Source organism: Xenopus tropicalis, chromosome 6 (genome assembly GCF_000004195.4).
Source record: "Xenopus tropicalis strain Nigerian chromosome 6, UCB_Xtro_10.0, whole genome shotgun sequence".
NCBI classification, from domain to species: domain Eukaryota; kingdom Metazoa; phylum Chordata; class Amphibia; order Anura; family Pipidae; genus Xenopus; species Xenopus tropicalis.
The window spans coordinates 43,649,175-43,710,122 of record NC_030682.2 but is presented as its reverse complement, the minus strand read 5'-3'; the positions used below and the strand labels follow the sequence as shown (position 1 = coordinate 43,710,122).

Sequence of the window (60,948 nt, the reverse complement as noted above, 5' to 3'; positions counted from 1 at the left end):
GAAAAAGCTGAAATTTTGAACTCTTATTTTTCATCTGTCTATACATCTGAGGAGCCAGATAATGAAGGCTTCCCTTGTAATATGCCCAGTTCTAGTAATTTAGCTACGGACGCATGGGTCACTCGGGAGGAAATTCAAAAGAGACTTGAACATATAAAGGTAAACAAAGGTCCAGGGCCGGATGGGATTCATCCCAGGGTATTAAATGAGCTGAGCGCTGTGATTGCCAAACCTCTTCACTTAATTTTTCAGGATTCATTGAGGTCTGGCATGGTGCCAAGAGACTGGCGGATTGCTTATGTGGTGCCGTTATTTAAAAAGGGATCCCGTTCTCAGCCTGAAAACTATAGGCCTGTTAGTCTGACATCAGTAGTAGGAAAACTTTTGGAAGGGGTAATAAGGGATAGGGTACTTGAATACATTGCAGTTCACAATACTATTAGTTTGTGCCAGCATGGTTTTATGCGTAACAGATCTTGCCAGACTAATTTAGTTGCCTTTTATGAGGAGGTGAGCAGGAACCTTGATGCTGGAATGGCAGTTGATGTCATCTACTTGGACTTTGCTAAAGCGTTTGATACAGTACCGCACAGAAGGTTAATGATCAAATTGAGGAATATTGGCCTAGAACATAATATTTGTAATTGGATAGAGAACTGGCTGAAGGATAGAGTACAAAGAGTGGTTGTAAATGGAACATTTTCTAATTGGACCAGTGTGGTTAGTGGAGTACCGCAGGGGTCAGTCCTTGGGCCTTTGCTTTTTAACTTGTTTATTAATGACCTGGAGGTGGGCATAGACAGTACTGTTTCTATTTTTGCTGATGACACTAAATTGTGCAAAACTATAAGTTCCATGTAGGATGCTGCCGCTTTGCAGAGCGATTTGACAAAATTAAATAACTGGGCAGCAAACTGGAAAATGAGGTTCAATGTTGATAAGTGCAAAGTTATGCATTTTGGTAGAAATAATATAAACGCAAACTATCTACTGAATGGTAGTGTGTTGGGGGTTTCCTTAATGGAGAAGGATCTAGGGGTTTTTGTAGATAACAAGTTGTCTAATGCCAGGCAGTGTCATTCTGTGGCTACTAAAGCAAATAAAGTGCTGTCTTGTATAAAAAAGGGCATTGACTCAAGGGATGAGAACATAATTCTGCCTCTTTATAGGTCCCTGGTAAGGCCTCACCTTGAGTATGCAGTGCAGTTTTGGGCTCCAGTCCTTAAGAAGGATATTAATGAGCTGGAGAGAGTGCAGAGACGTGCAACTAAACTGGTAAAGGGGATGGAAGATTTAAACTATGAGGTGAGACTGTCGAGGTTGGGGTTGTTTTCTCTGGAAAAGAGGCGCTTGCGAGGGGACATGATTACTCTGTACAAGTACATTAGAGGGGATTATAGGCAGTTGGGGGATGTTCTTTTTTCCCATAAAAACAATCAACGCACCAGAGGTCACCCCTTTAGATTAGAGGAAAGGAGCTTCCATTTGAAGCAGCGTAGGTGGTTTTTCACGGTGAGGGCAGTGAGGTTATGGAATGCCCTTCCTAGAGATGTGGTAATGGCAGATTCTGTTAATGCCTTTAAGAGGGGCCTGGATGAGTTTTTGAACAATCAGAATATCCAAGGCTATTGTGATACTAATATCTACAGTTAGTACTAGTGGTTGTATTTATAGTTTATGTATGTGAGTGTATAGATTGGTAGGTGTGGGTTAGGTGTGTTGGGTTTACTTGGATGGGTTGAACTTGATGGACACAGGTCTTTTTTCAACCCTATGTAACTATGTAACTATCTCCATTTAAATTTTGAATTCTATTAAAAAGGGCCTATTTTCCTCTTATATCAGTTGGGTTTTTATATATTAAAAATTATTTATTGCAAAGTGCTATGGAATATGTTATGTGCTAATAATATGTGTTAATAAATAATAATAATAATAATAATCATACCCACCATATCCTCACCACCTCCCAGGCCTAGAATTACCTTAATATCTAGTTATCATTAACAGTGTAAGTCTGGGAAATCAGTATCCTACTGGCGTAATTATTTTTGTTATTACATTTGTTCCAACCCCCCCTTGAAAATTTCCTGTCAGTTAGTATAAAAATGCCAGCTTTTGCTCAGCGGGTGTCTCTGCAGTAATGATAAAATGCTGATAAAATTATTGCCCACAACATGCCTGGAGGCAGAAAATACAGAAAAGCTGATGTTATAATACTCCCCAACCATTCATGTTCATGGAAACAATCTACAAATCTGTAAATCCCTGGCACATGCTTTGGACCAGACCAACATATGTTCTAATATTGCTACCCCTCCTTGTTCCTGGAATTTAGGATTTAAAGTTGGGTTCCTGGTACAGTATATTTGGCCATACGATACGCCTGGGTTTGGTTTATTGCATTTCCTAGGTGCTATTTTTACAATCAATTCAGCAAACCTCTTGCACAGCGAAGCTTATTCTTTCCATTCACAAAGCTGTTTTTATAATCTCCTGTTCTAATCATATTTGTCACTCAGAACTAGAGCTCCCCCTGCTGATCCAATGCCTAACTGCTACTAACATTAATGGCAAAAAATGGCATAGATCACTTTGAAACTGGCATGTAGTTATGTGATCCACATCTTATGGGATTCACAGGTTTACCCTTAGGCCAGGTGGTTTAGGGTTGAAATTTGGGCAACCATTGTGGGTTAGAGTTGGGTGTGGGTCAGACTGGGTTAGTACACTTTTCTTCTGCTTCCCAAGTTTCTCTATCTTGGAATCTAAGGTGTAGAAGTACCGTACAGAGCGGAAAAACACGGGTACAGGTTGGATGTGGCTTCTACAATGGCAACATTTTGCAGGTTAAGGTTTTGTTGGTGAGGGTTGGGTGCGGGTTAATGTTTTGTGGGTCAGGGTTGGGTGAGCTTTTCCCGTGCATTCTTACTGGCATAATATAGTGGGGTTCATTATCTGCACAGCAGGGTCCTGAGTGCATAAACAGGTGAAATCAACCATATTGTCTGCCCTGCTCTGCAATTTGAAAAAATTCTCACAGGTCTCTGTGTCCCAAAACAAAGCGCAGAGACCCGCTATCCCCAAGAATAAAGGGTGTATTTGGCAGCACTGTATTCATGAGGCAAAGGAAGGGAGGCGCCTAGGCACCCCACCTCCATGCAGACAGCTAACGTGCGCGCCTTTCAGTCACACAATTAAGGGAGCACCGGTGGGCAGGGCCGCCATCAGGGGAGCACAGGGGGGACAGTTGTCCCCAGCCCAGCCAATTGGGGGCACTGTGTATGGGGGGCCCTGGCCAGCATAGCGTTAGGGGGGCCCTGGTCAGCATAGCGTTAGGGGGGCCCTGGTCAGCATAGCAATAGGAGGGCCCTGGCCAGCATAGCGTTAGGGGGGCCCTGGTCAGCATAGGGTTAGGGGGGCCCTGGCCAGCATAGCGTTAGGGGGGCCCTGGTCAGCATAGCGTTTAGGGGGCCCTGGCCAACATAGCGTTAGGGGGGCCCTGGCCAGCATAGCATTAGGGGGGCCCTGGCCAGCATAGCATTTGGGGGAACTGTGGTAGGAAGGCCCTAATACTTTTTATGTCTGTGTGTCCTTTGTACTGATGGGAAGGGCCCTGGGGGCCCAGAAAATTTTGTTGTGAGGGGCCCCGTGATTTCTGATGTCGGCCCTGCCGGTGGGCGCTGGACCCTGTATTTACTTCTTGCTCTATACCTATGCCCTGCCTCTGCTGTACCTTTCACCTAGCGCCAAGACTTCCAATCTGGCTCACGGTGCAGAGGGCAGCCCTGGACAAGTGCTTTTTAAATGAGCACTATGAGTGCACTTTTGCCCTCCCTAAGTGCTCTTAAATGTGAGACTGGAGTCAAAGTAATAACTCCTAGTATCCTAGTTACAGTACAAATGCACTGTGTCAGTCATCCTGCTGTACTCTTACATAGAGAAATTATTTTGTATGTTGTTTTAACCCTTGCAAATATGTTAAATGCTATGACCAACATGAAATATGTTTGAGCGATGGAGTTGAAATCCACTTTTATTACTAGTAACAAGGCAGAAGTATGCCTGTCAGGATGAAGAGCAGAGCACTTGAACAGATACATAAGCAATAAAAAAATGTAAAAGCTTAGCTTTTCATTAAAATAAACGTTTATGCAAATTGCACCCAGATATATGTTGGTTGTTTTGCAGAGGATTAAGTGTATACAATTATTTTCTTTAAACTGGGCAAATAAGGAGTAATCTAGGAACATGGTGGCAAGTTATGTTGCAGTAAAATGGACAAAACCATTGTGCATATTGACACCATTCTTTAACAGAATTTATGCTCAGATGCACTCCTTGCACTGTACTTTAGTTGTGAAAAACCCCACTGTGCCCATGCAGTCTGATGAATGGTGTGTGGATGCACCCTGGGGTTATCAGCACCCTGAATGTGGAGGTAATTCCAGGGATAGGCATTATAGGGTTCAATATGTACCTGGACCAACCTAGTAAACGGCTAAACTTACCATTTACTTCAAAAAATGCTTAGATCTATATAACTTTTGTAGATTTTCAGTATTATAGGGTGCAACGGACTTTTGCCAAAAGAAGAACATGCAAGCTCCATTTTAATACCATGTTCTGTAACTATGGAACCCTCACTCAATTTTGACCACTCCTCCTCTATATACAGCAGTGATCCCCAACCAGTGGCTCAGGGGCAACATGTTGCTCACCAACCCCTTGGATGTTGCTCACAGTGCCCTCAAACCAGGTATTTCATTTTTTATTCCTGACTTTGACAAGTTTTGGTTGAATAAAAACAAGATTTACTACCAAATAAAGTTCCCTGTAAGCTGATAGTGTGCATAGAGGCCCCTAATAGCCAATCTTAGCCCTTATTTGGCACCTTCATTAACTTTTATGGTGCTTGTGTTGCTCCTCAAGTCTTTTTGACTGTGGCTCACGAGTAAGAAAGGTTGGGGACCCCTGATATACAGTATAGGATCAATTATCTAGAATACTTGGGACCTAAAGTTTTCCAGATAAGGGATCTTTCTGTAATTTAGTTCAGAAATACTGCCTATTTGGGGTGCCTTCATTGAAGGGAAGTGACAAATGCTGTAACCTTTAGACAAAGCAATATAAATACCCTTCAGACAACAGGTTATTGTTCACAGGATTACAGTTTTAAAACAACAAAAGAATGTGTTATTTATATCATATTGATCTGTCATCTTAATGGGAATGCATCTATGGGTGTGAATTTCAACCTAAATTATTCCCACTAATTTAGCATCTGTTCCCTGGCGTTAATGCTCTCAGGCTGCCTGTAGCCTTCCTAGGCTAGACATGCCATTCATACTTTCCTATAGGTCATCGTTTTCCACTTGGTTTTGCCCAGCAGCTGGTCCTTGGGCTCCTTCCTGCAACTGAGAAGCAGCTCATGGTCCTGGGGCAATCTGCAGGGCCGTTCCCGCAGCACACTTACAGCCCTTCGGGGTAACCTAATATTGGACAAGTGAGCTTAAGTATACAACACCCAGCTAAACTTGGCATCAGCTTTCCCCTGGCATCATGTGCCAGCTAAATTTCCTGATAGTGTGTGTCACTTAGGATTGATAGGAGGTATAAATAAGATAGTAATTCAATGTAACATTTATCTAAAGGAAGTGCCTTACAGGGGGGTGGCATTGCGCTGTGTAAGTTGAATGCGAAGCACAAACAAACGGCATGTGGAGCTTGGCCTATGATATTTCACACTTTTATTCTAATTAGGGGCACCCACATGGCACACAAACAAACGGTATTTGTAGGGCAGTGGGGCAATAGGACATTTTAGAAGGAACCTACATTTTTGCCATTAGGGTAAAAGAATAGCAAAGTAACTGCGATATCAGGGCAGGCTGGGGTGCAAACGGAGGTTCAGCTGGAGGGTGAGGGTTGGGCATCCTGGATTTATGGAATTTTCAGGGTTGAGCCGAATTCATTATTTTGGATTTGTCTGAATACCAAATTGTACAAAAGATTTCACCTAATCACAAACTGAATCTGAATCCCCGAATTTCCATATTAAAATCTGAGAAACAACAACAAAAAAAAAATTGCATCATTTGTGATGGGGGATGCAGTAAAAGTAGGGAATATGAAATCTATTTCTAAGGTGAAAATGTATTCCTTTGCAAGAACCTGGAAGGAAGAAAGAATGCAAATGTTGCAGTTTGCCCCTGTGTGCAGTGAATGTAATAAATCGTTGTACTTATTTTGAGCAAAAAGAATGTGCCATAACATGCACGCTATGCGCAATTACAATTCACTACAAACTCCTTTGACATTTATCCTTATTTGCTGGAGAGCATCTCCAGAACATCTCCTATGAAGAGCGCAGTCACATGATTCAACACAGCAACAAGTGGCCTTTTTAGAATCCATAAAAAGTTGTTTGGGGGTTCAGGGTCTCCCAGAGGTAAACCATGGTCTTTATATATCCTTTTTCCTTGTACCAACTCTTCCTTCATGTTCCTGTCTCCACCCAACATACGGTTAATTACTTTTAGAACTTATAAACACAGGTACAGGTATGGGACCTGTTATACAAAATGCTCAGGACCTGGAGTTTTCCAAATAAGGGGTCTTTCTGTAATTTGGATCTCCATACCTTAAGTCTATTAAATAATAATTTACACATTAAATAAACCCAACAGGCTTGTTTTGCCTCCAATAAGGATAAATTATACCTTAGTCAGGATCAAATACAAACTACTGTTTTATTATTACTGAAAAAATACAAATTAGCAATGGATTTCTCCTCTCATTTTGCCCAAAAGATGTTCTCTGCTCTCTCCCATAGGATAAAAAGAGATGCAAAATGAATAGGGGATTATATAAGAAATTGTAATCATATTGAAGTATATTAACGTTTTTTTTTTATATAGACAGCACAATATGAAAGCATAAGTCTAGCTGAGCCTATCTGCCAACATCGGACTCATTTTATTACTTTGGCACTTTATAATGAGTCCTGATGCAATATTAAAGGAGCGCAGGACTAGCCCCCAGCATACTGGAAAGTATTACCCCTTATGTGTATAGAGGACCAGCTCTATATTTGGGTTCAGCGTCTCTTTTACAGAATAACTCTATGGGGGCCATTTACAAATGGTTGGATTTTTTTTTTTTTGAGCTAAAACTTGCAGAAAAAAAGTTGAAATTTACTATGTGCCAAAAAGGCTAAAAATCCAAATCTGACAATTAATCAACTAAAACCTGCCGATATCATGTGGAAGTCAATGGCAGATGTCCCCTCCCTTTCAAACTTTAAAGGTTTTGGATTTTTTTGGTGACAAAAACGAAAAAGTAGAGGGTTTGGTGCGACAATTTGAAAAATCTGTTGTTTGCACTTTTTCCTGCACAGACTTTTTCAGTTCAGACTTTTAAGTAAATGTCAGACATTTGTGTAAATTAGTTTATTTGAAATTTTAAAAATTAAAAAACGAGAAATGTTAAGAGTTTTAGTAAATGGGCCCCAATGTGTGTAGCAGTTTGGCCACTGGATCCTACGGTACATTCACTTGGCATTTGTAATGCGCAAACATTCAGTCGCAGGAACAGCTGCAGAAGATCAGCTCTGAGCTCAAAATACACCCCTTCATGATCTCTACGCTCTGCTTCTGACCTTCCCCTCTCATTACCTTATTCCCGACTACGAGCCGTCTCTTAGGCTTCAGCCTGGCTCTGGAATTCCCCACCACAAGCGATTCCCTTCCCTCTAAAAACTACCTAAACAGCCATCTGTCTAACAAAGCAGATTGATGCAGCCTGAATTATTAGAAGGCAACATCCCATACAAAATAATTACCTCATGTGTCAGTTGTTGCTCATTCCTTGATTGTAAGCTCTTGTGAACAGGTATCCTCTGATCCTGTTTTTTATTTTATATCCCCCATGTGTCAATTTCTAACCCTTGCTTGTTATAATTGTGCCGCACTGCGGAACCTGCTGGCGATATATTCAAATATAATGATGCTAAATATCACATTTGGACCTATGATCAGCAGTCCAGGAGCTACCTTAGGGTAGCCATATGGCTCATTACAAGCCCCCCTAAGCACACTTACAATAAGATACAAAAAAATGTGTTTTTCCTATTTGTAGACAAATTGGTTCCTAATGGATAGACAGATGTGGAATATGCTTATATGCTTCTGTGGAGGGACCATGGTCTCTGTTTTTTAAAAATATTCTGCTCAGATAACAGTGGGGGCGATGGCCAAGTTCAGACTCCCAGCCTGTGGCCTTTCATTGTTAGTTAAACTACAACTCCGACAGCAATAATGGTGGCCGGACGTTGCTGGTTTGAACTCATCAATGCAGCTGCAATAGGGCCAGAAACGCTTATCACAGGGAGCAGCCAGTGGAGTTTATGTGATCCGCAGCAAAATCATTAAAGGGCCCACTTGCAACTTTGCAAATTAGATATTTTTTATAAATTTCCACTTATTAGTCAGTGCCCCTTTAATCCTTTTACATATCCTGGGCTCCCCATACAGTTGCCTGGCCTGCTGACTATAGTTATGAAGCTGGAGAGTGGAGTTTTAGCACCAACATTTTGAGTCATGCCTCTTCAATAGCTTAAAAATCAAAGGGTGTTTCTAATTCTAAAAAAAAAAACCCCAAGTGGAGCTATGGGATGGCGCTCAAACTCTAGTAAAGAAGCAGCTGAGAGGCTGAAGCTTGTGCATCCCTGAGACTGATGTGGGAAAGGTAACAGAGTTCTATGCTTAGAGACAAGGGGTTACTTTTGCAAATGGATGCACCTTGGGTTTACAACACATTACATTTGCACCCTAGCAAAGTTCCTATTGGAACTGATAACAGCATAAACAAGAAAAAAAGAAATCAGTTTACATGCAGGTTTATACATTCTTTTGGGAAGTCTGTGTAATTTTATTGGATGCCCTAGCTTTATCGCACAGAGGGAACATTTAACATAACTGATTTGCAGCCAAACACTGTTCACATCAATAAATTAATTTGTGACATGTAGTGATATACATTCATTCATACAATAAAAACATTCCGTTCAGCTTAAAAACAAACAAACAATATCTTAAGGTTTCAATTTCAAATTGAAGCACCATAAATATCTAACTGGATAAAATAGACAGATTCTGTTTACAATCAGTAACAACGCAAACTTTTCCTGCATTTATGTAACACAATGTGCCCATGTACGGTGACCAGATCACCTGAAAAAATAGAGACACATCTAGAAAATCCAGTTATCGGGGCTGAACTGATTGCAATTAACCTTAAATGCAATCAGTGCTGCTGTGCAACATGTATTAATTAGACATGTCCCTGAATTTTCGAATGATCTGGTCACCCTAGTTCCATGTCAAATATATGTGATCCTTTGGTACAGGTAGTGTGGGCAGAGGGATTCCAGAAGACTGGGATAGTGTAAATGGGACATTGTGCAGTATCCATCTGCTGAGAGAAAAATAATAGCTTTGCAGGCAATGTGGACATAAAATGTGGCAGTTGGTTTAATTATTTTGTTTAAAGAATTAAACTGTGTCCAATCCCAATGAGCTGCAGATAAAACCATTTGGGTTGTTGCCACAAAAACGTCCAGTTGAGCCGATGACTGCTACTTCAGTTGGACAGATTCTAAAGTTCTGTAGCGCCACATGGATATGTACCTTAATGGTGTTGTAAACTAAAGGAGAAATATGCATTGAGGAAAAAGTTACATATTTGGCTATTATTCCACACTTCTCAATATCTCAATATCTCAGTACTGTGACAAAAATAGTGGAGGGAATGTGGACCCTGCCCAGAAGATATTTTAGTTCAGTTGTAGGTATTTCTGTTGTTGGGATGAAAACATTGCTCAGACCCTCATGCCATATGAAGAGAAAAACAGTAGGAAATCCTTGTCTCAGTCATGTTTGTGTTTCACATGGCCATCCATGGGTACATTTGGTGATTTGCTAAACAAGCAGATCTGGCCACAAAATTGAGAGATCTGCTCATATGGCTCCCGAGACAATAATCTGATCACATGGGGGGGCATCTTAAAGAGCAATCAAGAGAGGCCTTCCTGACTAACAGCTGACTGAGCACCTATTAGACATTGATCAGGAAAGCAATACATTTGGCCCCATACAAGTCAAAAGTAGAAAGCTACTTGAGCAGAACTACACAATGACAATAGCTGTGGATACCCATAGGGAATGCAAGTTGATAAAGCAGGTCAGAACTTGTCTTAAAAACAATCTATAATATTATAGTAATATTTTGTCTTTCCTTAGCCAGTGAAGAAGTAAAGAGGCAGAAGCAAAGGTAAAATCCTTAATTAACACTGTGATAAAGTCCTATGTTTAGGAGACCCAAAGGCTCATAAAGAACTACAAGCGCATATATGGCACGCTACAATGGATGCAAAGCTGTGTGCATTTAAATTCATTAAATGTACTTGTGCCCAAACACAATCTTATGGTTCCTAGGGAAGCCTAGAGTTCCCACAGGAGGCTGCATCAGTAGCCAAACACTTGTGACACATAAAATGAACGCTAACTCTGACCATGACCTGCATGCGATTGGAGAAAACGCTCACATGCAATGACTGGAATTGGAATTCTGGGGAAAATGCTGCACTATGGGAAAAACTATGGCAACATGCATTTGAAAACTGCACTTTACATGCTGTACTGCATATGAATATGTGCCTTTGAATGGCATGTAATGCTTGGCAATGAGCAGTGCAAAGAAAAATGTCTTCCTCCAACAGTAATAAAAAATGTTATATTAATAGGAATTACACTGCACCCCTGAAACATTCCCAGGCACCCTGTGTGTGTTTGGCCCTTTAACCACCAGTAACTGGGGAAAAAATGTTTCTGCATTCCATTGAGATGAATAGATAGGATGCAATGCTAGGCAACAAGGATTAATCATAAAAAAAGCAACTTTTAATTTGGCGATATGGAGTATGTAGTGCACAAATGACATGGTACTATTACAAGGAATGAAAAACCCCCCAATTACTGTTAAATTCACACAAAGTTACATTTGTTGGGGAAATTTTAAATCAGTAATTTCCACAAGAAGTTGTAATCTGCCCTAAAACAGACCTCAGTACCAGCTAGCTTAATCTACTCCTGTTAGTGCATCTGTCTCCATGCGCTGAAATCATTCGGCCCAAACGTCTGTCTCTATGTATTGTAACTGTTCATCCCATATGCCACACATTCAGGGGCACTAAAATGGGCACAATCTGGTTCACATACAGATGCCAATAATAACAGGTACTTGTCTCAATACCTGCTCCTTGCATTTCTGCATGGATGCCCTAAGTGCCAGTGCGTCTGTGCTGCCTCTTTTGATAATGCTGCTATAAACATTAGATAATGCAGGCAGAAATTGCCCTTCTGAAAATGACGGTAATTCCTGGGTTACCTTGGTGGTTGCCTCAACAGACACAACAGATTTGTGCTCAGTGAAAAGGCAAGATGCAACTTAGTGCGTGGCCACAATGATGCTGGGAAGAACTCAGCATGGCAATTTGAGTCAGAAATTGTCACTTTTGACTCTGCACTGCATTCCTAAACAATCCTTCATTTGTCTGTCTGTATGTACTGCAATCATACATTCCATAAATATCTGTCTGACTAATGATGAAGCAGTTAGATATGAGGAGCAAATAACAAATATAGTTGGAAGGAAGGCTCCCATTCTATAGGTTACAGTTAGGTCTGTAAATATTTGGACAGAGACAACTATTTTCTAATTATGGTTCTGTACATTACCACAATGAATTTTAAATGAAACAACTCAGGTGCAGTTGAAGCACAGACTTTCAGCTTTAATTCAGTGGGGTGAAAAAAACAATTGCATAAAAATGTGAGGCCACTAAAGCATTTTTTTAACACAATCCCTTTATTTCAAGGGCTCAAAAGTAATTGGACAATTGACTCCAAGGCTATTTCATGGGCAGGTGTTGGCAAATCCGTTGTTATATCATTATCAATTAAGCAGACAAAAGGCCTGGAGTTGACTTTAGGTGTGGTGCTTGCATGTGGAAGATTTTGCTGTGAACAGACAACAAGCATCAAAGGAGCTCTCCATGCAGGTGAAAAAAGACATCCTTAAGCTGCGAAAACAGAAAAAACCCGTCCAACAAATTGCTACAACATTAGGAGTGGCAAAATCTACAGTTTAGTACATCCTGAAAAAGAAAGCAAGCACTGGTGAACTCAGCAACGCAAAAAGACCTGGATGTCCACGGAAAACAGTGGTGGATGATCATAGAATCATTTCCATGGTGAAGAGAAACCCCTTCACAACAGCCAACCAAAGTAAATACAGAGGGTGCACTGCAAGCCTCTCATAAGCCTCAAGAATAGAAAGGCTAATTTGGACTTTGCTAAAGAACATCTAAAAAAGCCAGAATAGTTCCGGAAAAACATTTTTTGGACAGATGAAACCAAGATCAACCTATACCAGAATGATGGCAAGATTAAATTATGGAGATGGTGTGGAACAGCTCATTATCCATTGCTGCCAGTGGCACTGGGACACTAGTGTTTATTGATGATGTGACACAGGACAGAAGCAGCCAAATGAATTCTGAGGTGTTCAGAGACATACTGTCTGCTCAAATGCAGCTAAATGCAGTCAAACTGATTGGGCGGCGTTTCATGACCCAAAACACACAGCCAAAGCAACCCAGGAGTTTATTAAAGCAAAGAAATGAAAACTTCGGACAGAAAGGCCCACAAACAAACAGCAACTGAAAACCGCTGCAGTAAAGGCCTGGCAGAGCATTAAACAGCAGGAAACCCAGCATCTGGTTATGTCCATGAGGTCAAGACTTCAGGCTGTCATTGCCAGCAAAGGGTTTTCAACCAAGTATAAGAAATGAACATTTTATTTCCAGTTATTTAATTTGTCCAATTACTTTTGAGCCCCTGAAATGAAGGAATTGTGTTAAAAAAATGCTTTAAAGGGGAAGGAAAGGCTAAGTCACTTGGGGGTGCTAAAATGTTAAGCACCCCCAAGTGACTTGAATCGCTTACCTCGTACCCCGGACTGGTGCCCCTGTTAGGAGAAAACCGCACCATCCCGGGGCAACTGGGGCGATTCGCTTCCTCCTTCCGCCTTCCTTTCCCCTAGACTCCGAGTCCCGCACATGCGCAGTAGAGTGAAAAAGCCGACTTCTCTGTTAAAGTTCGGCTTTTCACTCTACTACATCCGCGCGCAGCGAGAGAGGAAGGAGGAAGCGATCGCTGCTACACCGGGCTAGTGCTGTTTTCTCCATACAGGGGCACCAGCCCGGGGTACAAGGTAAGCGATCTAAGTCACTTGGGGGTGCCTAACATTTTGGCACCCCCAAGTGACTTAGCCTTTCCTTCTTCTTTAATGGCCTCACATTTTTATGCAATTGTTTTTTTCACCCCACTGAATTAAAGCTGAAAGTCTGCACTTCAACTGCATCTGAGTTGTTTCATTTAAAATTCATTGTGGTAATGTACAGAACCAAAATTAGAAAAAGTTGTCTCTGTCCAAATATTTATAGACCTAACTGTATAATATTACTGTATATTCCCATCATTAGTTACTCACCAGCTCATGACACACCTGTTCCTTTACCAAAGCCCCATGATATGCACCCTCTTTGGAAACTTTAGCACATATATACTTATATTTACTATAAAACACATAGAATGTAAAACTGCTGTTACATGCGTCTCAATAAACAGAATGTTTCTGAATATAAAAAAATGGCCATTTGAGGCATCTCACTCCACTGGGGCTTCAGGCACATTGTGCCCCAAGATGCATAATTACAGTAACATTTGTCCCTTTGAATTAGTGCACATGATTGGAAACACATTATATTCCGGGTCCCTGTTGCATTGTTTAGTGCAGTCTCCCACCTGATGCAGGAATGGATATTTTCATCACCATTGAAGGGAATTTGCTGTTGCACAGTATTTCCCAAATCCCTGAATGTGAGATATGTTACATTTCTGTCATACCACTTCGTCTGACTCTAGGCCGTGCTCTTCATACAGAGTGTCCAGTATGTTTAACTGCTTCTGCATGGCAGGCAGATAAATGTTAAGGTCTCTCTTCATGGCATTAAAAAAACCTTCTTTATTGCCCTCCCCTTCTTCAATAGAAAGTGCGGTGGCAAACCCTTCATATGTTGGAGCTGCCCGCAGGGCCAACTGCAAAGACATTAAGCATATAAATAAATCATCTATTACTTAGCAATCAGTTCCCTATCTTGCTCAAATGTCACAATGCCCTGGACATTTTCTATGAAATAACTTCTGTACCAAAATGAGAATGTGTCTTTGCCAGAGGGTGATTAACCAACATAGGTGCAATATTACATGACTACAGTAATCAGACATTTAAAGGAGAAAGAAAGGTAAAAACTAAGTAAGCTTTATCAGAAAGGTCTAGGTAAATACAGCCATAAGCACTCCCAGAAACGCTGCACTGAGTTCTCTGAAAAAAGATTTGTTGTGTCTGTAATTCCTGTGCCAGAGACAAGCAGCTCTCTGTTCTCTGCTCTTTCCTGCTCCCCCCTCCCTCAAGAATGCTAAGAACTCACTCCCCACCTTAGCAATGTGGATCTGAGCCAATCAGCAGGAAGCTGGCTCATAGTCTTACTAACTGAGCATGTTCACTTGGTCTGGGTGTCTGTGCAGGAGTGAGGCATTATGGGAACTTTCTTTACACAGCTCAGCGTTTTTTCTTCCTGTTTGGCTTTGGATCTTCTGAACAGGTTAAATATGGGGAGACTTAAGGGCACTATTGAGAGAATATGCCTGCAGCTTGAGATTAACTCTTTACTAGCCTTTCCTTCTCCTTTAAAGGGTGATTGCCTAATGGGCCTCATTTAGGAATGGGAACTAAGTGCAAAAAGGTGCCATAAGTTACCTCACAATCTTGCAAAACTACTTGTAAATTTTGCACAACTTATATTGTGACATTTTGGGCATCATAAGGGTAGGGTTGTATTTATAGTTATGTACCCCATTACTGCTAATGCTTTCAAAAGTGTAAAAATGACTGCACACAAGCACAACTGGGTCAGGGGTAGATGTAAAATTACAGGGCCCTCTGTGCCTATGCACCTCATGACTTAAGGGGCACACTAGCAAAAGAAGGCATATCTGCTAGTTATTTAAGTATGATAAATATTGCCCAGGTTGTTTCACTCACATCTAACAGCAAACTCACTAAAAGGTTCCTGCAATATCGCAAAACAAAAACAAAAAAACCCCTGGTGCCTAGCAGTGCATTCTCTCTAATATGCAGCTGTAAAATATAAAGTACCTAAAAGTTTTTTTTATTTGCACACTAATCAGTTAGCAGAGGCGGTTAGTTTTTTACCTGTATTTGAGACCACTAGTGATTCACTTCCCTTTCACATCAAGAAAATGCTATGTTACATTTAAGATTGGTTTTATGTTTTTAAAATGTTTTTTCTCACAACACAGCACATCGGATGTAACATTTTATAGAGCCCTGTGACATTTTCATACATTTATGGAGACACTCACCGCAAACACTCCTCGTACGACCCAGCCATGATACTGACGTAATGTTTTACCATATGCATTACCTGCATGAAGAAAAAGTACACTGTTCTTAATAGCATCCCTTTCACATTAGATACACATAAATCATTTCATACCTGCAAGTTTTTAGCCATGTGTCAGTAAACAACTCGCAGTGGTAAGATGCAGTGTCCCTTTTCTATTTAGTCTCAACTTTCTCACACTTAACTCCATTCCATCATTGAGTCAAACCACAAATGCATGCATATTTGACAATGATCTATGCACCAATAATATTGTTATATGCTCAGTATACAGCTTTTGATTGTTAACATATACTATATGAGTCCTAAGCACCTTTTTTAAAACAAATTATTGGCTTAAAAGCAAAGAAAAAATGCATTTTCATGTCCACAAAGCATCTATTTTATGCTTCCATGCATCTGTTGCACTTATGGAACAGTGTCAGAGCTCCAAGCTCCAACTTCTGTATTATGCTAAAAAAGTTATTTTACTCCAGTGGAAAGCTACAGCAACTCCATTCATTGCCTTCTGGCGATTATTGGTGAATGACACCTTTCCAGTCAAAAATTGGCATACTTAGCCAGAGGCTGCACAAGGAATTTTAAGATGTTTGGGGCCACACCACATATGTAAAATGGCAGTTTTGTACGTGACAGGCTCTATTGGCATTCTACTTTCTTTCCTTCACTTTTATCTCTTCTTTCCTTTTCTCCCTTTATTTCTATTGTTGAATTTTATGCAAAAATAAAAATGAAAATGGAGTGCACTTTTAGCTACATCACTTAATCTCAGCTATGGAGCCAAAAGCAAGGCTCTAATTAATTCCAAGTACTACTCTTATATTTATATATTGGTTTTAAACATAAAACTGAATGCAATATACACTACTGTAGAGAAAATGGTAATGCACTCGACATAACACTGTGAATATTAAAAGACAAGGAGAGCACTAAGGGTATGTTAGTGATTGGAGAAATTATGGAGTCAGGTATGAGACCTGTTATCCAGAATGCTCAGGACCTGGGGTTTTCTGGATAAGGGATCTTTCCGTAATTTGGATCTCCATAACTTAAATCTGCTAAACATCATTTAAATATTGAATAAACCCAATAGGATTGTTTTGCATCCAATAAGGATTAATTATATCTTAGTTGGGATCAAATACAAGGTACTGTTTTATTATTACAGAGAAAAAGGAAATAATTTATAAAAAATTGAATTATTTGCTTATAATGGAGTCTATGGGCGATGACCGTTCCGTATTTCGGGAACTTTCTGGATAATGGGTTTCCTGATAAGGGATCCCATACCTGTACCTATGTTTTTTTCCTGAGCCAGTGATTGATTTAGGAAAAAAATGCACTGGTCCAGGGAAAAACTAATACAGTGCCACAATCTTTACTTACCTTTTCTAGGCATACCCCTTCAAACGTAAACACAAAATTAAAAGTTTTAGGTTTTGTTCTATTGTACATGCACTGGTGCAGTTTTTTTTTCTAAAATGATTAGAATCACTGGGTTGTGCCCAACATATTGGCACCTCCCCCCAGTGAATCAGCGTTTCTTGTCCTTTAAAAATAATTTCTCAGATGATTTAGGAAATGTCACTTACTTAAAGCTGTTTGAATATTCTTTTCACCATTTCTCACCTCAGACAGAAATTCATATAGAAACTTTAAACCTCTGGAAGGAAAAGAGAACACTGTTTAAATAGAGAAATTACTATGCATGGGTTCCATGGGACCTCAAACAAACCATTTTATCTATCATTATACTACTGCACCAGTACTGAGCTCAAGCAGTAATTGAGGGGCCCAGCAGTGTTGAGGGGGGCTCTATCAATATGTTGGCCTGAAAACAAAAATATCTGTCTCTTCAAAAGCAACACCAGGAAAGCCACTTTTTTTTACATAATTCCTTGCACAGAATGAAGTGATAGAAGCCCAGAAATCATATTATTAAATGACAGCTCATGTAATTTTGCTGAGAAATTCTCTTATCTTGTGAGTTCCATACATTCTGCTATTCAAAGACAGAAATGATCACTACTGGAATACTTAAACTGAGTGAGTTGCAAATCTGCTCTAATATAGTATTTCATAGTACATAATTTCAAAAGTTCCTTTCATAAATTTACCTGCAGCACAAGCTAAAGTCTGCTTGGTTGCTATGGGTTACTGCACTGGGCCCAATGTTCCCACTGTTAGTAAATTAATGCACCATAAACATCTAAAGGTCAATGACCCCAGCAACCAGAAAGTAGTTTTAACATGAGGCTCTATATCTATTGTTAGTGGTGGTTATATCAGTTATTTTTCTGTTCAGGAATGCTTTTGTTTATCTTCCAGTCCACTATCCAAAAAAACACAGTCACATGGTAGAAAAAGTCACTGCTAAAAAATGCCCATTGAGTTCAATGCCTTAGGCAATTTTTTACTGTTCACAAATTTTTGTCAAAAGCAAAATAAAACAGACACGCTCATCACTAGAAGCCAAACGTATAACATATAATATTAGAACAGACTGTCCACACAATTGCATATTTACAATGTAAATGTCACTATATGTCAAAGAATATAGTAAATATTTGTATTAGTAGCCATGTATTACACGATATAGCTTACCGTTTTAACCACAAGAGGGCCTCAGTTGCAGAGTTTCTTACTTGTGTCACATTTGCATTCACTTCATGAAGAACAATCTTTTGAAGGGTTGTGAACTCTTCCTTACTAGTGATGTATTTCTGATTTATTTTCTAGGATGATAAAGGAAGGAATCAGAGTGAGAGAGAAAAGGACACAGTCCCACTGATGAAAATTCTATACTATATAGGTATCTACAGTGGCAGACTAGCTTCATGGTAGGTACATTTACAGTTATGTATCTAGCAACCATGCTTTGATTTGAATGAGAAACTGGAATATGTATTGGAGAAGGCCTGAATGGAAAGGTAAGTAATAAAAAGTAACAGTAACAATGAAATTGTAGCCTCACAGAGCAATTCTTGTTTGGCTTCCGGGGTCATTGACCCCCATTTGAAAGCTGGAAAGAGGCAGATGAAGACGGCAAATAATTCAAAAACTACAAAAAGAAAAATAAAAACCCACTGAAAAGTTGCTTACAATTATCCATTCTATAACATACTAAAAGTTAGCTTAAATGTGAACCACCCTTTTTAAAGTGCTATGCAAAGGATTAAAAGACAAAAAATAATCTAAAGTTTACCAGGCACGGGACAAACAATCATCCAGTTATTTGAGAAAGAATTGTAAGACCGTAGCCCCTACCGTGGGCCTCAGTTTAGGTCGCTGGTGTGATTGCAATAAAGCCAACTGGCTGAGATACAAACCATTTGGCTAAATACCTTTTTGACAAATGTATTGTATAAATTATTGGCCAACCTGAAGCAATTTGATCAGATTACTATTCAGAAGCCAAGTAAATTGGAGACTACCTTCTTCTTGAACAGATCAACTAGAAGCCTAATAGATATTCTGCAGGAAGATGTTAAACCTGACAGATATGTAGGTTTCTAAACCATTAAAAGCAGGTTTGACCTTTCTCAGTCTGATACAAAAGGCATAAGGCAGTACTCTTACATCAAAATTGACATGAGAAAAATTCACTCTAATCAGGCAGTCAAATCAGTGATTGCTGTAGCACAAGAACACCTGAGTGGTGAAGGAGCGGAAATCCAGTGGTGCTAATGTAATGGAGTAGGGATAAACAAAAAGTGATAACATTTATACAGTCTTCCCATTGACAGCCGTCCGCATTTAATTTTTTGAATGAATAATCCCACATTATTTAAATGTGACTGTTGCTTATATTTAAACTTTGTGAACTAAAAATAATGATTTTTACACTGAAGTTAACTTTTAACTCCCAGCTCACCTTAATATTCCCAACAAAGTCCATTTTGACAGGTGCAAACACAGTGGATCCAAGCTTGTCTGCAAAGAAACAAACCAGTCAGTCATTATGCTCCCTATATGTCAATGTCAGGATGAACAAATTTTTTGCTTGTCTAGTTCACTCACACAGTCTAGAAAACAATGCATTTAAAATATTCCTCAAACAGTTAAAATTTATCTTTTGAATCTTCTGAATGAGGCCTTGTTTTGGAATTTGCCCCTAGGTAGTAACCTATGGTAACCAATCAAATGTTTGCTTTCAACATTCCACCTGCAGCTGGCTGAAAACAAATAATCACTGATTGGTTGCTATGGGTTACTGCCCATGTGCAAATGTGCCCAGTGTTTATAAATGAGCCCCAGTATATTCCCACACAGGCGCATTCCTAACAGGGCAGATGAATGATTTATCTGCATCTGATGCAAGCACTGTGCTCATGATGGGGCCCAGTTCTGCTGTTGTAAAAATAAACTTTCATTCACAAAAATTGCAACTCAGCAGAACACGGTGGAAGCATGTACTGAACACTTCATCCCCTGGCTATAAAATAAGCTTCAAGAACTAATCTGCTTTATAAAGGGCGAAGACACACAGAGCTACAAGTAGCAGGTACTTGTCACGGCTACTAAAATAGACAATGCTGATCATTTACTGATAACTGTCTTTACGTGTGTAGCATAGGCAATTCTCAGTATTGTCTATGGCAGCGTATTTTCTGGTGTTTAGCAGCTGTGATAAGTAGCTGCTACACTTAGCTCCATGTGTCTTCACCCTTATAAAGCTTAAGGATGTGGCCTTGCCACAAATCCGGACCTGCATATTCAGTGCAGAAACAGAAATACCTTTGATAATCTTAATCTGCTTGTTACTGATCTGTGAGTGGAAGCATGGCTTGCCAGCCCAGATTTTAGTTATAGTACACCAAACACATTACTCACCTAGTGCAATCACAGTGAGTTCATGAAAATAAGACAAACTAATTAAGAGTTAAGATACAAAAGAAAGCAGAATTACCGAGAACAGGAACAATTGCATAACAAGAGTCTAGAAACCTCTCTGTTGGAATGCCTTCTCCATCTTCCAAATTTATATCATTGAACCTGTAATACACAGAACACAATGTCATTTATTTGTAGCCAGTGACAATGTGCAGTAATAAGTATACAATATACAGCCAGTCAATAATGCATGCATATAAAAAGAAATACACATTTATGTTAATTACCTCTAAATGGGAGTAGAAGAACCTTTATTAACACTGCATAAATTTCAGTATTTTCCTATGCAGAGCCAGTATACAATTGACATATATAATCAATGATATATGATGATATAATCAAAACAACATTTAGTGCAATGGCAACAATGGAAAAATTTGTTAGATTGTGTTTTACAATCGCAAATGCAACAGTCCCTACTAATTGAGCCAGAAGTACTTTGTTCTCTTAGGGCCGTGGCAGACAAGGAGATTTCCCCGAAATCGTGGAAGTTTCCTCTCAAGACAACTTCTGCGATTTCTGGGAAATCGCGGCACCGCGTATGCCATCCCACCGGCGATTTGCATTCTCGCCGGTGGGATGGAATTTTGGGGATATTAGTCACCCGCGACTAATCTCCCCGTCTGCCACGGCCCTTACAGAACCAGTAAAACCAAAACTGAACTTTTTTTTTTTAAGTAAAAATTATGTGTTTGCTTCATAAGCACTTCTATCGTTTATAACAGGTGGTGATGGGTAGCTACATACACAGATTTAGATTGCAGGTAACATATAAACTGTAGAGAATACAATAAGTCTAATTTACAATGTTTAAGGGTGCTATGTGCAAAAAACTGGTGCCACAGGACTCTCTGCCTCATCTGTCTGACCTGCAGCTAGCCCCATGAATACAGTGCTGTCTGCATTTGACAGTGCAGTATTAATAAGGTGTAGGGGAGACACACAGGTATTAGGGAGTGGAGATGAATACTGGCTGCAACTGGGTCATGTCCTTCCCTAAGGGTCTGCCAACTCTGTGCATGCCATTGCTCCCTTTAGTGCTCTTGCACTTCTTCCCCAGTTCTTTATAAATTACCCTAATGGGTTTAGTTCTTCAGGTGACCATACACAAGGCTAGAAAAATAGAAAAAAGAGGCAGGTACGTGTTTACATTCTTTCACATTTGCAGACTAATCACTTACATTTACACAACACATTCAAATACCTGTGAGTCATTGTACTGAAAAATGTTTTAACATTTTCATCAGCTTCAGCACCTCCTCCTTCATCTTCATCTCCACCTCCTTCATCCTGCTGTAAGCCATTTCTTGCTACAGGTACCTCTGTCTGCTCATCAACTTCAGCATCTGGAAGCTCATTATTGGAATTGTTGTCACTGTGCTGTGAATTGTCATCAGGTGTACGCTCGCTGCCTACAAAATAAGCAGATTTTACTCTAAACCTCTCTGTAAAAAGCTGTGATATTCCAAAGCCAAAGATATATAGGTATAAATCTTCTCTAAATGCAAATGTCAGCAAAGACAAAGAAAATAAAATGACAATGAGTGAATGGCTGGAGTATAATTAAGGATGAGGTAAAAATTGATACCGATACCAATGACTGAAATGCATGAAGGTAGTCCAGAAACAATATACTGAGAGACTGAAAACTACCGGTGTAAATATAACACCATACTCCAACATATTATTGAAGGTTAAAAACATACTGTGAACTGCAGTCCAGCAACAGTTTTCTTTCTAAGCTTCCAAGGGTCAGTGGCACAAATGATGCAATGGGACTCTCTAAATAGGATCCTTCCTGCACTGTGCACACCTGTATTCTTAGTTCAGAGGATTAAGCACTTTTTTTGGCCTGCACTGAACTGACAAAACTGAACTATGTCTGCCCTTTTGATATTTCATTACAAAAAAAAGGGCACAGCAATTTTTCATGGTTAACAATTCTGCTTGTCTCACAAACTAACAATACTTCTGTAAGGTGTTCCTTTGCACAAAAACTCACTTTATTGCTGTACATAAATGTTTGTGGTAGGCAGTCCAGAAATATAGCAGAAACACTACTGTTTGAAAGCAACTTAAATGACTAATTGTGATTGTAGACAATGATTTTCCGGCTCTGGTCCTTGTACTCACCATTATCTGCAGAATCCACAAGCACAGATTCTGGTATTTCTACAAACAGCCTTTCTGTATGCTCAGTGACAGGTGCATCAAAATGATTTGCCTCTTCCTTTATAGAACCATTTTCAAGATTGTTGTCTATTTCCAGCTTTCTAAAACAACGAGGAAATAAATATATAAAACATTTAATGCAATTTCTACTTACATTGTCAAAACATATATAAATATATACACACATACACAATTCTACAATAATGTTGCTATAATCGCCATCGGCCATGCAACAAAATTATGTTACTCTTGTTAAATGAGAATTGTACTTTGTAAACAGTTTTCACAAGTGGACTCATTACAGTTAGACTTACAATCCTCGGAACACTAGGAAGAAAATATCCAGAACGGTACATTGAACTACTAAAGCCTGGATATAAAAACATTAATTAATAATCAATCTGATTTCTGTTTGCCAAATGAAAAATAATTTTACTAAATATAATTCTATGGACATAACTTAAAGCCAAGCTTCCAGTTTAATATTAAAGCTAATCCTAATTTGCCATTTGTTACTAACCTTTGTGCTGAAATATGGCCTGCAGATGTAGAATGGCGCACCTAAAGGGAAACAATACCATCCACATGAAACACCAGTTTGCTAAATCCTTTTATCAAATATTTAACATGCAATGGTTTTTGTGTAGCATGGGCAGTCACACTTGGATTACTTGGTGTCGTGAACAATGATAACAATCATGTACGGCAGACAACACCTGTGTGGGTGCTCAGTATTTGTAGTTTGGCTTGAATAGTTTACCCAATTTGACATTTACAATGGAAAATGGGTCTAAATTAGAAAGCATCACTGCTGTTGTTTTCAGTATTATGCAGTCTTCCAGATTTAAGAAACTGGCTCCTGACAAAGAATAGCCCGACATAAAGCATGTTAACACTGCAGACAATTCAGAACTGTCATTGTTGGCACAAAAGCATAATACACAGACATGTTGGAGACAGGAGGTGATTCTCAATTTAGAGAGACAGAGAACTTGTTTATTTGACAGAAAGCAGTATGTTATTTAGTAATCAGTAGGCACGCTAACAAGAACTCTCGACAGGTAGAGGCCAGATCAAGAAACACTAAATATAAAGCACGTAAACATGTATGCCCCTGCCCATATTATAAGCATGAAAGACATTTATAAAGTCTGGACAAACCTACAACCAATGACAACCAGAAAGCAATTATTTGCTTTTATTGTTCTCCCTGCAAATGGCTAAAATAAATCACTGGTTGCAATAGGTAACTGCCCAGGCAAAAATCTGCCCAGTCTTTTTAAATAAACCCCAACAAATATGACATTAAGGGGCACATTTACTAAACAATTTTGAGATAATTTCGTATTTTTTCTATCTTTTTTCTAACTTATAGAACATTTCGACATGTATGAGAAAAGTTTGTTAAAATTCCACGTGGTTTTCGTTACATTTCCACAAAAAAATCGTACTTTGTGCAAAGAATACGAACATTTCCACATTTCGGAATTCGTTAACGCTTTGGTAACACTTTCCTCGGGACTATCTTTTCACCAGGTTTGATCTGTCGAGTACCATTGAGTCCTATGGAAGGCTTCCAAAGCTAGACATGGAAGGCATCAAAGCCAGAAAGGTTCTCGTGGCATAACAAACTTTTTGGAATGAAAATATTGTGACTTTCGGAACGCAATTGCGATATTTTCGTACGAACGATAAAAGCATTTTTGTGAAATTTTAGAACTTCGGAAATTATTGTGGTTACTCCGAATTAATACGATTTCATGTTTTAAGTCCAGATAAAAAACAGATCTTAGTAAATGTGCCCCTAAATGTTACATTCACTTAACTGTTAAAGGGGCAGTAAATCCCCTTGTTCAACATGAGTTCAGTAAATAGGTTTCTGCTGAACATATTTTTAGCCTATTATATTAATAACAAAAAATCTTTTGCTATTTCTTGAGCTAAACAGGGCATAAAGGGAGACTGCCTCGCAAGAATAAGATATGGAAAAGCTTCAGATAATTAGATTAACAGAGGAGCAAAATTACCTTAAAAGTGGTAATCAAATTATATACTTTACAACGGCAATCATGGAATAGCTTAATTTGCCTGTTTAATTAGAAGAAATAACAAAAAAAAGTATTTTCTGTAATTAAAAGAATTGGCATAAATGTTCAGCACAAGACCTATTAACTGCACCCATGCTGAACAAAAGGTATATTGCCACAAAGCAGAATATAGACAAAAAGCTGTAAATCATTACATGGATACTAAGATAATGGAAGCACTGAATGTGTGAAATATGAGTAGCTCTGTGTTGTGGTATTAGTTTTGTTAATAAAAAAAATTAAAAGCCTACCACAGATCTAACCCCTATATGTAATAAAAGGTACAACATTTGCACAGCAACAGTAACTTATAGCAACCAATTAGATGTTTGCCTTTAAACAGGTGACCAGTAAATGCTTTCTGCTGATTTGTTGCTATGTGTTACTGCTCCTGGGCAAATTTTGTGTCCTTTATTACATAACCCCATAAGCCTTTTCCTGCAAACCCAGAGGCGCTGCTACCATGAGTTGAGTTGAGAAACTCACCTCAGGCAGCAGCACCCCCAAAGTTACCAGGGGTGGCAAAAAGCCGCTCCTGGTAACTTTAAAGGAGAACTAAACCCTAAAAATGAATACGGCTAGAAATGTCATATTTTACATTATAAACTGATCTCTTTTAGATCTGTCATGTAATGTGAATCTGAATTAATTACTAATCAGCTTTTTACTGTTACATTTATTATTTATTTATACAGTATACTGTAAGTGGGTCCCTAAGCTCAGTAAGTGACGGCAGCATACAGCGTGTGTAGGGAAGCAGCAGAAAAAAAGATGGGGAGCTACTGGGGCATCTTTGGAGGCACAAATCTTCCCTGCTAATGGGTTGTGGTAACCTTGGGCTGGTACAGAAGCCCAAAATAAAATGTACAACATTTTAATTAGGCTTTAGTTCTCCTTTAAGAGGCAAATTTCCGTTTTTTAAGGCGGAAATTAGTCTCTGCTAGTGTAGAGAGCGCAATTGCACTCTGTACACTAGCGATGCAGAACCCCCTGGGCGACATTGGAGGGGCCGAAAACACCCCTGTGCAAACCCATCTTCTCTGTGTTCTCCAAAGTATCAAGGTTGGGCTTTTTTTCTTTTGTTTTTGTCCTCTCTCACTTTTAGTAGAGATGCCTATCAATACCAATTATTAAGCCTATGGGTAAATATAAAAAAAACAAAACATGTTACACCATGTTACAGTCTGTTAACTCTGATGTTACTGTAACATGCCAATAAACACATTGGGGGAAACACTACAATGCAGGGCTCAGTTACCTATAGCAACCAATCAGATATTTGCATTATTGTAAAGCTTTGCAGTAGACAGATCAAAACAAAAAGCACTACATTAGCCTGAATATCTTCTATCTAAGAACTAGAATGTTACATGCCTGAACATTTCAAACACAAGTGGCATGGAAGCAAATCCGCCACACTACCTTGCTGGGTCTGAGAATGGAGAGGTGAGGTGATCCTGGTGGTGTGGCATGTATTAGTTGAGATGTAAAGGTTGCATTTGCAATCTTCATACACTCTTCAAGGGTTTTCAGGAAAGTATTGCAAGTCGATTTTAGGAGCGTTCCCATGTCAATTTCGTCCTACAATAAGAAATAATTTTGCATGTAAGGATAATACAGATACTATACAAACACATTACAGATAGCACAGTTTAATAACAGAGAAATAAAATGCATGGCTATTAACTACCATGTTAAGAGGATACTATCATCCCTCAAAAATGTTTTATTTACACCTAGAAACTATGTCAAATGTTTAATTAATGAATTACTGCATTAAACTATTGTTAAATGGGTAGTTAACGTTGACATTTAACATTAATATGATGTATACATCAGTATTCAATGCCAGTTGCACTTAGGATTAAATGTTTACATAGTTTTAAAAATATGTACTTTTTTGTTCTGCATCTCTCAGGTTTGGAATAGCTTGATGACAAATATAAAAAAATATAAATAACAATAGAATGAAACCCTCACAGTTGATCTGTTCTTTTCATATATGATTTTCAGACAGGACATATGCAGGTTAGGAAGGCTAACATCATACAAAATAAAGTATGTTTAGAATAAATCCATAACATAGTTACATAGTTACATAGGGTTGAAAAAAGACCAGAGTCCATCAAGTTCAACCCATCCAAGTAAACCCAGCACACACAACCCACACCTACCAATCTATACACTCACATACATAAACTATATAGACAACCACTAATACAAACTGTAGATATTAGTATCACAATAGCCTTGGATACTATGCTTGTTCAAGAACTCATCCAGGCCCCTCTTATAGGCATTAACAGAGTCTGCCATTACCACATCTCCAGGAAGGGAATTCCCCAACCTCACTGCCCTCACCGTGAAAAACCACCTACACTGCTTCAAATGGAAGCTCCGTTCCTCTAATCTAAAGGGGTGGCCTCTGGTGCGTTGATTGTTTTTATGGGAAAAAAGAACACCCCCTATCTGCCTATAATCCCCTCTAATGTACTTGTACAGAGTAATCATGTCGCCTCACGAGCGCCTCTTTTCCAGAGAAAACAACCCCAACCTCGACAGTCTAACCTCATAGCTTAAATCTTCCATTCCCTTTACCAGTTTAGTTGCACGTCTCTGCACTCTGTCCAGCTCATTAATATCCTTCTTAAGGACTGGAGCCCAAAACTGCACTGCATACTCAAGGTGAGGCCTTACCAGGGACCTATAAAGGGGCAAAATGATGTTCTCATCCCTTGAGTCAATGCCCTTTTTTATACAAGACAGCACTTTATTTGCTTTAGTAGCCACAGAATGACACTGCCTGGAATTAGACAACTTGTTATCTACAAAAACCCCTAGATCCTTCTCCATTAAGGAAACCCCCAACAAACTACAATTCAGTAGATAGTTTGTGTTTATATTATTTCTACCAAAGTGAATAACTTTGCACATTGAACCTCATTTTCCAGTTTGCTGCCCAGTTTTCCAATTTTTTCAAATCGCTCTGCAAAGCGGTAGCATCCTACATGGAACTTATAGTTTTGCACAATTTAGTGTCATCAGCAAAAATAGATACAGTACTCTCTATGCCCACCTCCAGGTCATTAATAAACAAGTTAAAAAGGACCAAGGACTGACCCCTGCGGTACTCCACTAACCACACTGGTCCAATTAGAAAATGTTCCATTTACCACCACTCTTTGTAATCTATCCTTCAGCCAGTTCTCTATCCAATTACAAATATTATGTTCTAGGCCAATATTCCTCAAGTTGATCATTAACCTTCTGTGTGGTACTGTATCAAACGCTTTAGCAAAGTCCAAGTAGATGACATCAGCTGCCATTCCAGCATCGAGGTTCCTGCTCACCTCCTCATAAAAGGCGACTAAATTAGTCTGGCAAGATCTGTTACGCATAAAACCATGCTGGCACATACTTATTGTATTTATTACATACAAATAGTTAATATAAAGGTAAACATCCCCTTTAAAGAAAACTATCAGAATGGTGACCACTTGTTTGTTGAGAGGTCCTATCAGTATCTACCACAGACTGTTTTGTCACAGTTATAATCAAAAACAAATTTGTTATCAAAATATAAAAGGCAAGCATGCAGAAGGTGTAAACTAAATGACCATATGAGCATGGTCTAAATCAGTGATGTCCAACTGGAGGCCCGCGGGACCCCCCTCTGTGTGGCCCCCCCCACCAGTCTGGCTGCTTTGATTGTTTACCTTTGAGTAAGCTTTAAATGGTATCAGTACTGAGATTAACTGGCCCCCTGCATGGTTCTCACCTCAGATTCAAATTGTAATCCCCCTGTATTGTTTAAACATGTAATCCCCTGTGCTGTTCACACCCTTTAATCCCTGCATTGTTCACCCCCTGCAGAGTTCACACTCAGGCTCAGGCTGTAATTACCCACATTGTTAACCTGTTCACACCTCAGACATTGTATGTACTGCCTGGACTATGCTGCCTCACACAGGGTAGAGTATGGCACACACAGGCAGCATAGGGCAGGCAGGGTATGGAACACACAGGCAGGGTAGGGCAGGCAGAGTATGGCATAAACAGGTGGGGTAGGGCAGGCAGAGTATGGCACACACAGACAGAGTATGGCACACACAGGCAAGGTAGGGCAGGCAGAGTATGGCACACACAGGCAGCATAGGGCAGGCAGGGTATGGAACACACAGACAGGGTAGGGCAGGCAGAGTATGGCATACACAGGCAGCATAGGGCAGGCAAGGTATGGAACACACAGGCAGGGTAGGGCAGGTAGAGTATGGCACACACAGGCAGCAGAGGGCAAGCAGGGTATGGAACACACAGGCAGGGTAGGGCAGGCAGAGTATGGCACACACAGGCAGCATAGGGCAGGCAGGGTATGGAACACACAGACAGGGTAGGGCAGGCAGAGTATGGCATACACAGGCAGCATAGGGCAGGCAAGGTATGGAACACACAGGCAGGGTATGGCAGGTAGAGTATGGCACACACAGGCAGCAGAGGGCAGGCAGGGTATGGAACACACAGGCAGGGTAGGGCAGGCAGAGTATGGCATACACAGGTGGGGTAGGGCAGGCAGAGTATGGCACACACAGGCAGGGTAGGGCAGGCAGAGTATGGCACACACAGGCAGCATAGGACAGGCAGAGTGCCCTACTCTGCCTGCCCTATGCTGGCTGTGGGAGGTGAACCTGACAGGGGTTTGTTCTGGCAGTTGGAAATAGCCATTAAATGGTCCCTAAGGTGTGTAATTATGTGCTGGGGGCTGCTGTGCTATCCACAGAGGAGGAGGAGGCATATGGATTTAAGGGTACGTCTTAATATGACATAATATAATTCTTTCACATATGAAAGACGGTTGAAATCCCGCAGTGAGGACCAAGCATTTGGGTTTTTTGCTGCACTACCACCATTGTGATAAAATGGGTGTGGTTTAAAAAGAGGGAGTGGTCAAAATTGGTTTCCATTAGCGGCCCTCCACCATGTATGCTAGAGAAATTCTGGCCCTCGGCACCGCAGAAGTTGGACAGCACTGGTCTAACTTGTAAGTCATCAGAACAAACAAGGGGCACATTTACTAAGCAATTATGAGATAGTCAGATTTTTCCTTACTTCTAGATAATTTTGAGATTTACACGTGGGTTTTCACCAGAACTCGATTTTTTCGTTATTATTTCCAGAATTTTTTTTGAAAATAACTCCCATAATTCATGATTTATTAATGTTTAGTTAACTTTTTTTCGTAAAATAAAAATTTGACAGGTTTGATCTGTCGAGTACCATTGAGTCCTATGGAGGCTTAGAATAGCAGAGCAATAGAATAGTCAGTGACAGCCTGTCCTTAAAGGACAAGTTAATCCCCTCATTGTTTTCAGTTTCACCCAGCTTCAAAGGGGAACTTAATCTGCTCACGGTTTTCAGTTTCACACCCTTCAAGGTAAAGTTAAACCTATCATTGTTTTCAGTTTCACCCAGTTTCAACTGAAACTTAAACACATTATTGTTTCCCAAGAATGAGTGCCTATGGTCCTAAAATGGCTGCTGGAGCAATTTCTGTTTGGGAAAAATGAAAAGGATTAATGAAAACGATTGTTTGTTTAAACTCAAATTTTTTGAGTTTTAACAATGCTTTCAACGTGAAAAATTCAGATTTTAAGGAAGTGATTTTCTGTGCAACTGACTGCAGGGAAATGGTGTTTTGGTCCATCATCATGGAAAATCACATGCTTCAAACTATTTAACTTCACACTATTATCATGCACAACTTTCTATATACTGTACATAGTTACAAAAAGTCGAAAAAAGACTAGAGTCCATCAAGTTCAACATTTCCAAGTAGTCAACCCAGCACACACAAACCTACTGACCTATATACATTCACATGCACAAAGCCACACTGATTTATCTATACACTCACATACATAAAGCCAGACTGACCTATCTATACACTCACATACAGACCCATACTGACCTATCTATACACTCACATACAGACCCACACTGACCTATCTATACACTCACATACAGACCCATACTGACCTATCTATACACTCACATACATAAAGCCACACTGACCTATCTATAAATTCACATACATAAACCATCAATACCAACATCAATACTAACTGTAGATTTTAGTATCACTATAGGTTTGATTATAGTGTCCCTTAACCTAAACACACATTTAAAAGGAAATTACTTTTAAACTGTATATTGCTAAAAATTCTCGATTTCATTTATGATAAATGAACATCTAAATAAATTAATAATCTAAAAATCACAGGCAAATTCCCTGTTATAGATTCATATAAAATACTGCCAATTATCTAACAAGGAAGACATAAAAAGCAATGGCAGTGTAACCTAAATCCTGCAGTGCTTACACACATGACCTTACCCCAGTGATCTGGGCAAGAGGATTTGCTGATTATTTCATAAACACAGTGTATTACAGCAGCTTGTGAAGTTCATAAAAGCACTGAATTATCATAACAGGCTGCACACATATCTGTATAACAGACAGGGTTAGATTGGGCTGCAGGGATGATGGGCCCTGGCTCGTGTTGGCCTTGCCAATCCAGACCCAATCCCCTCTGGGAAGCACTGGTGCTCCCCAACTGACCTGCTTCTTCCCCAATCACGGCAAAGTTAAGGATAAGGTACGTGTGCTTCGGGTGGGTTGGGCGTGCCGTAGGGGTCTTTGGGGTTGGTCTGTCATGGGCCCTTTGTTTATTAATAACCTGGAAGTGGGCATTGTAAGTACTGTTTCTAATTTTGCTGATTATACTAAATAGTGCTATGCAGGATGATGCCACCTGGCTGAGAGGTTTGACTTAGAACTGGGCAATGCGAGTTATACACTAAACCAGTGATCCCCACCCAGTGGCTCGGGAGCAACATCTCACAACTCCATCGGATGTTGTTCCCAGTGGCCTCAAAGCAGGTTCTTATGTTTGAATTCCTGGCTTGGAGCAAGTTTAGTTGCATAAAAACCAGTTGTACTGCCAAACAGAATCTCCTGTAGGCTACTAGTCCCTATAGGAGCTACAAAACAGCCAATCACAGACCTTATTGGCACCCCCAGGTATATTTTTTATACTTGTGTTAAGCACAGTTTCCTAGCACTGAACGTCTGTCCTTTATCCCCATGTCTGATTCCTGTGTCATATAATTAGGGAAAAAATGTCATAATTATCTCTATATGTAAGATACCAGCAAGATGCCTGGCATAGCCATGGGAATCTGTGTTCTCATTGGTCTCTTCGCCTGCACTTATAATGAGGGTTTTAGTTAGTAAAATGCTCACTGGTAAATTTTCTTGCATCTATAATTATGTTTTTTGACAACTTCTATAGCAAAACTAGGGGGCACAGGGGGACAGCGTTATGACTGGGTTTACAACCCCTTTAAACTTTAGTAAACATGCCCCCATGTGTCTATATTCCTTCCCAATCCTAAAATAAAATTGGACCTGAATACTGCTGAAAACAGTTGTTTAGTTATAGAATTTGAGAATAGTAGAAGTGAAGTGTTTAGAGAAAAATAAAATGTCAAATTTCTGTCTGTCGTTGAGTAGGGGTTTATAGCACTGTTTTTACAATGTAGCAATTACATATTCCGTGTCTGTATGTGTCTGACACTTTCCTGCAATCTGGCTTTTATTTATTTTTTTAAAGCACTTTTTACATTTAGATTATGTTATAAAAGGTGCAATGTTTGCTACATGTCTAATCACCTATGGGCAGCCAATCAGCGGGTAGCAATTATTGGTCTGTTTATAAGAAAACATCTTATTGGTTGCTATTTGTTATTTCACCTGGGCAAACTTTGTTCCTTTCATTAAATATGGGGGTTAAGAATAAAATAATAAAACCTGTGTAAGGAAATAAAACATCCACTACAATAGGAACATTTTATGGCTGTGACAGTTCTGTTAAGAGACTTTGGAAAAGGTTGTACTGATCTAATGATAAGTTTTACTTGGCTACATCCAACTATTTCATTCAAATAAATATCTGGGTATTGAATCACATTCACAAATGAAACTCTACATCTAATGCTTCCCTACTATAATAACTTAGCAGGTATATTTGGAAGGGATGTCGAAAAACCCCTAAAAACTCAACTTCAGCTTATTCTTCCGCGTTTTCTTCTTCTTATTCTTAGTGCCCCCCATTTTCTAAACGCTACTCCTCCTACAGTTTTAGGGGTACAACGCCCAAACTCTCTTGTGCTTATCTAAGCGATCCTGCCCCCTGTCTTTTTGTGGCGCCGCTCCGAACACCCCAATTTTCCCATTGACTTTGACAGGAAAGATTTTCAAACTGCTGCCACTCTTACAGCTTTGAAGCTACACCCCCCATACTTGAATAACATAATCATGGGGTCACCCTGAATGAAACAGCGACATTTGTTGGATGACCCAAAGTGGGAGGGGCCAACAAAAGCCAATCAAACTTCACCATTGACTTTAAAGGGGAAATTGAAACTGCTGCCAATCTTACAGCTTTGAGGCTACACTCCCCAAACTTGAATGACATAGTCATGGGGTCAGCCTGAATGAAAATATGATGATGGTTGGATGCCCAACCATAGGTGGGGGTGGCTGGGGCTGTAAACAGCCAATCAGATTTTACCTATTGACTTTCAATGACAGGGTCCCCAAACATTTGCAGAGTTAGGCACCAGGTAACTGCAGTCCAAAAATTAGAAAAAGTGGGCGGAGCCACCAACAGCCAATCAGATTTTACCTATTTACTTTTAATGTGGAAATTTAACCTGCTGCCATTCTCGAAGAATTAACACCAAGGGTCACTAGGGATCTGCATTTTTAGGTTTTAAATGTGGGTGGAGCTACCAACATCCAATCAGACTTCACCTATTGAATTTTGGTTTAAATTTAAAATGTTGCCTTTCTCACATTATTTATGTCAGTGTTCCAAAGTCAGTCACTGGCTGACTATGTATTCAGGGTTAGAAAAAGTGGGCGGAGCCACCAACAGCCAATCACATTTCTTTAATTGATTTCAGAGGGGAAATTGTAACTGCTGCCATTCTCGCACGTTTAATGCCAGGGTGCCCAAACTTTCCAAAGCTGGTCACTGGGGGACAAAGGTTAAAGGTTAGGAAAAGTGGTCTGAGCCACCAATAGCCAATCCATTTCCACCCATTAAATTTCATTGGTTTATATTTAAACTGATGCCATTAATTAAGTATTAATTCTAATGTTGCTAAACTTTGCAAAGTTAGAAATAGTAAGTGGAACCACCAACAGCCAAATGTAAAATGTTGTCAGTCCCCAAACTTTGCAGAGTTGGTGACTGGGGGACGACAGTTCAAAAATAGGAAAAGTGGGTTGAGCCACTAACACCAGTGTGTCGGCAATGCCTTTAAATTATTTATTTGCAGAAATGAACAAACAGCACAAGCTTTCGGGGGTGACCCCTTCTTCAGGTGCGACTGCAAATAAATAATTTAAAGGCATTGCCGACACACTGGTGTGCTTCTTCCCCTTTGCAAAGATACATGGAAAAAAGTCTTGGGAGCGGCCGAGGAAGTCAAGCACCCTTTGAGAACATGTATGTAAGTGGTGTGCTGAAGATTTTTCTTTATGTTGAGCCACTAACAGCCAATCAGATTTTATCTATTGAATTTCATTCACTTAAATATAAAATGCTGTCATTCTCACTCTATTTATGCCAGGGTGCCCAAACTTTGCAGTTTGTCACAGGGTGACTTCGGCACACCCACCAAGCACCAATCACAATTCACCTATTGACTTTTATTGGTTTAAATTTAAACTGCTGCCATTCTTTAACAATAAACCTAGGGTCCCTAAACTTTGCAGAGATAGTCACGGGGCAACTGCAGTTTAAAGTGATACTGACAAGAAAAAATTACTTTTCAAATTATGAATCTACATAAAAACTTACCTATAGGTCATGTTGATCTTTTTTCACTGTTAGGGCTGGTTTTGTATGTAATTGTTGCTTGAAGTTCCTAAATCTGACTGTTTTGCCAACCTGACTGTCCCTTCTCAGCCTGTCAGTTATAGCTTCTAATGCTAACAGCCTACTGCTGTACAAATATGGCCGCCCCCTTATAGGGGAACATGGGGGATCAGATAGGGAATGGAAAAGCATCAGTAAATACTTTTTTGGCAAAATTATAAAGCTTATGCAAAGACAATGTTATGATAGATGTAAAAAAGGTTTCATTTCTAGTGTCAGTATCTCTTTAAGGTTAGAAAAAGTGGGAGGAGCCACCAACTGCCAATCAGATGTCACTCATTGACTTTCAGTGGGGAAATTTAAATTGCTGCCATTCAGACACTATTAAAACCAGGGTCCCTAAACTTTGCACAGTGGTTTTTACTATATAACAAGGTTAGAAAAACTGGGTGGAGCCAACAACAGCCAATCAAATTTCATTCAGTGACTTCACGTTCTTTCAAACCAACATGAAGTTTGTTCTCAAACTTCTCTTTCTAGTTTTAGCCTGTATTTGTTACATAATACATAAAATGTGATGCAAATTTTTTTTAGAAACTATAACATCTAGAAAAATTACACACTGAAATACATAGAGGGATCTGTAGCTTTGGGACAGGCACCTCTCTGTGCAGGCCCAGAGTAGTGGATGATGTACAGAGTGTACAGTAGTGGATGATGTAAACCAGGATAAGGTTTAGGGTGATTGCTGATTGGCAGCTCTGCAGACTCTTGGAATATAAAAGCATGTGATTGTTATGCTAAAAGGTTACGTACATTTATGGGATCCCTTATCTAGAAACATCTTTTACGGGCATGCCATCTTGCACAGAGTCAATATATTAATTAAATCAGTGCTGTCCGACTTATGTGGTACCGAGGGCCAGAATTTTTCCGGTATACATGATGGAGGGCAGATAATGGAAGCCAATTTGACCACTCCCCTTTTTAAACCACACCAACTTGAAACCACACCCATGTTATCACATGACCATACCCATATTAGTGGTGGTAGTACAGCAAAAACCTGCCATAATCTGCCTGTGTGTGCGATACTCTGCCTGCCTTATGCTGCCTGTGTGTGCCATACTCTGCCTTCCCTACCTAGCCTGTGTGTGCCATACTCTGCCTGCCCTATGCTGCCTGTGTGCCATACTCTGCCTGCCCTACCCTGCCTGTGTGTGCCATACTCTGCCTGCCCTACCCTGCCTGTGTGTGCCATACTCTGCCTGCCCTATGCTGCCTGTGTGCCTGCCCTATGCTGCCTGTGTGCCATACTCTGCCTGCCCTACCCTGCCTGTGTGTGCCATACTCTGCCTGCCCTACCCTGCCTGTGTGTGCCATACTCTGCCTGCCCTATGCTGCCTGTGTGTGCCATACTCTGCCTGTCCTATGCTGTCTGTGTGTGCCATACTCTGCCTGCCCTACCCTGCCTGTGTATCATGCTCTGCCTGCCCTACCCTGCCTGTGTGTCTGGGACACACAAGCTGTTTGAAGTGTGAACAGTTGAACAATGTGGGTGATTACAGCCTGAGCCTAAGGTGTGAACAATGTAGAGATTAAAAGGTGTGAACAGCACAGGGGATTACATTTTAAAAAAATACAGGGGGATTGCAGAATGAATCTGAGGTTTGAACTATGCAGGGGACCAGTTAATCACAGTACTGATACCATTTAAAGCTTACACAAACGTAAGCCATAAACGCAGCCAGACAGGTGGGGGGATGCGGCCTGTGGGCCGCCAGTTGGACAACACTGATATACAGGGAGAGACCATAAAAATATGGCACTACAAGTATTTTCATGTGTGTCATTTTGCAACCCTTAGTATATCCTCTCACAATATAACTATACCAATGTTTAATTGTTTCTGAGAACCACCTGTACCAAGTCGCTATGATCCGCAGAAGAACCCTGTGGGGCACTATATTATCTATGTATTTAGGTAGGGAAGCAACCCATCCCCTAAAAAATGTTTCAGTACTGAAAACTCTTACATTACACTATATCCTCAAGTACATCAATGCACAATTTTACTCACCTGTGGTTCTGATGTACAACTGACAGGCATTTCTTTTGTTTTGTTCACTTGTTGAACCAAGATATCGCAGTACAGTCTTAATTCTGACATCTTTGTTTTCAGTTCTTCTGTATTGTCACTAAATTCTGAAAGAAAATAGAAAAACTCAAATAATTTTGCAGAAAAAACATGAATTAAACACAAATTATTAAAATGTAATGTGCTATGTCATGCCTATAGCAAAAAAGTGGAAAGTTGTGCTCAACCACTAAATTTTAAACCATTAGGCGGGGGTGCAATGAGGTTGTGACCACAAAATACATATAGACAACAACAAGAGATCCTCTGCACTCACCCATTATCAATATATATAGGACATTAAGACATTCTGGGCCCGATTCACTAAAGTCCGAAATAAGGAGTGCTATTTATAGCATGCGTTAAAAATATTATCACTTCTTATTTTTCGCTCGATTCACTAAAAGGACACGTCATAATTAAGAAGCGATGTTCTTGCCGTTATTTATCTTGCGACGACATATTTTCAAGCAATATATTACGCAGCGCACAACATATTACGCAGCACGTTGCTTGAAAATATGTCGTCGCAAGATAAATAACGGCAAGAACATCGCTTCTTAATTATGACAAGTGTCCTTTTAGTGAATCGATCGAAAAATAAGAAGTGATAAGATTTTTAACGCATGCTATAAATAGCACTCCTTATTTCGGACTTTAGTGAATCGGGCCCTCTGTGCATTAAGCTACTAGTTGGCACAGTGCCTTAGGACCGGAAGGGCTATGCAGACATGATATCTTCATTTTTACACGCCGTGCTTTCAACATTACCTATTCTGACCTGCAAACACGCCCATATGTTTAGTTTTTCTTTTGAGAAAAAATTTCTCTGTTCTGAACTGTGTATGGGCAATATTTGGTACATCTCTCAATGAGCAACAATGAAAGATTACTGACTGGATTTTCAAGTATTTAGCCTCTAGGTCATTAGGGGGAGTCAAGTAGGGTACTTAAACCTCTCCAAGCAATGAAGGTTTTAAAGATATCACCAGCAATAGGGTCCATCCTGAATGAAATACAAGGTGTGTTATTTTACAGTTAAAATTTATTGTGGTTTTGGGTTAGCTATGAATTATATGCTATGTGGAATAAAGACTAGCATGTCCAAAGACCATTACTTGTACGCAAAACATGCAAACCTATTATACAACACAAGGAATAAAGCACCCCTACTGTAAAGTATAATACTATTTTACAATACTGCAAATGTAATAAATGAATAATTGTAATTGAGGAGTTTCACACAAAATATAAAGGATGTGACCACAGGTTACACTCCTTCAAGGTTGTATTGTCTTTATATTGCAATCTGTTATACAGAATGTTCAGGACCTGGGGTTTTCTGGATAAGGGATCTTTCTATAATTTGGATCTCCATAATTTGTCTACTAAAAAAAATAATTTAAGCATTAAATAAACCCAATAGGATTGTTTTGTCCCCAATGTACTGTTTTATTATTACGGAGAAAAAGAGAAAAATCACTTTTATAAATCTGATTTTTTAATTAAAATGGAGCCTATCAGAGATGGTCTTCCTGTAGTTCGAAACATTCTGGATAACGGGCTTATCTTTTAATGATCACTGAGTGGGGTTTACAGCCAAGAAATTCCATATGATAGGGTTGCCACATTGTGTGGGTCTTGGAAAAAACTGCTTACTGGAATTAAAAGTAGTTTTCCTAAGGCTACAAAAAACCATTAATATGGGCTTCTGCAATCTTCATAAACACGCCCTTACTTCCTTATCTAAGAAGTATTTTAACATTCCTAGTGATGGCTGATATCCAAGGTGACAAAGCAAACGTACTGTACACAAATTTAACAACAATTTTAAAACCCTGTGAAATTACACTGCAAAGCAGCTCAGGTTTCACAAAAGCCAAGGGGATAATGGTGTTGTGAAAACATGTCCTAACCCTTACTTGGAAACAAATTATATCAGAAAAGATGTACTTGCCTTTTTCTTTTTTTGTTCTGATGTCAGTAATGCAGGCTTTGGCTGAGCCCAGGGCAACAAGCCACCGCTGTCTCTCTCCTGCTGTCCTAGCTTTCAGATAAAAATACTGCTCTCCTGGAATAGCTAAATCCATGCGTGTGTTATCTGTGGAATGAACTAGAGATACAGACAAATCAGAAAAGTGAAGTGACAGTGCAACTCAAAATTCACAAAGTGCATGATGACCTGGTGACCAGTACAGGCCTAGCAGGAAGCAAAGCATTCTTTCTGCACCCCAACAAATCATTTGAATGACATACAGTACAATACAAAACCAGAAGCAGCCAAGGCAGTCCAACCTTGATTGTTCCTTCCTGGATTTTAGGTTTTCCTGCAATTTATCCCACAGTTTTTTGTCCTACTTATCCGTAATTAAATTTTGCCTCCCTCTGGATTACAATTGTATTATTTTTATTCCAGCATTTTCAGCAGTGCTGTACATAAGGTTACATAATTTACAAACAAACTGATACATTAGGTTATGAGGGCCCACATGCTTACAATCTTTAGAGGTGGGGATTGTTGATACACAAAATATCAATTTATGTGGCTGTTAAAGAAGTATAGATAGGGAAAATTTTGACAGTGTTAGTGAAGAAATAATGAAATGACGTGTTCTGCAGAAATGAATGTGCTATGGGATATTCCATCTCTGTTTGGTTAGCAGGTGTGTAAGCTTCAATGAAAAGGTGAGAAACATTTGAGAAGACAAGAAGGCTTTTTTTCAAAGAATGCATCATTTAATAAGTCACCCATTTCTCTCCCAGATCTCTAAGTTGAAATTCCGCTTTTAAAAGTCACTGCTTCAATCTCTGGATCTACTATGCGCACTTCAGTCGTGGCCGCCATCTTTACTGAACTTAAGTCATGAAGAGTGACGAGACTGAGGAACTGCGCATGTGCGCCCACTCTCCCTTGCGCGTACCTGGTTCTTGTGCACTTTTACAGATGACATAACAACAGTGCATAAGTGGCAGTGCACAAGCAGCAGCGTTCGGGCAGGATTGCTATTTAAAATTATTTATTTAAATGTTAAATCCTAATAAATGAATTTATTTTAAAAAGCTGCTGTGCTGTATTATGCAGCAAGGCTGGAGGCAAGGAAGGCAAAGTAATGGGAGAACAGATACTGATCAGTGCTGAGAATGAATGAATACAATTCTGTTGCTGATCAGTGTCTGTCTCTTCTGAAGTTGGCACACAGGCTACCATAGCAACTGTTATAAGCGGTTGTAATTGGTTCCTCTTTTAGAGAAAGTGGGCTTGCTGGGGTAATATATGTGAGCAATCCAGCTCGCAATGGGAAAAGCGCACACACTAGGAGGTTTATATATATGGCATTTGCCAACTCAGAAGACTGTTCAGTGCACATGCATTTTGTCTGTTGTGTAATAAATTCCATAGGTAGAGAGCTGCTCTAGTGAAGTATTGGAGCTGTGCACGTGACAAGGTTACTAGGGCAGAAGGAAGTAATTAGAAGAGCCAGTTGGTTGATCTGAAGTGTATGTGGAGATGAGGCTTGAAATGTAAGATGAAGGATTTTGGATTTATTGTATTTGAGGAATGAATGTCAAACATGACCCCAAGATAGTAAACCTGCATACTAGAATGTATGGTAGTGTTTAAGTCTGGACTGGCAATCTATGGATTCTGGCAAATGCTAGAGGCGCTGCTGTAAGATGCCACAGACAGTCACTATTTATTGGGCCTGGGGGGCTGTTTACCTGAAGTGCCAGGGCCTATTTTGAATCAGTCTGGGCCTGATAGTGTGGTTTATACTATTACAGTAATCTTCCACATTTACATGTTTCCCCTTTGTCTTCCCAAGAAAAACAAATGAAGATTATTCCACAGTTAAGTGTTAACTTGCCCTGTGCCTTTCCATATGATATTAAAGTGTGTGTTGTGAATGTGACAGGAACCTTAGACTGTAAACTCCACAGGGACTGATGTGAATGACTTCTGTAAAACACTACATAAATGTGCCAGCACTATATTAATTAAATCATAATGTTAGTTATAATAAAGATGAAAATAGAAAAGTAAAGTTTTAAGCAGCTTAGTAGTTTAAAGTTTTAAGCAGCTTTAACTTATAGGGTCTATATCCCCATAAGGAATGACTCCTCTTAAACTAGAATACTTGTCTGTAAGATAAAAAGGCAAAAACAAGTAAGTCTCTTAACAGAAAATTCCACTGCCAATAATGCAATATGCCTTTACCTTGAATTTCACACACTGCCATTTGGATGCTTCCTTTGCAGCCTTTCCAAGCATCCTCCCGGGAGTCATAATATGATAATATCCCTCCGCAAAGCAGAAACCACCGGGGCTGCCAACCTAGGGAAAAAAACAAACCCCTGCTTGTAAAATTCTAAGCAGAAAAGATAAAAGGCACAAAATTCTGTATAAAATACCAGGTATTTGTACACTGGATTACATATATTTTTGAATAATTAAATCATCATGCAGAGCTCTGTTCCCAATCAGTATCTAGGAAAAAATATTATTTGCCCAGTTGCTTGTTCTACATTATTCTATCTGGTAAGATCAATAATTCCAACCTATACTTTTCCTCAAGGGTATATCTAAAGCCTAGTAAAATGGGGCATGAGTAGGATATAATATACGTATAAGGGTTATCTAGAAACCCATTACAGAAAACTGTTGTGCAAGTGCAGGAGCACCATGGGCCAAAAAGTCAAAAGCTAACATAAATTATTTATCTATAAAACTGCTACTGAAAGCAGTGCGCCTCTGCCTCTTTGTTCTCTGCATTGCATGAAACAGAACAGCAGACATAAGTTTATTATCAGACCTGTGAAGAAATATGCAATGCTACCTTCTGCTAAACTGTAATTTTAAAGAAATTGCATTTACAATCAACGTAAAGAGATACAGATACCTGAAATTATTTTTTTTTTTTACATCTATCATAACATTGTCATGTTATTTTGCCTTAAAACAGTGCTGTCCAACTTCTGCGGTGCCGAGGGCCGGAATTTCTCTAACATACATGGTGGAGGGCCGCTAATGGAAGCCAGTTTTGGCCACTCCCCTTTTTTTGAACCACACCCACTTCAAACCACACCCATTTTATCACAATGGTGGTAGTGCAGCAAAAACCCAAATGCTTGGTCCTCACTGCAGGGATATCAACAGTTATTCATATATGAAAGAATTATATTATGTCATATTAAGACACACCCTTAAATCCATATGCCTCCTCCTCCCCTGTGGATAGCACAGCAACCCCCAGCAACATAATTACACACCTTAGGGACCATTTAATGGCTGTTTCCAACAACTAACAAACTCCCAGAACAAACCCCTGCCAGGTTCACCTCTCACAGGCAGCATAGGGCAGGCAGAGTATGGCACACATAGGCAGCACTCTGCTGCCTGTGTGTGCCATACTCTGCCTGCTCTATGCTGCCTGTGTGTGCCATACTCTGCCTGCCCTATGCTGCCTGTGTGTGCCATACTCTGCCTGACCTTAGCTGTCTGTGTGTGCCATACTCTGCCTACCCTATGCTGCCTGTGTGTGCCATACTCTGCCTACCCTATGCTGCCTGTGTGTGCCATACTCTGCCTGCCCTACCTGTGTGTGCCATACTCTGCCTGCCCTACCTGTGTGTGCCATACTCTGCCTGCCCTACCTGTGTGTGCCATACTCTGCCTGCCCTATGCTGCCTGTGTGTGCCATACTCTGCCTGCCCTTAGCTGTCTGTGTGTGCCATACTCTGCCTGCCCTATGCTGCCTGTGTGTGCCATACTCTGCCTGCCCTTAGCTGTATGTGTGCCATACTATGCCTGCCCTATGCTGTCTGTGTGTTCCATACCTTCCCTGCCCTATGCTGCCTATGTGCCATACTATACCTGTCCTATGCTGTCTGTGTGTTCCATACCCTCCCTGCCCTATGCTGCCTATGTGCCATATTATGCCTGCCATATGCTGTCTGTGTGTTCCATACCCTCCCTGCCCTATACTGCCTATGTGCCATACTATGCCTACCCTATGCTGTCTGTCTGTTCCATACCCTCCCTGCCCTATACTGCCTATGTGCCATATGTTGCCTACCCTATGCTGTCTGTGTGTGCCATATACACAGGCAGCATAGTCCAGGCCTACATACAAAGTCTGAGGTGTGAACAGGAGAACAATGTGGGGGATTACAGCCTGAATCTGAGGTGAGAACCATGCAGGGGGCCAGTTAATCTCAGTACTGATACCATTTAAAGCTTACACAAAGGTAAGACATCAAAGCAGCCAGACAGGTGGGGGGGCCACACAGATAGGGGTCGCGGACCGCCAGTTGGACAGCACTGCCTTAAAAGGATTTGCCTGAGGCTTTTACATTATCTATCTGATCAACATGTTCCCTCTCCCATGAGGGGGCTGCCATATTCTTCATTTCCCAGGGTGCCACAGCCATATGACCTGTGCCCTGATAAACTTCAGTCACACTTTACTGCTGAGCTGGAAGTTAGAGTAATATCACCCCCCTACCAGCAGCCAATCAGCAGTACAATGGGAAGGGCGCAAGATAGCAGCTCCCAGTAGATATCAGAATAGCACTCAAGAGTAAGAAATCTAAAGGTGGCCATACACGCACCGATATTATCGTACGAAACCTCGTTTCATACGATAATCGGTGCATGTATGGCATGTCGGCGAGTCGACCGATATCGCAGGAAGCTGCTGATATCGGACGACTCGCCGATCAGACCAGTTTGAAAATTTTGATCGGGCGCCATAGAAGGCGCCTGACCAAAATTCTCCTTTCAGAGCTGAATCGGCAGAAGGAGGTAGAAATCCTATTGTTTCTACCTCCTTACCTGCCGATTCAGCCCTGAATGGTGTGTGGCGGATCTTACGATGTTTCGTGCGACCGATGGTCGTACGAAACATTGTCAGATCGCCACGTGTATGGCCACCTTAAGTCTGGCTTGCGACTCCTCCAATTACATGGGAATAGGAAAAACAATATTACAACTAAAAAAATACATTTGTTGGTTCAAGAATAACATTTTAAATAGTAGAGTAAATTATTTGCGATGTAAACAGTGTAATTTAGAAATAAAAAGTATACCATAAAATCATGACAGTACCCCTTTTATGAATAAAAATACAAAAAGGAAAATCTATATTGCCCTGGTATTGCATATGAAAGTTGCAGAAATCTATAAGTAAGACATAATACAGTACGTGGCAATAACTGTTAAAAATTACTGCCTTAGCAACATTCATAGTGGGTACATAAAACAAATGTGTTCATGTATGTAGGATTCTATACAGATATAGCTGTTTAAGAAACAAAAAGCTGCAACCCTGTATAACTGGGGACACAGAATAGTGACATGGATGCATTCATCTCCAGTGTGTTTATCGATGAGTCATTTTCAGACAGGATAATTGCCCATTCACGTTCACTAAATACATATTGTGTTAGCAAGGAATCATACAAGGATCACGTATCTTTTATTTAGGTCACTTGAAATAAGGAGCAAATATCTGAGTGCTGACAGCTTGACTATATAGCATCTCAACAGAGTTTATCATATTTTTAATACCAAAAAAAAAACCTGGTTGTGTGCTCATTTATGTTTTACAATAAGTATTTTCCACTACTAATGCTTACATGAACTAAAGCTCCACAGAAAGGTTTGGCAAACTGAACTATGAGAAATCAGCAAAATCCATTGTTCTGTGACAGAATTCCAGAGTATTTGCCTCAAACCTTTGTACAGGACCTGGGATTTTACGGATAAGGGATCTTTTCAAAATTGGATCTCCATACCTTAAGTCTGCTAAAAATCATTTAAATATTGAATTGCTTGTTTTGCCTCCAGTAAGAATTAATTGTATCTTAGTTGGGATCAAGTACAAGGTAGTGTTCTATTATTACAGAGAAAAAGGAAATTATTTTAAAAAATTAGAATTATTTACATATAATGGAGTCTATGGGAGATGACCTTCCTGTAATTCAGAACTTTCTGGATAATCGGTTTCTGGATAAGGGATCTCATACCTGTACTCTGAATGCATAAGTTTTTAAATCCAGCACATTTGGGCATACCTTGCTTTTGCTACTTGGGGGGGGGGGGGGGCTACATGTGTCATAGCACCTATGCACTTTAATGATGTGCAATACAAATAGTACATCACTGTGCACCTTTTGATGCAGCTCAGCACAGGGTTGCTCTGTACTTCACAGCTGCAAAGTACAGGATTCTTTTGCACCCAAGACAACTGTACTTTGAGCCCCATGCATTAGAGTAGGGACATGCCATACATGGGTACAGTGCAAGTAAATGCAAGTGCTATGGATATTTCATTTAATGTAACCCTACATTCATCACACGGTTATAAGATTTCTTATGAACCCTGAACTGGTCACCTGTTTGTCAGCAGCCAAGGACAAGTCCACAGTTCACAATGACCTTGCACCTAGACCTAACTAGTGTTCCAGGACCACTTCACAAAGGAGGCAGGTAAACAGACAACAACATGCAGTGCTATGGGAGACCAGCTTCTCTCTTAATGGAGAATAACTTTTCTAATTTCCCTTGTGCATTTTACTGTTTTCTTACTTGTGTCATACTATATGTGCAACAAAATATGTCCTGCCATATATGATAATTGCAGGTCCTAAGCCAGCTCTGGTAGTTTGTATTACTTGGAAGAGAACCAAGGCCATTGGTATGAGTTTTAAAAAGGACAACATGCTTTTGTCACTGGCTAGTTGGTTCTGGCAAGGAAAATAATCTATTCTAAGAAGCTAATCTTGCATCAAGGCAACAGTATATACAAAAGAAACAGGGTAAAGGTCCTCTCCCGCCTTTATTCCATATCGCAGTAAAGCAACTATGAACACGGCACCTTCTGTCAATTGTATGTGACCATTTTCTACCTGCAGAGAACAAGGTTCCCGTTTTGCCAGGCCAATTCAAATCCAAGACTGTATGCTCTTTGGGGCAGGGACATCATGCTGTATAATAAAACTCCTAGCACTTAAGGTTTTATTCTCACTGTTTCATTGACAATAACTGTACAATGTTTGTTAGGCAGTGTATACATTTGTGGCACCATATAAATAAGCACAATAAATATGCTTATGCCATACTGAATAACAAAAAAATAAATCTAAAAGTATCTTACCAGAAAAGCCAGTTTGCATACACTGTAGGTATAAAAGCAAGTAAAGGTGTCATACTAATATTAGGTGTGTCATTTAAAGGTGACTAATTTTGTACAAAATTGTATAAAGCCCTAAATTATATTTTTAGCTTTTGAAAAACCTGTTTTGATTAACCAATTAAAATTATGGAATTACTTCAATATTTTAAATATCCAAAATCTGATTCTGTGTCATCAGTAAATTGCTGTTCCCTATGACACAAAAGAAGGAGTTTGGTGGTGACAAGCCGTTAGACCTGACTGAGCAGTCTAGATTCCTGCCAGGCTAGCCCAGCCACATCGCCATAGCGTTCTGCTAAACGCACAAGGCTTGCTTTGCATTGTACATCTGGCTATTTTATATTGGGGGGAAACCCAGAGAAACAGGAAAAAAAAAGATTTGCAAATCATGGTTCTGCTTTTAACTCTTAATTTATCACAAGCAGAACACAGTAGAAAAATGCTGTAAATGACAATTCTCGTTAATTATAAAGCATACATGACTGATTTTATTTGTAACTCCTGCTTTTTCCTTGCCTGGTGCAGGTAGGGAAATATATAATGCAGTGTACATCAGCTTATGCTAAAGCAAGTGGGGGAAAACCATGAGTAATGATGAGAGGACACACAAGCAACTTTTGTGCAATAGGCAGTAGTGTATGTGTCGCAATGACTGAAACTATAGGGCCAGGAATACCTAGCTCAGAAATGTGACCACTGCATATTTCAACAGCTATTCAGGCTGGGTTTCATCTGGGTTCATCTCGTTATGCTTAGCACCCATGTCTGTCACACAGAGCCCTGAGCAACAGGAGACACAGTAAGCCCAAAGAACTCACCGCTAATGTAATTTGTCCACTTGTACAGTGTCCCTTCCATTCTGCTGGGCGTGCCACCCTCGGCTGCTTCGCAAACTCCGAGCTGAGGCATTAAAGTGAAGGTGCCTATTACTGACTGACAGAAGAAAGAGATGACGCAAAAGAACGCCCACTTCACGTCATATCATAAGAGAACAAACAGAGCCCTGTTCTCCCCTGGGCTCCCGAGTACTATGCGCAGCCTTTCTCTCGTCCCCTCTTCCTGCTCTGCGCTATAGTCAATCGGAATGCAGCTGGAACGTGACTGAAAGACATGCTAGCCAATCAACGCCCTCTGTAAGCACAAGCGACGCCTTCTTCCCTGACCAATCATCCGTGAGCCCTTTGCCTTAAAGGGCCAGCAGGTGAAAAGTGGATTTACGTTGCCACGTCTTTTGGTTCTGGGGTGTAAATGGTGCAATGGGCACAGCTGTGTGAGTGGCTAGACTGCCCCTGGATATTCCTGCACTGCTCCAGCTAGTTCATGAACTACATGGTTAATTAAATAGCAACGATGCTTGTGATAGTAGCGGTGCTGCTTGCCTGTGCCAGTGGGGCGCTTATCCCTGAGCCGGAGGTGCAGATCCAGGTCTTGGAGAAACCATTCATCTGCCGGAGGAAAAGTAAGAACGGCGATCTGTTGCTGGTCCATGCGGAGGGATTCCTGGAGAAGAACGGGTCGCGCTTTCACTCAACGTGAGTCTGATCCTCAGGTTCTGCGTTCCCAGTTGAGTCCGCCAGTTAGGCAAGCACTTAGTGCTGGGGTGTCCGTGTGTGTGTGTGTTATGCAACTTACATCTGTGTGTATATTATATAGAGTCCCTAGCACTTAATGTAAGTCTGAGGGATACAGATTAGAGAAGCTGCACTATATAAATGTACATGTATAAGTATATTAGCTGCTTATAGCATAACATGAAGCCCATGGATTCCAATATATAGCCCAAATATATGCTGAGTCCTTCCTCTGTACCTCCAGATTATAAATCCCAGGCCCTCCATTCCCCCACATTCCTTTACTCCTCCATGATCACCTACCCTTTGGCTATAATGCTGCAGTTATGGGGCTACTTAACTTTAGTGACCCTGGCAGTAAAAATGATGGCAATATTATTAAAGGGAATCTAAATCCCACTGTATTGCACTGGTGAAGCACACAGGAGCTGTAGTACAACTGTGATGTTGCTGGATCTCTAAAAAATGTTGCTCAGTAAAACTTTTCTCTAGCTTTCCAGGGCCAGCAGCTACATTAAAATGTAACATAAAGCTGAGTAGGATCAAATTCTTTGGCACTTGGTGTGGCCCTGCAGCTCCGCCCCTACAAGCTGTGCACATACAGTTATGTAAGTGGCTCAGACACTGTTGGAAGTCCCACTTAGGATACATTTTAGGCAGTTACTGTCCTTAAAGAAGAAGGAAAGTTAGTCACTATGTGGTGCTAAAATGTTAGGCACCCCCAGTGATTGTAATCTCTTACCTGAGACCCCTGGCCGGTGCACCAGCCCGGGTGTACCCAAGCGTGCGTTCTTCTTCCTCCTTCGCTCATGGTGCATGTGCAGTAGAGTAAGAAGCCAAACTTTAACAAAAAAGCCAGCTTTCTTTGCTCAACTGTGTATGTGTGGGCCCCAGGATCACTCTGAATGGAGAAGGAAGGAAGAGGATAGCTCGCTTACATTTCCCACTGCCAGTGCAGTATTCTCCTAATAAGAGCACCGGCTGGGGGTTTTAGGTAAGTGATTACAATCACTGGGGGGGGTGCCTAACATATGGCACCCGCCAGTGATTTAGCCTTTCCTTTTAAAAGGAGTTGCATGCATCTGTAGCCAACGTTGGGGGTTGCTGCCACCTTCTGAACAAAGTGTAAATTGCGCTTTAAATATACACTCATACCTAGAAGGAGGTTGAAACATCTAAGCGGGTGGAGAACACAGAGGCACAGATGGAAGGTAAGTGTGCAGAGGTTTGTGCATTGGCCCTTAAAGGGGTTGTAAACCCAGCCATAATACTGTCCAACTGCGCCCCCTAGTTTTGCTATACAAGGTGCCAAAAAAATCATTATAGATGCAAAAAGAGAATTCTACTGATGGGGGGAAAAAAAACCCAAAACAAAAACGTTATTATAAATGCAAACTAATGACCAGTGAGAATGCTGATTCCCAGTGCCGTGTCAGGCATCTTGCTGTTTTCTTCATTATATGACGCAGGAATCCGATATGAGGATAAAGGACAGATTTGTACAGTGCTGGGAAACTGTGCTTAAGGGCCATGACACACGGGGAGATTAATCACGCTGCAACGTATATCCGTTGTCGTGGGTGACTAATCTCCCCGCAATGCCATCCCAACGACTAGAATGTAAATCGCTGGTGGAATGGTATACACGGCGCTGCAATTTGCCAAAGTTTCCTCTCAATGCGACTTCGGCAAATTGTGGTGCCGCGTGAGCCATCCCACTGGCAATTTACATTCTAGCTGGTGGGATGGCATTGTGGGGAGATTAGTCGCCCGCGACAACGGAAATTTGTGTCACTGTGTGTGTCACTGCCCTAAAGCTCCCATCCCAACTCCTATTGCAGGAACCAAGTGCAGGGAGCCAGGTTTACACAGATCAGCTGGGATTCTCAGTGGAGGATTATTTTCATTTTAATGCAGCCACTGGCCATGGAGATTTAGTGAAAAGTTTAGGAAAAGTTCTGTTGTGCAATATTGCTTTAAGAATACAACCCTGATGTTGCTGGACTACAGCTCCCCACAACCTTATATGTTACATTATTCTGGGATTTGTAGTCCAACAACAACTGAGTAATTGGTTGAGCAGTGCTGAACAAAAGACTAAATTTATGCTGAAATTTTATTTAATCGTAAACCATGCATTTGGAGGACCAGGGGCACAGAAGTATAGCTTTACGGATGGGTTTAGTGTCTTTTTAAAGTTATCAGGTGGGTTCCTGGCAGCCTAGTCCCAACAGTACAATTTCCTTTACTAGAAATTTAACCCCTTCTACAAGATGCCAACCCTACCTACATTTTACTTATCTACATAATAGGTGGCTTAGAACTAAAACCGTTATTTGCATGCATTCTGTATATTTCAAAATGTGACTGTGACCCACCTACAAATGATAGCTTGTGTGGAGACTTTTTCACTTGTGTCTTTATGTTTCAGTTACAAGGAAAACAATGGGCAGCCTGTTTGGTTTACACTTGGAATTAGAGAAGTTATTAAAGGATGGGATAAAGGTCTCCAGGACATGTGTGTTGGAGAGAAAAGAAAACTGATTGTGCCCCCAGCTCTTGCTTATGGAAAAGAAGGGAAAGGTAACTGCACATCCTAGCTCACAGCAAATACATTGGCCATTATGCCATTAGCCTTAAGGAACAGATGCAAAATACATTTACTAAGAATAAATTCAGACATTTCAGGGGCATTATTAAGTAGGCTTGTCTGCATGCCATTTATATCTCCCAACCCTTGTTCAAAAACTAAGTTTCAGGCAATAACAATTATTCATTTAGGCCTCACCATTTTTTTTTTTTTTTTGTTTGGCTCACACTTCACAACTGTTGCATGAAAATCTGGACTATTTGGGAGATATAACTCATTGCTTTTAGCAACTGTTACGTGAAACTTGGTCCTAGCTCACCCAGACATCCATTGTAACAGTAGTGCATGATCCCTTTTACTGTGTTTTTCTTCTTTCTTCCCCAACTTACTAGCACATGTAATGGAATCTACTAACCTGTTTTATGCTGAATCAGAAGTGGGTTGCTTTCATGCATGAATGAACTTCTTGAATATCACCAACTCTCACTCAGATCTAATGCACTCCTGTTTCCCTTACTCACTTTCCATCTGCCCTGGTAAAAACTGGTAAGACTCTGCTTATATATTATACAAACTTGCCTTACACTTTATAAGAAAGGACTAATATACTAATGTATTGCAATAGAGACTAATATGGATTGCAATGTTGGCTACATTTAGGGTGAAATCTCCACTTCTGTCTCTTTAAAGGACAAAAAAACCTTGACGCAGGACAAGAGTAATTTATCCTTTATTGTTAAGACTTCCTGTATAAACCCAGAGCTATAGCACTATTTAGACAGTGAAGACTGTAGTATTACCCATTGAGATTCTCATCGGTATTTGTTTGTCCCTCTCCCTGGCACTGCACATGCTCAGTGGCTCTGTATTGCTATCTCGGATTACTGGCTAAGGACAGTGGTTGTTTTTAGAATTGTGCTCATTTTAAGGTACATTTCTGCCCTTTTACTGATTAAATAGCCCTCTCATTCAACTGAGCAGGTAGCACATCTGTGTAACTCATTGCAAGCCCCTCTTCTATATCTTTAGTGATTTTTTTGTGACCCTCTGTGCAGCTTTATTTAAAGAGAGCAAGGTACCAAATTTTTAGAAAAAATCAGATACTGCCTTTTTTAACTCTTTAGTTTCTGGATTTATATAGATCACTGAGGATCAACCAGCAGCTGTCCTAGCATCCAAAACGGTGAATGTTAGGAGAGTGGTTGGTAGGGGGCTGTAGTAACATCTGGGGACCACCAGTGCCTGGATTGTTGCAGTGCAGCAACTTATAACTTAGGACATATAAACCCCCACAAAAAAATGAATCTAAACAGCCCCTTAAAAATCTCTAACTACCTGCCACTCCTTTTGTTCGAAGGTTAATAGTAAGGTTGCAGCTTCCCTTTAAATAATTGGAATTGTTTCTCCTCCTATTTACTCACTTTGACTTTTGGCTTACTGAGCATGCTCAGTTCTTCTTAACTTCTTCCTAACCTCCTCTCCTGAGCTCAGTTTAACTGTTACAGGGCACAGACTTTTTATCAAAGTAGGTTCTGCCTTTGCATTATGCAAACATTTTTTTTTATTTTATAGGAAAAATCCCTCCAGAAAGTACGCTTATTTTTAATATTGACCTTATGGAAATTAGAAATGGGCCAAGATCTCACGAGTCATTCCAAGAAATGGACCTTAATGATGACTGGAAATTGTCCAAAGAAGAGGTGAATTATAATTATTTTTAAATTTTTTTGTATTTTTTTTTTGTTAAGACAACGGTGTTCAACCCAAAAATTCTTATATTTTTTTGTAGTTAGGCATGTATATATTTTCAGGTTGTTGATCAATGAGTCTTTGTTGTAGACAGGTTAAAAGTAGAAAGCTGGACAATGTATGTGGTGCCATTTTGGGCTGCTGCCCGCCTGCAAAGGCTGCTGCTGAATAGAAGTGCAGCGCAATACAGTGCCAAGCAATCTCCTCCCCCGCCACAGCGGACCATTCCTGCTCGCCCCCCCCGCCCATGTGCCCAACTTAATGCAAGCCAAGAGGGAGAGGGCAGGACTGGAGAAATTAGAAAAGGTTTTATTTTTCCCCCATAAGCTGCGGACTAGGCAGCTGCCTACCCATATATCCAGCCCTGCAGCAGGACTAGAGCAGTGATATTCAGAGAATTGGCATTTGAGCAATGTTTATTGGGATTATGTTTCAATTCCACTTTGAGGTCGAACATTTAAAGAGAAAAGTGCCCTGCTTTTTACTTTATGCAAGAAAATAGTCCACAAACACTGATTAAGAAAACCATGCAGTCAATAGCAATCGCCGCTCCATAGCCCTGCCCAGCCTCCTCCCTGCTCCATGACGCCACCCCAGCCCCCTGCCCGGCTTTCTTAGCCGGCAGTGGTGCCAACCCTAGTTGGATGACTGGGAGATTAACCTAGCAAACGGGCAGACTGTTATGGTTTCTTTTTATTCTGGAATTGGGTATTGTGTGTTAAAGATAATTACTATTTTTTTTTCCAGGTGCGTGAGCTTTTTTTTTTTCCTTTTTAACATGAGCTCTTTTAGCTAATAACAAAGATAGACCTGGTTTTATGAGGAATTCTTACTAGGAGGTCTATGTAAATACAGCCATAAGCACTCCTAAATAAAGCTGCACTAAGTCCTCTATCAAAAGAAACACAGGATTTCTTGCCCTTTTTGTAAACATTTTCTTAGGGTATCTGACTTCCTCTTTCAGAAAAATCCTTAATTCCCTGGGCCAGAGTCTGCACAGATCTCTCCTTTCTCTCCTCTCCTGCTCCCCCCTTCCATAAGAGTTCGTAAAACTTCCCCCACCCTTAGAAATGTGTAATCTGAGCTATAACGGCTAAGCTGCAAGCAGGAAGCTATGAAGACCAAGCTAAAATGGCAGCTGCAATCTTACCAACAAACCAGGAAAGCTTCTAGGGCTCTTTACTCGGGTGTGGTAATGCTTCTGGAGAATAAATCCAGTGTTCTAGGTGGCACTAATGTGGAGAATATATTGGCAGTAAAATGCTAAAATGACTTTCCTTCTCCTTTTTTTTAAGCTGAAATTCTAGGAATATCTAAGAAATAATAATGGACATTTTTTTTTTTAGCCTTCACCAGAGGGCTTTTATTCTGGGCCCCCACCAGACACTGCTGTGGGTAAGCACCACAATTTGGCAACAGCCCAGTTCCTTAGACCTAAAGAATATAGCCAATATCTGATAAGTCATATGGAGATGGCTAAATTATCTTGTGATGTAACCAAGTTAACAGTTAAAAGTTTGCTGAAATAGACCTATAATGTGGTTCTTCTGTTTTATCCTGGTACTGCATAACTTAATTTTTCACTTTTCTCCCCCAGGTAAAGGCTTACTTGAAAAATGAATTTGGTAAGCACGGGGGTAATGTGAATGACACCGATCATGAAGTTTTAGTTGAAAGCATATTTGAAAAAGAAGATGAAGACAATGATGGATTTATATCTGCAAGAGAATTTACATATGTTCATGATGAGCTTTAGGTATAGGCTTTCCATATTAGGGTTGGTCAGACAGTACATGACAATATGCAATACTTGTGTTTATATATAAAAAAAAAAAAAAAAAATTGGTAGAGAACCCAAGCCTGATATTTCTAGTGCCTATGAGTTACTTGACAGTGAAAGTTTACAAATTGTATAGGTTGGAGCAACGACCATATCATAGGGGGTTTGGTTGATGATGGTAGCTGTACATTGCCACCTTGTGTTGATGTGCCCATAGGCTGAACCAGTAATTCCATTCCATTTATCAATCTGCCCTTCACACAAACAACTTATTTAAAGTCTTTTACATGATCATGTCTCAGCGTATGTCCAGTTTTGCTCAGTTGTTTAAATGCCTGTTTAAATTTTTTTTTTTATTAACAATGTTACTAACCATTTAGAAGCCGACCACATTTTTTAAGATATTTAATGAACTTGTAAAGGTGAAAAAATAAAATGTATAGGCTTGTTTTACATTTTTGACTAAAACCTTTTATAATAAAATGGAGCCCAAGGAAATATTTTAAAATTCTAGACCTCATTTTGTTACCAGAAAGCTCAGGGCTATTGAATTCTCTGAAATCCTAATGTGTGCATACTAGAATACCTAATAATAAAATTGCCTATTTGGAAATGTGTCTCCAGAAGCATTCTTAGGCTGATGGAAAAGGATCTTAATGGGTGTAGGAGCCAAGCCCATCTCACCTCTGAATATGCTGATTGCCTTATAGCAGGTCTGGTCTACTTATAGCTATCATGATCTACCACTGCTATAGCATTGTTAGGGTTTTCATTACATTTATTTGAGAAAATAAACACCTACTTCTCAAGTACAGTAAATCTGCATAATAAGAAGCAAACATAATGTTAAGCCAAGGCGGATGTTTTTAGACAAAGCCCTGTTTAAAGGAGAAGGAAAGGCTAATAAAGAGTTAATCTCAAGCTGCAGGCATACCTTCAGTTGTCTCAATAGTGCCCTTAAGTCTCCCCATAATTCACCTGTTCAGATGATCTGAAGCCAAACAGGAAGAACAAAGCGCTGAGTTGTGTAAAGAAAGTTCCCATAATGCCTCACTCCTGCACCAAGACCCAGATCATGGGTACATGCTCAGTTAGTTAGACTATGGGGGTTGATTTACTAAGACACGAATTCTAATCCGAATTGGAAAAATTCTGATTGGAAAACTAACATTTTGCGACTTTTTCTTATTTTTTGCGATTTTTTTCGGCGCCTTTACGACTTTTCGGAAATTGTCGCGAGTTTTTCGTTACCAATACGATTTTCGCGAAAAAACGCGAGTTTTTCGTAGCCATTACGATTTGCTCGTATCTTGTCGCAACTTTTTCGTATTGAGCGCTCGTAAGCGGCGGGTGAAACTTTCAGGCTTAGCATGAACTGAAGCTTGAATGAATCCGAACGTTACGAAAAAATCGCAACATTTTGCGCAACTTTCGGAATGGCTACGAAAAAGGCGTGACTTTTCACGCAAGTTTTAACGCTACGAAAAAATCGCCAGATTTTGCGCAACATTCGGAATGGCAACGATAAAGTTGTGATAGTTTTCCGAAAAATCGCTAAATACCGATCATTACGAAAAAAACGCAATCGGGCGCATTCGACCCGTTCGTGGGTTAGTAATTGTGCCCCTATGAGTCAGATTCCTGCTGTTTGGCTCTGATCCACATTCCTAAGGAGGGGGGGAGGGAATTCTTAGCATTCTTGAGGGAGGGGGGAGCAGGAGAGAGCTTGCGTGTCTCTGGCACAGGAATTGCAGACACAAGAAATCTTTTGACAGAGAAGTCAGTGCAGCGTTTCTGTGAGTGATTATGGCTGTATTTACATAGACCTTTCTGATAAAGCTTACTTAGTTTTTAACCTTTCTTTCTCCTTTAACCTTTTTACTGCCAGCTATTTTGGTCAAAGCAGAACTTGTATTGCCAGACAGTTTTTGAACATTTTGCACTTTAGGGGCTTTTCCTCTGGGGGACTTTTAGTTTATCTTATCTTATCGTTTTTTTTTTCAGGACAACCTAAGCTTTCAAAATATGGTAGAATGTTTGTGTAATTCCAATTCTGTAACAAGATATGTCTAAAAATTAACTGGTTAAATGGTTAAGGGCTGTGACAGACGGGGGATGGGGATGGCGCTGCGCTGCGTAGCGCATTCTATCCCACTGGCGATTTACATTCTAGCTGGTGGGATCTCGTTTTGGGGAAATTGGTTGCCCGTCTGTCACTGGCATGCTTTGGCCTAATGCTTTTATATGGTCATGGAACTCTGACGCTTTGGGACTTTTTGTAGAGATAAATTGACCATATAACACACCCTTAGTATAGTGTTTAGCACTGTCACGCTTCTGTCAATATTAAGGTACAAGTATGGGACCTGTTATCCAGAATGCTGGGGACCCAGGGTATTCTGGATAAGGGATCTTTCTCTAATTTGGATCGCCATAACTTAAGTCTGCTAAAAATCTAATTTAAATATTGAATAAACCCAAATAGGCTCAATAGGAGTGTTTTGCTTCCAGTAAGGATTAATTGTATCTTATGATCAAGTACAAGGTTCTGTTTTATAATTACAGAGAAAAAGGAAATCATTTTTAAAAATTAGAATTATTTGCTTATAATGGAGGGTTTCCGGATCCCATACCTGTACCTAAATGTTAATAAGGTGGTTAATAGCCTGGTGTGGTTATGCCATTAGCCATTTCTTACTTTGGTGTCCAAATGCTCCAAAATTAGCTTATATGAAACCTGTAGAGATACAGTAATAAAAGTTACTTAAATCAAATTCCTAGAGAATCTCCTGCTCTTTGAGGTTGCTGTGGCAGAGGCTCAGACTTATAAAAATGATGATCAGTACAAAGTGTTGCAGAGTAAAACCATTCAGCACAATGGAAAAAGTAGTGTCATGTTGCCTAGTGCTGAGGTGAGTCCACTGTTTTCATTATATCATTTTCAGGCATTTTGCCTTAGCCACTTTTTCCAGGGCAGTGAGCATACTCAGATCAGCTGCTAGTAATTCTACACATAAAAGTTATACAGATACATGGGAAGTATTATAGCCAAAGCTAGTTGGTGTAGTTGTGAGGAATAGGCCTTAAATAACCATAGTTGTGCATATGAATCCTGGATGAACCTTGGACTTTTTTTGAAACTATAATCTGGTTTAAATCAAATGAATATGTAGCAGGATTCCCTGCCTGTGGTTTAACTGCAATTGGCTCCTCAACAGAATATCTCAAACACTCTCTCAAGAGAGTATCTTACAAACAAACCACTAAGTCATATGTTTATAATACAGCCAGTCATTTTATGCTGGGCAATACTTGTATGACAATAGCAGCATCTATTGGCCTGTCCAAAAACGTAGGATAGTTAGGCATAGCTATAAAAGAAAAGTCTTGTGCTCCATCAAAGGATTGTGGCTGGAGGGAGCACTTCTTAGGCATTAGTGTCCCAAAGTTACTACAGTCCTAAAGGGCTTTAGGCTTATTAGTGCAGTGATCCCCAACCAGTGGCTCATGAGCAACATGTTGCTCACCAACCCCTTGGTTGTGTAATTATGTTGGGTTGAAAACCCCACATACTGTTCTTCGACTTTGGCTTATTCTTCCGCTTCTTCTTATTATTATTATTCTTAGCGCCCCCCATTTTCTAAACGCTACTCCTCCTACAGTTTTAGGGGTACAACACCCAAACTCCCCACACATCTTCGCCCTATAGCGGAGCAGGTTGCTTGTGCTTTTCTAAGCGATCCCGCCTCCCCATCTTTTTGTGGCGCCGCTCCGAACCCCCCAATTTTCCCATTGACTTTGACAGGGAAGATTTTCAAACTGCTGCCACACAAACTGATGCCCAAAAATGGGCGGAGATGTGAACAGCCAATCAGATTTTACCTATTGACTTGGCAGAAATCCAACCTGCTGCCATTCTCACAGTAATAACACCGGGGTCCCCAAACTTTTCACAGTTTGTCACTAGGGGACTGCAATTTTAGTTTTTAAAAGTGGGCGGAGCCACCAACAGCCAATCAGAGTTTACCTATTGACTTTCAATGGGGAAATCCAACCTGCTGCCAGTCTCACAGTACTAACACCAGGGTCCCCAAACTTTTCACAGTTGGTCACTAGGGGACTGCAGTTTTAGTTTTGAAAAAGTGGGCGGGGCCACCAACAGCCAATCAGATTTCACCTATTGAATTTTATTGGTTTGATGCCAGAGTTCGCAAACTTTGCACAGTCAGTCACTGCGTGACTTTGTACTCAAGGTTAGAAAATGTGGGCGGGCCGCCAAAAGCCAATCACATTTCTTTCATTGTTTTCAGTGGGAAAATTTTAACTGCTGCCATTCTCACATGTTTAATGTCAGGGTCCCCAAACTTTGCACAGTTTGTCACTAGGTGACTATGTTCCAAGTTTAGAAAAGTGGGTGGGGCCAACAACAACCAATTAGATTTCACCTATAGACTTCATATGTTTAAATTTAAACTGCGGCCATTCTTTAAATATTATTACTAAGGTCTCCAAACTTTGCAGAGCTAGTCACCTGGTAACTGCAGTTCAGAGTTAGAAAAAGTGGGTGGAGCCAACGACAGCCAATCAGATTCTACCTATTGATTTTCAATGGGAAATTCAACCTGCTGCCATTCTCACAGTATTAACACCAGGGTCACTAGGGAACTGCATTTTTAGGTTTTAAAAAAGTGGGTGGAGCCACCAACAGCCAATCAGACTTCACCTATTGACTTTTTTTGGTTTATATTTAAAATGTTGCTTTGCTCACACTATTTATGTCAGGGTTCCCAAACAAGTGGGAGGAGCCACCAACAGCCAATCCATTTCCACCCATTAGATTTCATTGGTTTATATTTAAACTGATGCCATTATTTAAATATTAATTCCAGGGTTGTTAAAGTTTCCAGAGTTAGTCACTGGGTATTTGCCATTCAAAGTTAGAAAAAAGTGGGCGGAGCCACCAACAACCAATAACATTTCACCTATTTACTTTCAATGGTGAAGTGTAAAATGCTGTCAGCCTCACAATGAATGCCTGAGTCCCCAAAATCTGTGATAATGAGAAATAAACCCATTTAGAATTATGGTTGTGTTCATGATTTATTTTCCTATTAAACAGACCAACTGCATTAAGCTCACACTGTGCAACACACTCACATCTGACATATTAGTGTAAATTGCCATATTGCTGCCACATCTGAGTGTTTATTCACTGGATCGTTCTGGGTGTCTTTATATAAATCGCTCTGCTTTCCTGGTGTCAATGAAAAATGGAAGAGGCAAGTGGTATGGCAGCTCCACCCAGCAAAGGGAGAGGGTAACATGGGGGCAGGTATGAGGCCAATGCAGGATAAAGGTGGTGTTGGCAGAGGTTCAAAAGGGTTTAATTCTAAAAGGTTCATTAAAGACCTTCCCAAATTACAGGGCACTTACATAAACCTTTATATACATGGGTTATATGATGCTATACGTACACCCATTACTTCCTCTAGGGGGCAGTAGATAGCAGGCAGGATTGCCATTGCAGTGAGACATTGGGGCAGTTCAATAAGAGGCCCTGAGGCAGGGGGGCAGGATCTCGCAGGCAGAGGGTTAGTGTGTTCTCTAGTTAATACATTATGGGGCACAGTAAGCATGGCATTTGATTAATAAGCCATTTTATTTAATTGGGGTCCCAGGGGACACAGGAAAAAGGCGGAGCAATAACTGGAGTACCCAGGGTGGGAGGATTCCTCAAGGCAGGCCTGCCAGCTCAGCATTTTATAACTAAAGGGGAAATTCTACATTCCCTGCCATAAAGTGATTATACTGTATATTGTATTACTGACCCTGAGCAGCCAGGGACCGGCAAATGAACAGCCCTCTGCTGCCTAAATCCATTCATCCCTATCCCCAAGGAACTGAGGAATAAACTATGGTGCTGTTAGGGGCCCTGCGGCAGTAACGGGCCAGAATGGACACGGCAGTAGACCCCCCAAAAAGGTTGGGACTTCAAGTAGGAATTGGCAGAATTGGGTATAAAAATTGTCTCTCTGGGTTTTTAAACCTTAACAAAACTCTGTGCTGGGAGCCATGATCCTTATCCCCCCACAAAACTCCTGTACATCCCCACCCTGCCCCTCACTCTCACTGTTGCCCCAACACATTATCATCCTCCATGAACCCTTTGATGAATCTAGTTAAAGTTTTGTTGTCCCCCAAAGATTGAGACAGGGCCCCGAGACTTGAAACCCCAAGTACCTGCTGCACACGGAATCCATACATGTAATGTTATGGCTCATATTACAGAACATATTATTTGCCTTAGAGCCAAATGCCTTGCTGGGGCCAGTGGTAGTTTCCCAGTACAGACGGCATTTGCCCAAGGCCCCCAGTACCAAAAAGGCCCCACATTGGGGACCCCCCTATGCTGCTTCAAATGAAAGTTCTGTTCCTCTAATCTAAAGGGGGGGCCTCTGGTGCTCTAATTGTTTTTATGGGAAAAAAGAACATCCCCATTAAATAAACCCAATAGGACTGTTCTGCCCCCAATAAGGGGTAATTATATCTTAGTTGGGATCAAGTACAGGTACTGTTTTATTATTACAGAGAAAAGGGGGTTCATTTAACCATTAAATAAACCCAATAGGGCTGTTCTGCCCCCAATAAGGGGTAATTATATCTTAGTTGGGATCAAGTACAGGTACTGTTTTATTATTACAGAGAAAAGGGAATCATTTAACCATTAAATGAACCCAATAGGGCTGTTCTGCCCCCAATAAGGGGTAATTATATCTTAGTTGGGATCAAGTACAGGTACTGTTTTATTATTACAGAGAAAAGGGAATCATTTAACCATTAAATAAACCCAATAGGGCTGTTCTGTCCCCAATAAGGGGTAATTATATCTTAGTTGGGATCAAGTACAGGTACTGTTTTATTATTACAGAGAAAAGGGAATCATTTAACCATTAAATAAACCCAATAGGGCTGTTCTGCCCCAATAAGGGGTAATTATATATTAGTTGGGATCAAGTACAGGTACTGTTTTATTATTACAGAGAAAAGGGAATCATTTAACCATTAAATAAACCCAATAGGATTGTTCTGCCCCCAATAAGGGGTAATTATATCTTAGTTGGGATCAAGTACAGGTACTGTTTTATTATTACAGATAAAAGGGAATCATTTAACAATTAAATAAACCCAATAGGGCTGTTCTGCCCCAATAAGGGGTAATTT

General features: G+C 40.3%; 2 protein-coding genes across 4 annotated transcripts; one reads left to right on the top strand and one right to left on the bottom strand.

Moving 5' to 3' along the window:
* Positions 1-8,907: 8,907 nt before the first annotated feature.
* On the bottom strand, positions 8,908-46,979 carry plekha8 (pleckstrin homology domain containing A8). Of its 2 annotated transcripts, none has more exons than XM_012965568.3 (14): positions 46,856-46,979; positions 41,060-41,176; positions 38,801-38,956; positions 36,787-36,911; positions 26,185-26,343; positions 23,196-23,236; positions 22,637-22,776; positions 21,708-21,915; positions 20,520-20,605; positions 19,485-19,543; positions 18,215-18,345; positions 17,203-17,273; positions 15,570-15,631; positions 8,908-9,706 (listed from the first exon to the last, which is right to left on the bottom strand). In XM_012965568.3, exons 1-14 carry the CDS (start codon positions 46,944-46,946, stop codon positions 9,638-9,640), a joined length of 1,515 nt encoding a protein of 504 aa, XP_012821022.2. In that variant the 5' UTR covers positions 46,947-46,979; the 3' UTR covers positions 8,908-9,637. The 2 variants fall into 2 exon arrangements, with proteins under 2 accessions (XP_012821022.2, XP_002932833.3); XM_002932787.5 differs by lacking the exon at positions 8,908-9,706 and adding an exon at positions 13,640-14,222.
* Positions 46,980-47,216: 237 nt separating this feature from the next.
* Positions 47,217-54,340, top strand: fkbp14 (FKBP prolyl isomerase 14). Of its 2 annotated transcripts, NM_001005108.1 has the most exon segments (5): positions 47,234-47,569; positions 50,040-50,191; positions 51,771-51,898; positions 53,545-53,748; positions 53,903-54,340. In NM_001005108.1, coding segments are annotated over 4 exon segments (621 nt in total). In that variant the 5' UTR covers positions 47,234-47,387; the 3' UTR covers positions 53,704-53,748; positions 53,903-54,340.
* The last annotated feature ends 6,608 nt before the right edge of the window (positions 54,341-60,948 follow it).

What these genes read in the sequence shown, in the direction of transcription:
- plekha8 (XM_002932787.5), bottom strand. Translation starts at nt 46,946, where the DNA reads ATGCCTCAGCTCGGAGTTTGCGAAGCAGCCGAGGGTGGCACGCCCAGC. An exon ending in CCATTCTCAGACCCAGCAAG is followed by an intron (nt 23,237 to 26,184) that starts GTAGTGTGGCGG and finishes GTTTCCCTTTAG; the next exon opens with GTGCGCCATTCTACATCTGC. An exon ending in GAATATTCAAACAGCTTTAA is followed by an intron (nt 15,632 to 17,202) that starts GTAAGTGACATT and finishes TTCTTCATGCAG; the next exon opens with GTAATGCATATGGTAAAACA.
- fkbp14 (XM_031903316.1), top strand. Translation starts at nt 47,388, where the DNA reads ATGCTTGTGATAGTAGCGGTGCTGCTTGCCTGTGCCAGTGGGGCGCTT. An exon ending in TTATGGAAAAGAAGGGAAAG is followed by an intron (nt 50,192 to 51,770) that starts GTAACTGCACAT and finishes TTTATTTTATAG; the next exon opens with GAAAAATCCCTCCAGAAAGT. An exon ending in GGAAATTGTCCAAAGAAGAG is followed by an intron (nt 51,899 to 53,544) that starts GTGAATTATAAT and finishes TTTCTCCCCCAG; the next exon opens with GTAAAGGCTTACTTGAAAAA.